This window comes from Rhipicephalus microplus, chromosome 5 (genome assembly GCF_043290135.1).
Source record: "Rhipicephalus microplus isolate Deutch F79 chromosome 5, USDA_Rmic, whole genome shotgun sequence".
Taxonomy (NCBI): Eukaryota; Metazoa; Arthropoda; class Arachnida; order Ixodida; family Ixodidae; genus Rhipicephalus; species Rhipicephalus microplus.
In genome coordinates this window covers 92013312-92085400 of record NC_134704.1, presented here as the reverse complement: position 1 = coordinate 92085400, position 72089 = coordinate 92013312, and the positions used below count along the sequence as shown (strand labels likewise).

Genomic DNA, 72089 nt, shown 5'->3' with positions numbered 1-72089 from the left:
CACTACCGAACACAGCAGGTGTGAGAGTTAAACAAAAACTAACTCTGCTTGGTTAAATAACTGCGGTGGACCTCCCTTTCCGGTGGGGGAGGGGCTGTCAGATCGGGGTTACCCAGGAGCAAAGAAAGTTTATTTCACTTTACGTCAGCGAAGACCTGGTAAAAAAGAGACAGAATTAGCAAAGTGGCACACAAAAAATAAAGAAAGAGATAAGTAAATACGAGAAATGAAGTATGAGAGCGCAAGTTGGAAAGACAGAAAAGAGCAAAGACCAAGAGAGACAAGTGTTGAAAGAAACAGACAAGAGGAAGAGATAGAAAAAATGAAAGCTAGACAGAACAAGATAGAAAAAAAAGAAATAAACCAACAGAGAGAAAGAAGCGGCTAGAAAAAGCCGAGAAAGAGAGAGGCAGAGAAAAAATAAATATATAAATAGCGAGAAAAAGAATGGAAAACAGCAAGAAAAAAAGATGTGAAAAGATGGAAAGAACGAGAAAGAAGCCGATACAAAAACAGAGAGAAACACAACAATAGAGAGAAAAATGAAGAAGGGAACGAAAGAGAAAAATGTTCTGCGGATTCCACGTGTCATGAGAATTAATGTTATTCGAAGCGTGAAAAGAGGTTGTCATGGTGGTGCCATCTTTTTGTACAGTGAAATGTCGCGAAATGATGCTAAATATATGTACGAACGTTATACTCGAAGACATATTTCGAACAGTCATATGTATAATAAATAACAACTTATTTACTAATGCTCAACGGTGACTACAGTATTACGGGTGTTACTAGACCCAGAAATGCTAAGCTAACGAATAGCGCTTTTGCTTGACAGGTTGGAAGCTCTTGATAGTGCTACGTAGACCATCATCAAATACATAAGATTTAGATATATAGCTGACGGTAACGCGGCATGACGCCTTATCATAAGAGTACACATTTATATAACTATATAGCCACCACTGCTACAAGAATTGACATTTCACCGACATTACGCTGACAAATGATCTTTTCGCAAGGCAGTTTCGAAACCAAGCGTCACTGCACCGCTGTTGTGGTCTAGTGGCTAAGGTGCTCAGCTGCTGACCCGCAGGTCACGCAATCGAATCTCGCCTACGGCTGCTGCTTTTTAATGAAGAAGAAAATACTATATGGCCATGTGCTCCAATTTGGGTGCATGTTGAAGAACCCCAGGTGGCCTACATTTCCGAAGCCCTCCACTATGGTGTCTCTCATACTCATATGGTGGTTTGGGACGTTAAAACCGCCATACCAATCAGGTACCAGCGTAGCTCTGTGGTAGAACGCTTCATTGCCACGCTGAAAGCCTTGGTATGATTTCTGCTGGGACCATGTTATTTATTGCCATTTTTGGGTGAACAATGCCGATATATCGGTTTATCTTAACACTATTGCATTAAAAGGAGCAATGTCTCTTCGCACCATTCTTAGTGGATATGAAATGCGATTCAGCTGTGGCACAGACCCACATACAGCGGCCCATTGTATATGGGCATGGGCTACACGTGTTTAGAGGAAAGGCTTTGAGGGACGTCTCGGCTATGGCGGCTGCATTTTCGATGAAGGTGAAAATGCTGTAGGCCCGTGTGCTCAGAGTTGGGTGCACGTTAAAGAACTCGAGGTGGTCGAAATTTCAGGAGCCCTCTACTACGGCGTCTCTTATCATATAGTGATTTGGTGACTTTAAGCTCCATATATCAATCAAGGTTTTGATAACGTACGCGACAGGATTTTTCACTTTATTCTTGTCATGACCAGCAAGAAATATTTCTCAATCTCTGTCACCCTCCCATCCTTATTTCGGTCTAACCCAAGCTAAGAAAGCGATCACAAAGCACCAAGGTCTGGTGATTAGATAGATAGATAGATAGATAGATAGATAGATAGATAGATAGATAGATAGATAGATAGATAGATAGATAGATAGATAGATAGATAGATAGATAGATAGATAGATAGATAGATAGATAGATAGTGTGATCAACGTGCCTGCAGATTACTAAGAAATGCTTCACATTTGAAAACAATCCTAGAAAAAAAAGGCCGGCCATACAGCTGCACTCTTTCTTCAATGCGAAGCTGGAATAACTTTTTTTAATATCTGAGAATAGGCAATAGTCGTCCAAGCAATAACGCCTATGTGATGCTTCTCTTTTCTTCGGAAACACGGTAAATTTTGTAGTCCCACAGTGTAATTATGCGTTGCTGTGACTATCGATGTAACTGATCTTAATATTGCTGTTGAATAGTATTTATTCATTCGGTTGAATACTGTTGTTGTGTGGTGTGTACGTATTCCATTTCTTTTTTGCGTTCCCACTTCAGCTCACTGGCTTTTTAGATTACAAGAATTGCTTTAAAACGAAGCAATATAAAAAGTCGTGAATAAAATTATTATTAAGTTTTGTAATTATACAAAAGTAGCATACGGACAGGTAAGCGCCGTGTTCTGATATTCTCTTTAGAAAACTCCGAACAACGTTGTTCTACGGCTGGATCTTGCAGCTGATGACCGCATTTTCTAAGAGAGTATTTTCAATACCAATATACTAGTTGAATTAAAATCGAGGTATTGCTTGCATCAGCATTGAAATCTTTGACACGGGGTCATGATGCTCCTTTTTTTTGTTTTGGTTTGCGAAACATGGAACTCATCGAAGTAACTTCTGTGAAAAATTACGCAAGCCTTAGCTTCTTGCGCTGACCGTAAGGAAGCGCCACGAGACGGACGCTCCTTGAACCACGTGGGTTTCGCTCCATGTTTTAACCTTTGGTTTCTATTTTGCAGAAATTCTTTTCTCCTAAAAAACAAAGACAGATACAAATAATTGGCTGCATGTCCCAAGGATGTTCCAAAAGAAATGTGTTTCGAAAATTAAAACACAATATCGACGTCAGCAGATGTGCCACAATGTTTTTATGACTTCGTGCGAAGTCTTTACGTACGCTTTATTGCGGTCACGCCACTGTGGCATTGTAAGAACACTACGTGCCAAACGTTGTCCTTAGATCAAAAGAAGGTCATGAAGCCGTTGCCTAGCTTTTGAATTTTTGCGGCAGTTGGGTGCCAATTACGTTGGAACGCTACCGTTGTTCTAAGAATTGCGTGCCTGAACAGGACAATAAAGTATTGTGCGAGTGTTGTAGATGCCTTACTGCACTGCACAAAGTGGAATTGTTTGAATTACTTGTCTCCAGAGCCAGTACCATTGCCTCTGTTTGTCTGTGTGGTAACTCGTGTTATTCAGCGGTGCCATTATTTAAAGTTGAAGGTTATAACTTTTGTATAGGCGTTTGAATAGATTTCGAAACTTGTGGCTTGATTTCAAAATACACAATGAAGCGTTGAACATTCAATGCTAACGGTGAAAACAATTTTAAAAAGTGAAGGGCACACAATCACAACACTGCCTCTGCACGTCACAAACGGTGTTCACAGAAATTCAAAGACGATACTTCTTTTTTTATGAAGTTTACAGTGCCAGTGCAAAATATTCGTGGTTTGAGGCAAAGTGCGAGTTTATCCCTATGATAATACATATCTGTATTCATTGTTCTATTCAGAGCACGTTTTTCCATCCTTTCTGTGACTGTTGGCGGTGCGATTCAGGCTGCGTTGAAGATTATTATAACGTTCTCAACGTATATATAACAAAAAAAAAACCCCGCAATCACAATGCATTCAAGGTATAAGTAATGCGACTTCGTTAATTTTATAGTCCGACAGCACATACTAATGCCATTAGGCCACACGGTGTCTTTAGAAAAAAAGCTTTAGGAGGGAATCTCCTTAAGGCATGGATCGTTCGTCTCCTGTATGTAGTAGCCACCTCTCGTGACAGTCCTTAGCATGTCCGCTGGATAGCGGTACTTGTGCATGATGAATATATGACGAAAAGATGCGAGATGGTGGTACTATGAGAGGTAACTAGATGAATGAATGGACGGATGGATGGACAGACAGGCAGACAGATATACTAACAGGTGGACATGTGGACAGACAGGCAGACAGATATACTAACAGGTGGACATGTGGACAGACGGACGTACAGACCGATAGTCAGCCACCAGAAAGGCAGATGGACGGACGAATGTACATACATACATACATACATACATACATACATACATACATACATACATACATACATACATACATACATACATACATACATACATACATACATACATACATACATACACACATACATACACACATACATACATACACACATACATACACACATACATACACCAATACATACATACATACATACATACATACATACATACACACATACATACATACATACATACATACATACATACATACATACATACATACATACATACATACATACATACATACAGTCAGACAAACACACAGACAGACAGACAGACAGACGCTGCCAGCGGATGATTCACGGTTTGCCGATAAAACCATTCGAAGTTCGCCCTACTCATCATCCTTCACTCCGTGGATATGCTGGAATATTTTTAACAATATTTAGTACTAATTAACTACGGGAGAGCAGTGAGCTGTCCCGATCATAAATAAACAAAACCAATGGCCTGTGTTTAGAAAAAAAAGTTCAATGATTGACGGTACTTCGTACCCTACTACGAGAGATCATGAGGGGCTGGTGTGAGAAGAAGGGCTTGGATCCCTTTGGTTAACCGATTCTGTGCAATTAGAAGATGAATGCCCTTTGTGTGGTTTCTTCATCAGGTCCATTTCAACTTTTACTAAACATGAAAGTGGAACCTTAGTGAAAATATTTCACCATGCAAATCGCTTAAGCTCAGATCATACAGGGCAGCGTTGTGTGCCGTACAGTACACGCAGTCTGCACAATACAGTACGCACACTCTGCACAATATAGTAGGTACAGTCTGCACAATAACTGTGTTTGTTATTGAGCCACTAGCTTGTGACGGACTCTTTGAAACGAGTTTGGTTCCACAAGACGCTACTAGAAACAGTGGCAAAAAATTAAAAAAACGCGCCACTTTCTCTACAAAACATCTTACGAGAAATCTCAGCAAGGAGATCTAGAATTTGATGGGGACACCCTACTGTCTGAATGGTCTATCCGACAGACTTCCCCCAGTAGAATTGTCGGTTGTCGTCCGCAGAGAGCATGGTTCTAGCCTTATGCTCAAAACGATGCACACTTTTGGTATCCCCTTAATTTCTTTCCAATAGTTGAATCCATTCACGTCTAAAATCTTTCTTCGTGATATTTAATGCGGATGTTGCGTAGACTGAGAAGTATTGATGTTCTTTTTGCGAAGGTGGCCACGACAAGAGTGCTTTCTCATGTGTTCACGTCCCTTATAAATTTTGTTCACAGAGTTCATACTGCAATTTTTTCATAGGCGACATAGGCCACGGGTGCAACTCCTCCAAGACATTTTGCTGACTCCCTACATCTTGCGCCAGTTTGGGTTTTTGAATAATTTTTTTAATTTACTATTCTACCACTATGTCTTAGGTGACACAATTACCAATTCGCATTTTTGGTATATTCTAGCTCATTCTGTGTAGCGCCGCAGTGAATGGTTCGAAAACTGATAAACAATAAAAATTAGTTCTTCAAAAAGAAATTAGTTAAGTGGGGGTTCGTGTTGGACGTTAAGGTAAGAGAAGAATGAAATTTGGAGCCATGTTAAAATTATAGTTGAGATTAGTATAAATTGCAATTACAGTTTAGAATTTGATTTATACGGACTCGTTACGGCACCTGACGGATCATTTCTCAAACGTATGCTTCTTACTGTGTGGCTCCGGGAACCCGCGAAATACAAAGTTCACCTTTGGAAAAAGAATGAGAAAGACATGCTTCAGCAAAGGGTGGGTGGTTTCAGCTGGGCGATTCACCTGGCACGCTAGTCCCGGTGCTGGGAGAGCATTACCATATATTCACTGATAAACACATATACGAACCACATGCCGCACTACTCAAACGCACATGCAACACTTGCACCGTTTCCAAGGTTGTGTTAAAGCTCGCAGGCCGCCAGAGCGTCCTCATTAGTTTTGTGGCACGTAACGCACAGATGTTGCTTTGCCAAGGCTCCAGAGTATGCCGCAGCTCTGAGAACGAGTCCCGCTGACGGCGTAATGCCGCCTTCAGCGACCATCTCTAAGACGCGCATCGCCAGGGGTAACTTAACGAATACAGCAGGCGCAGAAACGCGAAGCTGGTTCTTAAAAACAAAATTGCAATGATCCTCCTCTCTGGTTCACTTCTCTAATTTGGCATGCGCATTTCTTCACTCTTCATCAGGAATGTCTGCAATAGACGTGTAATAAACATACAGGATACCTCGAGCCTTACATACAACCATTCTTTACTACGACAAGCACGCTTCAAGAAACACAGCGCACAGGCTCGCGAAGGTGGGTGCTTCTGGTCTATTTTTTCCTGTCTTACCAGTGCCCATAACAGTACCACAGCCGCAAATTCTTTACAGGGGAGGATGGTGGAAACTGTTGGTAGGCAACGATATTTATGTATGTTTGTGCATGCGTTTGTATTTATGAGTGTGTATGTTTGCACTAAACATTCACAAAAGTTCGGGAAGAGGAACATGAACTACAATCTCCCTCCCTTCTCCTCCTGGTTACACCAGTATCCCACAATAAAGTGAGTTGACAAGCCAAGACATCTTGCAGTTGCAAAGTAAGAGTTAAATCACACTTAAGACTGACGAAAATGTCGCAGGAAGTATGAATATTTGAGAATATAGCACGAAAATTTTGCGAAAAAGATTATGTTTCCCGTACTTTGATTTCGCAACTTCGGTTCTATTTTTAAAAATGTAGGAGTCAATTACTAAATATTTTTATATTTTTTCATTTATTTATGTTACCCTTCAAGGCTGAAGGCATTACGGAGGTGGTGGGAAAAATTACATACATATAATCACCAGTAAAACGAACACAGTCAGTAATAATAACAGTAAAGTAAAACAGGCTTATGTACTTAAATAACACTGGTTAGTGCATCTCAAAAACGTTTATTGTCGGTGAAAATAGCAAGCTATACAATGTGAGAAACAATTATAGAAATGTGTAAAGGCCTCGGTACTTCTGAAGCACAATGTTTTGTCGCCTCTAGCACGCCTGCAGCGTCATAAACTAGCCCCTAACTTCCAAATGGAACAATCTAGCACTTTGTAGCTAAAACCAGGAAGCGAAAAGTCCCGCGTCCTGCACAGTTGCTTGCAATTCCGAAGGACAATGGGTACCGGAAATCACTGGTAGTAGCCTCACAAGTGCTCACTGTTGCCCTCAACGCATTATCTTCTGAGCTGAAGTATGTAATACACCGATTGTAGACGACACTGATGCGGCAGGTGCCGAAGAGGTGGGAAAGAGTTAGTGTTACTCTGGTAGCAGCATAGGGGCCATGGAGTAGTTCACTTTGGACGGTGGAGTGCTGTAGAACGGGGCTTTTGTGCGGTACACCATTCGGGTGGTGGCATGCTGTGCATTGTGCAAGCCCGGCGTTGCAGGGTGGGTTGGTAGTGGCGATATGCATGCCGTATGTGGCGGAATGCTCATTTGTGGTCAACAAAGAGCACGGAGACACAAACGTGTGAAGTTTTGAAAAAGCGAGTACGGTATAGAGCACCATGTCATTCACTGTATTGAGGAGATGCATGCTAGCGAAGTCTATGAAGTTGCTTGCTTGGCCACCGGAAAGGTTCATATCTGTCTTTCGGAGCTGCAACAAGACCACCGACATCATTAGGAATTTCCATTTCACTAATTATGAGCCTGTACTTGCGGAACTAAAATCTGAAGCCACTGGCTAGCATCTGCACTAGGACAAGTATACACCAAACCTCGGATTGTATGGGTGCTGCTCCAACAGCTCTAGAAGTCAAGAGTTGTGCGACGGTCAGGTGTCCTCGTTCAGTTTACTGGTTCCCAGGTAAACGCAGGTCATTGACAGTTCTTGCATGCGTATTGATGACCCATGCGTATCAAAAATTCAAAAAATATGCATTTCATCTGGTAGGAGTTCTGGTCGCTGCGGCTCAAGAAAAAGAAGTTTTTGTACAATTTACAGTGAAATGACTTATCATAAAACTTTAACAGAGAATCATATTGGACAATTTGCACCAAATCTCAAACCCGGCCTTCACAGTTTTGTCGCCTTCGCTTTTCGATCCGTTTTGATACGTTGCCAGGTAAGACGCAAGTTGAAAGAGCAAGAAGCAATGCGCAAACAACTATTTATTTTGAGCATGGACAGACATACGTACGAGAAAAAAAGGAATATGAGTGTGGCGAAGAAGTTCAGTGATAAATTCAGTGTTTTTTTTACGTCCCGTGCCTTGCTTGAAAGTGTGTCGAAACGTGAAGTACGAACCAGCCCTTATGACAGCCTTCCTATAGTTTGTCATCGTTCTTCAGATCAATAATTTACGTCACTGTTCGTCAGATTGTCATCACTGCTGCCTTGGTGGTTGGTGTTCATCGAGTCATTAAAGACGTTGTCGCTTCGACAGTCAACGTTTCATAAGATTAAAATAGTTTTATAGACCAGGTCTGCCTAAAACAATTTATGTTGCACTGTGAAGTATTCAGGATTACAACTCAAGACTTGAATAAGCATGGGAATCTACTTGGGTTGCAAACCACAATGATAGGTAATTTCCATAAAAAACAAAATGGCGTGATACTTTCGCGAAGATCCCGTAACCAATAATGATCTCCTAGATTGTGAATAACATCGACCAGGAAAATATGTTAAATCAGCGGTCACCACCGCTTTTCTATGCTGTATGAGTTTAAGTATACTGTGAAATATTCTAGATTTTCAATAATATCTTGTTATTTCTGTCACGAGCGCTGGCTGACCACCAGAGGAAGAGGATGAAGTAAGAAGAAAAACAAGAAAAGGACGAGGTCCTCAGAGTATTAGCAGGGTGAAACTTGCCCCTTACCTGTAATGAAGCCTCTTTTACTCCATCGACACATTCGAGTACTTCTAAGGCTGCTTGAAGCCATATCCCCCACAATAGTACTTAGCTTCTTTTAATGATGCTTTAATAGTTCAGGTGGAAGCTGTCAATTCACTGCAACTACTTTCATGCACTATCCCACTCCCATTTTTCTCTATGCTTTAAATTCCCAATTACTCTCTCATTCTGCAAGCTTCGTTCCAAAGAAAGCTTAAGCCACCATTAATGTTTTCATAGTTCACGGAGAAGCTGTCAATTCACTGCAACTATTTCCATGGACTATCCCACTCACATTTTTTTCTGTGCTTTATATTTCCAATCGCTCTCTCATTCTGCATGCTTCGTTCCAAAGAAAGCTTAAGCCACCATTTAATCATACCAAAAATTCTGCCGCCTTTGTAACTTCATAGCGCCCCACAGATAACCTGCGTATGTTTCCAAAATTTTCATTCCCACCTATGACAAGCATAATTTTTCTTCTCTAAATGTAATCCTTTCAAAAATTACGTTTCGTGGTACTTATCACCATCGTTTTGATTATTGGTACATAAAAGTGGCCATTTCGATTTGTCATATTACTGCCTTATCCTACCATATTGTAACTCTAGTGACGCTATGAAAGTTCAAACCCTTTGAAAGTGATCATCAGATAGGTCAATATGCCTTCTTCTAACAAACCAGGGTACCACTCCTCAATACGCACGAGTAGGCACCATTGTATTTGGCTTAAGGGTTTCAAGAAGGCCGACATGCACCTATGCATTGCATTTAATTTTTCCAGCTACACTTGGAAATCAATAGGATCAAGTGCAAATGAGGGAATCTTAGTATATTTTATTTATATGCATACGATGGTGCCAGAACGTGCTATGGCCAATTCGAAAATCCGAATAAACTGGTGTATATCACTAGGTCCTGAGCAATATTTACTGTTATCCAAAGGGGAAAAAAATCACAGTCATTTCTCCACGTGTTGTAACGATAATTTAAGATTCCTATCCGTGCATGCTTCAAACGAAATTCTTCGTGGACTCAAGGTTGAAGATGTGAGTGTTTAAAAAGTGTAAAAAAAGTTTCGTATCTTCGTATTTGCGAATCAGCTTAAGCCAAGGCCGAAAAACACGACGGCTAAAAGGAGGCAAGGCGTGAAGACGAAAAACAAGTCACTGTTTAAGTTTGATTTCTGACAAACATTCGGAGAAAAGGCGCTAAGCTTTCACAGAGTTATACGAGGCTATAGCTAAAAAAAAAAAAAAAACTTCAAAGCTGGCTGCTCCCACAGTGTACAACGGTCGTATGCGTTCAGTGCTTAACATTGTTTTCGTCGCTGCGATTGTTCTCTGAAGCAGCATTGCTCTCTTGAGGTAACAGAGGCGTTCGGTGCAATAACAAGACCATTTATCACATTTCTTTGACAGCAAAGGGTAAACAATGTGGACTAGCATTACCCTGGCTTCGATATAACTTTGGTTGTGTCATTGTACACGCAACAGAAGTTATGTTCTTTCGGTTGTGTCTTTTTGCGAATGGCTCTTTATGACTGATCAATGGGAAGTGGCCTCTCCTACTATTGGTTCTAACTGTACCTCAAATTGGTGAAATGTTGTGGTGAAGCTCCACTTCAACACTCGGAAATTCTGATAAGTGCGAGGATTCGCTATGTCACCTATAACGCCAAAACTGGGATTGACTTGCCAAAACGTGTTGAGCCCGTACTGAGCCCCCCCCCCTTTCCCCCAACCTACCATGCGTTAAGCCCCGACCCTTCAGAAAACAAGAAAAAAAAAGAATTTCACTGGGTCATGTTACGTCTAAAAAATCATATCTAGAATATCGTAGCAGAACGTACGCCTAGCTGACGCACTTGTCACCTCGTTTTTTTAATTCGATACGCTTATGGTATTTCTCTCGTCGTCCGCTTCTTGTGCTTGTCATTCGTGTGTAAAAAGTTTAGGCTGGCAAATCATCGCTAAGTGCGAGTTGGGGTCCCCTTTTAGTGAACTTTCGCGTTCACAAAGGAGTACATTCAGGCAACGACCTGTGTGACCGACGTATTCCTTTCTTCATGTGGGCGGAATTCCTTTCGCATAAATTATAGCGTTCTGCTCCCGTTGGTGTATGAGTCAGCGGCATTTCTCTCTTCAAAGCATCCGCCTTTGAAGAGGGAAATGCCGCTGACTTCTAACCTTTTATCAGACTATAGATAAGTCTTTCTCCTTAGTAACAGAAACATCTTTCGTTCTCTCTTGTTTTGGGATGATCCCCTTGCTCAATGTTCCCTATGGGGCCTGTACGTAACTTCTAAATAGAGAAACAAATAAACATGGGAAGAAATTTTTTTCCGAAGCCCATTTTCTAAGTCTCAGGTGAGGCGACACTTGTCGTTTTCTCTTTTTCTCTTCATTCCTCCACTCTCAATGGAAGATAGTGAATCGGACGTGCGTCTGGCTGACGTTACTGGCTTTCTTTTCCCACAGTTTTCTCTCTCACTTAACCAATTATTGTTTATTTGTCATACAGAGCAGATGTAGTTCGATGTCACCCATGTTTTCACCTATTCCCAATGTCAACGGCAATGGCGAGTAACCTTACAAATGCACAGTACTAAAACTTATCCAGCGTTTTATAGAGAGCCGTAGTTGCATAAGCTTTTGTTCTACACATTTGCATCACTAATCCCCACTTTCGCGCTCAATTTCGCACCACCCACGTTTTCGTGAGAGTATATATACTAAAACAAAAGCACTTGGTTTCGTTTTAGTACAATTTGATGATACACTCGCAATACACTAGATACGAAGATAAACTATTATCTTAGTCCACCTCGGTGAATCAGTGCCTACGGTGCTCAGCAGCTGATACAAAGGTCGTGGGTTGGATCCCCTGCGCAGTGGTCACATTTCAACGTAGGCGATAGGGTGAAGACTCACGTTTGCGCGATGTCAGAACACCAGGTAGTCAAAGATTTTGGAGCCTTCCACAAAAGCACTCATACTAATAATATCGCTGCTTTGGGACATAAAGCTCTAAATAATAATATCAAACTTCTATCTTCAGGCTGCAGAAGGAGTGTAAGGAAGATAGTTTTGACTTGAGGTCATCGTACAATGGTTAATACCATGATATTCAATTCTCCGCTATTTTCAATGGACTGCTTGTTTGGCTTCCCAAGACAGTAACTACAGGCTTATTAATAAGACATATAACCAGGCCATTCCTCAATACTTGTTCATAGTGTGCAACTCCTAAAAAATTAGGCAGATCACATGTACCTGAGAATCGTCGTTATGCGAAGCATACGGAGAGAAGGTGACCATGTTGCATATTTTTATTGAGCGATACATTATGAAATGACGCTAAATATGTGTACAAATGTTGCACGCACAGAGATATGTAGATGAGTTGCAGATGTTTATATAACCACTTTCTTGCATTTGCGAAACGATGCCGACTCGAGCATGCGTATTAGCAACATCAGAAAGTGATATGAAGACCTGACGCTCGCGAGGGTGCTGGCCCGGGGCACAGCTACATAAATCAAATTCAGCGCATGGCAACTAACCACAATTGACGCTATGCGACATGACGGCTGTGTAAAAGGAATACATATCTGATGTTTATAAAACTGGATAGGCAGCACTGCAACCGCTATTGACGTTTCACGAAGAATAGCGTCTATTTGAAATGTAGTTCCGAGACCTGGCATAGCTCTGTGGTAAAATGCTTCAATGCTATGCAGAATGCTTGGATACGAGTCTAGCTGGTACCCTGACGTTTATTCTTTGCATTCGTCGAGTCGATGCTACCGATGTGATGTCGGGTATTTGTTAACGCTCGAGCATTAAAATCGCCCATATGTGTTTTATATGTTCCTGGGTAGATACCAAGTGTCAATACACCCGTGGCACATACCCGCATACCAGCAGCACATACCCACCCGTCAGTATATGCCCCTGTCTGGCGGGAAGTATTTGTCGACGTACGCGACGGGATTGTGACATTATTCATGTCTTGACCAGAACTTCATATTCGCCGAACCACCTTACCCTCCCATGCTAATTTTGGATCACGCCAAGTTTAGGGGGTGACCACGATAGCATCCGAACGTAAGCAGCTCGATAGATAGATCGGTATATACACTCAACGTCGCCAAAGTTTGCAAAGAAATGCTTAGCAATAAATAAAACTAAATTCGCGGGATTGGGTCTGTGCATTCTAAAGCCATTCGTTCTATATGCCAAAGTCATCGCAGCTAATTTGAACTCTTCTGTTACACTTGCAATGCGTAAAGTTTCAGCACTGTCTAAATAGCTCGAGGTGGCTCAATTGTTCATACAAATGTTTTAAGTTCACTCATTCTTCTCGTATTCGGAGCTCTCAGAAGCTAAATCTTGTAGCATTTCAAACTAAAACTGACACCTTCCAACGCAATTCTTTTAATCAGCGAAGCTGTTGAAGCTCGCCGTAATTCGTCATTCGGAATCAGAAACCAACATCATCATGAACAAGCACGTGCTCTCTACATTGTCTTCATCTTCGTCCTCTTCTGCGTCACTTCTCGGACAAGTGCACGAATATTTATGGCGTGGCCTGTAGTAACCCTAACAGTTAGAAGAATGAGGGCACAGAGATACAGAGAGAAGAAAAGGAAAACCTATGAAGAAAGAGAGAGAAATTTTCCAGGGAAAGAAAAAGTCGTCACCAAGTGGCATTCAAACTTTCGCTACCTCTATTTATAGGCAAGCGTCCGTACCAGTCGGTTGCCTAGGCACGCTAGAAGAACAAATCGTAGGCTTTGGTAGTATAGAGTATCAAAGAAATGGGAACGGAACGTCAGCCTGAGAAGAAGAGATATTATGGTGAAGAGAACGAGGAGAGAATAAGAGGTGAAAGAGTGAAACGTGGCTCTGGAAGAATGAAAAGAGAGGCAGAATTGCTGAAATAGAAAGGTGGAAAACGCAAAAATAGACGAAAAATAGAGAGAAAAACAGAATGAAGCAAGGAAGCAAGAAACAAAGAAACAAAGTAAAAATACAGTTAGAGAGAAATTTTTACGCAAATGTGGAAAGCAAGCAAGAAATAGAAAGAGAGAGAGAGAGAAGCTGAATAAAGGTGAAGAAAGAGAAATATATAGTAGTGTTATATAGAAAGAAAGCAATAAATGAAAATTAGAGTAGAAAATACATAGCAGAAGACAGAAGCTGGAACAGAGGAAAAAAGAAACAAAAAAATTGCTAAACTTGTCATAACAGTAAAAGCTAGGACTGCTCAGGTGCCCATCAGCTCCTCTCTATTGTTGGCATTGCACCTCCGTTGTAAGCTACCTTAATAACCTTTTTTTTTCCTCCCCAACTAGACACTGAACGTCTTACCGAGAGGGGCTTGTGAGCTTCTGTATCGTCGTTATTGCCACGCGTTGCGTATAGTATACCGACTCCAGCAAATTACCAACGAAGCTGAAGTAAGCGAAAATAAATGTCAATAAACTGAATCATCACTTAAAAGGACAGGCTAAAAGTTGGCCATGCACCTTTGCTCATTTGTGCCAGCATTGCCAGTCACCAATCTCGAAATACACTTAACTGATACCACGATCCCAAATATCGGGGCACACTTGCCTTGGTATTTTATTCCCTTCAGTCACAAATTATGATGCACTGTCAGAAAGGCGTCGAATTATCGTGGCATGTTTCCGAGGCACCTAGTATTTATTGTTCGTTCATTCATTCATTCATTCATTCATTCAGACTTTATTCAAAAGAAATTACAATTGTCTTAAAAGACACAGCCAGAGGCCTTAAAGGTGCCTGACTAGGCTACATCATTGTATTTTAAATAAAATAAAATTAAGGAAAGCGCTGCGTTGAGTGAGTTTTAGAAAATAATGTTATTGAGTGTGTCACTAATTCTCTAAATATTTCGCTACCTTTGGCACTTGCAAAACTAATTCACTATTAGACTCGAAATGCTAGCGTAGGTTTCTTTTGGGTGCATTTGCTCAGAGCGAAAAAAAAAACAAGCTTCACGTTGGTTCTAGAACGCGGCACGTCGAACAATCGACGAACATAAGTAGTTCATCCTTCGAAGTGATCCCTTGCAGAAATACGCAGCATAATGAAGTTATATAATGGCCAGTTTTCCACTCGGAAGGCCTACACAAATGTGTAAGCTAACTTTTAAGCTATTTGATGAAACACGTGGTGCGTGACGTGCCGTGTAATTTGGCGTGTACATTTGTACACAGCGTTACTGAAAGGGTTATTGCAGGTAAGGGCTAAGAAGGTACATGCTGATCAGTTTGCTTTAGGCGTGCGCAGGTTGTCAAAATAGACGTTTCCAAAGCAAGTGAACGTGCATGCGTACCTAAATACAGAACTTCAAAAAGCACGTGCCCGTTTTAAAGAGTCACGGTAGCACTGCATTTATCCCAAAGCCCTTCACCTTTAAACAAGCGCACGTGCGTGGCAAAGCCCCTCGCTATGCTCGGCCTTGGCAGCTCTAAACGACCTCGTTTCTTTCGACAGATGGGATCGAGGTCTCTGAAGATCGTTACCGGATAGCGGAAACAGATCAATGATACGTAACCCGCCGTCACATACGACGGTCTGACCTAAATACGCCTCCGGGTTCAGTAATGAAATAGAGGCGAGTCATATCTGCTGCGGTCAGGCTGGATTACTACTACGCAGTAATAGGTTGTTGCGGCAATTCCTCGCTGAAGGCTGTATTCACGAACTATTAAAAAGAGGCATCTATACTCCAAGTCAATGTAAAAAGTTCTTGAATAAGGCTGTATTTGCAATCGGTTAAAGAATGAGCAGCTCCAATGTAGGAAGAAAAAGAAAAGCTGATGCTACCCAGAAATTGTTATTTGGGCTAGCTGGTTCGGTATCTTGCCTTGGGGAGGATACGTTTGATTAGAAAGATGGAGCACAGGATGAAAAAAAAAAAGACGTAAACTTTCAACACTTACAAGTGAGCGTCTTTTACTCTGCCGCAGAGGCTTGGCTAGCCTCGTATACGGCTCTCTTTAAAGCGGCACGTTAACGCTCTTTTGTGTTTCACGCCTCTTCGACTACAGTGCAACGACATGTAAGGAGTGTTGGGCCATGTATTTAAAAGAGTCATATTTACGTTATACTAGGACTCATGGAAACAATAAAAAAATTATTTCCTTCTTAGAGTGCGTAAAAAAACCCTGCGTGTCTTTCATCAGGCAATACATTGATCATTAAAGCGGGTTTCAGCTAAGTACGAGAAGTACGAGCATGATTCATTAGCTCCAATTTTCACGAAATCATGTCACACAATTATAAGGTAACTATCTGCTCATTGGAACAACTATGGAAATTTACTTTCACGGTGTTAGTGAGTATATTAGAGGTTTGTTGATGCTAACTAGGTTTTTAATTAGGCATGATGGGTTTATTTAAATGTGGCTGATATAGATGTGTCTACTGTATGTGATTTTTATTAGGTGGGATTTATTCTATTCTGAACAACAGATGCTCCTATTTCGCTAGCTGAAGCATTGAATCAAATGAGCTTTCTTGTGTGGATTATTACAACCCCTAAGGACCACGGGAATACTCAAGCACAATAGCAGTACTTCTAGTATATTCTCAGTATATTCTCTTCTGGGCATTTGTTTTATATATCGGAGAGTTTCTTATAATTTACTTTGCTTCGCGTTGCACAGCCCAACGGTGGAAAATCTTGGCACGCAAACCCATGAGCCATCGCGTTCGCCACGCCTGACCTGAACCAAAATACCTTTGACCTTACTCTAATGGCGCATTCAGCCACTCTGATATACGCGATATGAAGTTGGCTTGCGCGAAGAAAAGTCCGACTCTGATACACTTGGAGGACACATACTAGTAGTAAGAATGGAAATTGAGTCTGCAGAAAGGGGCTACCGAGCACGACTCAATATACGTATAGACGCTGTCAGCACAAGTTCGCCGGTCAGCAAACATGACTGCCATCCGTGTGTGCGTCTCGAAGTGTGTACTGCTCGTGTGGACAGTTCGGTTCGTCGACGCCGCGATTCGTGAGTCTCCCGCTATCCGCACCGACTCCGGCCTTGTTTCCGGTGTACGTGAAACCATCGATGGCAGAGAAGTCGACATGTATTTGGGCATTCCTTACGGCGAACCTCCCACGGATCTTCTCCGCTTCAGCAAACCAAACCCAAAGAAGCCATGGAACGGAACGCTCCAAGCCATCAAGAGACCTCCTCCGTGCCCGCAAACTGTCCACTACCTTACGGATGAGGTGAGCTTCCACTACACCAAAAATTCGGAAGACTGCCTCTATCTTAACGTCCGGAAGCCGGCATCTGATTGTGAGCAGAACGTCTGTAACTCCAAGCTTCCGGTGGTTGTCTTTATGCACGGTGGTTGCTTTCAGTGGAGTGACTCTGGTCTTTTTATGCACGACGGTGGAAACTTCGCTGCTCTAACGAACACAATCATGGTTAACTTCAATTATCGCCTGAACGTGTTCGGATTTCTTTCCGCGGGAAACGAGGAAGTCGCCGGAAACTGGGGCCTCTGGGATCAGAATCTTGTGCTGAAGTGGATCCAGAGGAACATTGAAAACTTCGGCGGTGATCCCTCGGAAGTCACCATAATGGGTCATAGTGCCGGTGGAATTTCTGCTGGATTCCACGCTGTCTCTCCGGAGAGTGTAGGTCTCTTTAAGAGGATGATTCTGCAAAGCGGCAGCCCCATGAACGCGATCGCCAGCCTCTCGGCCCGTTCTGTTGGAAGCGTCATGGAACTTGGTGCAGATTTGGCGTGCGAAGGGGTGCGAGAACGGAAACTGCATGTAGTCATGGACTGTCTGAGGCACCGGGACAAGAATTTGTTGCTAGGGCAATTGAGCGGTCTCGATCTACGTAAGAGCTTGTATGGACCGATATACGGAGACGAATACGTTCCAGACGACCCGCTTCTGCTGAGTAGTTGGAAGAAGAAGATTAGAAGCACAGAGATCATTATTGGAACTACGTCCAACGAGGGTGCAATGTTTCTGTATGGTGCCATGAAACTAGTTCCACATCTCAGGAGTCTCCTCTCGCAAGAGTATAGATCGACAATCACGATTGCGATTAGCACGACTCTGGGAATTCCCATTCGAGCTGCGAAAGAAATTACCACTGCATACTTCGCCAATCCGAAGGGGGAGCTCACCGAAGACGAAATCCTTCGGGTCCTCGGAGAAATGCTTGGAGACGGCCTCTTCGTGTGCCCAGCTACTTTCTTCGCAGACTTTGCATCCGAGCAAAAAATTCCGGTATATAGGTACACGTTCGACTATCGACCCTCGTTTAGCTTCTGGCCCGACTGGTTTGAGGTTGCTCACGGTGATGATCTCCCTTTCACTCTGGGCTCAATATTGTTTTACGGAGATGAGAGCAGATTCGAGCCAGGAATCGGCAAGGAGGACTACGATTTGTTCAGACAACTCAGATACACTAGTGCAGAGAAGGAATTTATGAAGGCGGTGGTGGCGTCAATGTCGGATTTTGTCAAAACAGGGTGAGTCTACATAACGTTACCATTGTATATGGAAGTGCTGCACAATATTGAAGGTATAAAACTGTGGTCAAGAGCTATTCGGCTTGGTTTATAGTGAGTCTCAGGAATAACTGCTCAGGTGTTCTTTTTAAAGCTTTAAAGTTGCTCTTAGATGACTGATGCAGATGTTTCATAACTATCTAATTATATTATTCTTTCAGTTAGGACTTCTTTAGTACACAAGACGTCCCTCAAAAAGTGCGTTCGCGGATGAGGCATGAAGCTTTCCGTAATGATTGAATTATGTGTACAAATATTCTTTCACGGAACAAGTAAACTAACCAAAGTGCTACCTTCACTCGGACATTGTGATAAAACATTTTCTTAATGCGTTTTTTGTCAATTTTTGACATATTTGTACTATACCTTTCAGCGATGGTTGTGTGACATCAGCTCAGCTAATGGACATTTTTAGAGGAACAGTTACTTAAATTAGCGATAATCGCAGTACAATAACTCATCTGCCTATATTTCCATGGTAATTGTATTGCTCATCAAGCTGGAAATTTGATTTTAGAAAGCCTACAATACCAGAAACGAGAAAAGAGTGGCCGAGGTACTCGTCCGCGAACCCTGAGTACATAAACATCCGACCTGGCAACACAACGAGGCAACGTGGACCAAACACTGAGATCTGTAAGGTCTGGAGGCGTGTACTGATGAAAAAGTAAGTCATATATATATTTTTTCTAGGGTTTACATATAACATTTTCCTAGCGGATTATTGATTACCTTTTATAAATCAGTGGTCAGTGTTCAGATTGTGTATAACTGTGAAACAAAATACAGATCAAGAAAAATGACTTCAATGAAAAAAAAGGTGACTAGAGTGAGAAATTAATATAGCGGAAGAAATATATGTTCACGTGCAGGCATGTACTGCAAAATTATAATTTTTCAGTTTCTTTAACATCAGTAAAAGGAGGCTTACCAGGGTGAACTGAACTGTATTCCCGTTGTTTTTTCTCTAATTTATGCCTCTGTTTTCTACTAAAACAGTGTACGCATAGCTATAATGTATTAAACTTTTTCATGTACCTGTCATAGAGGCCTAACGACTATTTGGCTTCAATGCTGACCAGGAAGTCGCGATATTGAATCCCAGTCATAGCAGACACATTTCAATGAATGTGTACTGCTAGGGGCCCATGCACTTAGGTTTAAATTCAAGGTAAACAACTCCCCGTGGTCTGAGTTTTTAAGCTCACCTCTGAGGTGTCCCTCATCATAGAATCGCTTTTGTGACCTAAAATAAAATAAATATTATTTTAATATATCAACGTTTCCAGATAACCTCAGCGTACACATTTTATACGAAACTTCGAAGCTTATGCCTTCTACTAGCCACAAGGCTTTTTTTACAGAAAACAAGTTATTTATTTTATCACACACCTAAACAAGTATTGCTCGTTCATGCTGAATGTTCTGGTTCCCATCAATCACGTGATAGCTCTATTATTATTATTATTATTATTATTATTATTATTATTATGATTATTATGATTATTATTATTATTATTATTATTATTATTATTATTATTATTATTATTATTATTATTATTATTATTATTATTATTATTATTATTATTATTATTATTATTATTATTATTATTATTATTATTATTATTATTATTATTATTATTATTATTATTATTATGCCATCGTGGATTTTATGGCTTCCTTGTCAGACCCCAAAAAGGCTTCAAGTCTGAAGGAATAGAAATTACAAACTATCCACCTTCTACAATTACACTAATTAAACAAACAGATCTCTAAGTGGCAACTGCTTCATCTATAATTGAAAATGTTCGTGTCGTTGAACGGCAAATTAACTCCCAAGCAAGAACTCACCCGACGTCCTACCCTAGCACAAGAGGAACAGTTGAACTCAAAGATACACGCAAACGACGCCTGTATAATACGACGGACGGGAACAGCCACTTTTAAGCCCATGCAGTAGAAGTATGTCGAACTTAAAGCTGATAAGGCGCCTCTCTTGGAGTCCTCTGCTTACGGTGGTGGACCACGCTTCATAGTTTATATATACAGCACCACATGTGGGCTATTCAGTGAGCCCAGCAGAGGAGAAACAGACAATGTCTTCAAGATTCCCCCAGCGCGGTCGGGGCTAAGACAAGCAAGCCGCCTGATTAGGCTTCACTATAGAGTTATACCACCCCCACCACGAACGATACCAGACGCCAAGTGAATCCACGGTTCATAATTTTATCATTGACGCCTGTATTTGTTTTTTTTTTGTTTGGCTCACTTTGTATTTAAGGATAACAACACACTGTGGTTTTTTTTTGTTTTTTCCAGAGAACCTGGAACTAGTACGCAGGATGCCCCAAGAAAACTAACTTCTTCTAAGACGTCAAAAAAGACTACTTCAGCAGTCGGGGAGAAGACGGAGCAGCCAACTGCAAAGCATGTATCGGGTGCCACGGAAACCTCTTATGTCGGCCACTGCCTCACTGTGGCAAGTGCCGCGTTTGTGCTTTCTATGCACATCGCGGTTGTACCGTCTAATTCTTAGTTTTTATAATATTTGTGAATTATTAATAAATGTTTGTGTGGATGTGGTTACAATCAGCGTGCCGAATGTGTACCTATTATTAGGTTCACAAGAAATATGCAAAAACAACACGTGGAACTGTGAACTTCATAAGCGACCCACGCCAGTAAGCACTTCGCTCTCTGGCAAGAACTTCTTACATGCCATAAAAAGGGCTTTAACAATCACACCACTCAAGTGCAGCCCCGCACCAGCCATCTATAAACCGTTGGGCTCATTGAGAAGTAATGCCGCGAACGCATAGAGGTTCATACAATAATACCTAGAGAGGAATCTGGCGCTGCGATCGTGTACCTCATGGGAATTATGGGAAGTACGGGCTTCGGATTGGATAGGGTTAGCTTGTGACGTATCTACAAACCTTTTGCTACAGTTTCAGTTTTGTTCTTCGAAAAGTGCGGGTAGTGGGGTGTGGTATAACTGGCTGAAGCAGTGGCTTTCTTTCTCAAAGAAACTGAGAACCACTGAATCTCCTGATTTGCTGCGACGTTGGAGCTTTACGAATCGCATTTGACAGTTTAAACGAAGTGTCGTGTGCTCATGCACCGCTGCGCCTAGATTTAGCGTTTCATGCCAGTGCAGGGTCTTGCCTCACGTTCATGTTTTTCGCGAGCGCGTCTTGTCCAAACTCGTTTTGAATTGACTGCAAAGCGATGACGAAGCTAAGTAGACGCACCATCCCGCTCAGCTGACTCGACTTTACAACGAATCCAGAGGTGCGTTGGGGGCAGACCACTGGGACAGACACACCTAGCGTCGCAGAAGATGAAACGATAAGTATTTTTCACTAGATACTGTACAGTTAATGGCATAAATGTATAATGCGTACTTTTCAGAGAAAAATAAGCACGTTTCTTTTAAAGTGTTGTAAAAATAATTCATTAAATCTTCGTACCAAATCTGGAACGCTATAGCAAAGCGATGCATACCCTGATGGTTAAATTTGTCCATGTTTCGCATCTACGACATGATCACAAAATCTTCTTGCAGTAAAGTTTGCGTACGAAAGAATGAAGCAAGTTTCAATTTAATATAACTTCATAACATTTTGTTCCTCACTCGGAAAAGAAGCGTCGCGAGTCTCAAGAGCGTTATCCATCCGAAGTAGATCCGAAGCCTGTACTTCCCATCATTCCCATGTGGGAAGGAGCCCACGTAGACACTAGCGCCAGATCCCACTCTGGGTATTTTCGTATGAGACTCTATGCCGCGAACGTGACAAAGTAAAATGCAGGAAAATGAATCTTCAGCATTTTAAGTAGTTTTTACAAGCATGCACGCATGTATCTTCCCTCCCCACACACAGACACGCGTGCACGCCTCCCCTTACTAATTTTTCTTCGCATACACACGCGCAAGCAGGCACCCACCCGCTCATCCAACAAACGAAACACGCACATTAAAGCACACACACACACGCACACACACACACACACACACACACGCACACTCACGCGCACGCACGCACGCACACGCACGCACAAACACACACAACACACGCGCATTTTCTATTCACAAACATGCACGAACACACGCACCCATGCACTCACCCATACCCCCCCCCCACACACACAAAAGTGTGTACGCACTCACGTACGTACGCACAGAGAGATTGTGCAATGAACTAATTTGAAAAATATCATGCTTGTCATTCTGTATACCACGAAGATGATTACCAAACATCAAAGCCGCAATGTGATTATGCTAGGCGAAAATGAGATATTCCAAGTTTCAAGTTTTTCAAAGTTTCTTTCTTGATAAACCTGGCAAACAGCCATCTGATATGTTATATTCAGTGATTCCGACAAAACTAGAACGCCCTGTGAAAGCTGATAAAGAACAGTCCTCATCAAGCTTAACACGAACGCCCCACTGTGTGTCCTGAAACAGTTTAATTGACTCTTGCGCCGCGAAGCTATATGCATTCTGTTGCCGAGTTGTTGTCTATGCATGCCGACATACTATCGAAGAGGCAACAGCTTGCAGCGCTGCGCGACTGCCATCACTCAAAGTAGGGGCCGCGCATTGGAGCGTTCGTGTTAATCTCGCTGATGACTGTACAAGACAACGTAAACTGTGTTATTTTTTTTTCTGCAAACTGGCGGCCTACCATCAGTGGTTGTCACCTTGTACAAGGGGCTGCAGACAAACATAACAGAATATATAGAAAAAACTTCAACCCAAGCCCTAATTATGTCTCCTGAAAATTCGGATTCATTCAGATGTTTTGGTTTGCGACAAATTGCTGTGGTTCATTATTTTCGTTCAAAAGATATTTTGATTCAGAAGAAAAAAAAACACTACGAATTTACATAACGACGGCACGCGTGAAAAGAAAGCGTCTCCTGGCAGGCTTCCATCGCACTGCAGCGGCGGAGTAATGGGACCTACTTTCATAAGGCATCCTTGAACACTTAGATCGCCGCGATACAGAAAACCTGGCTTCTGGCAGGGCTTCCGATGCCCTGGAACCACGCTTCGAAGAAATCGACGAATGAGAGCGAACTCATGCCTATTTCGAACTCGCCTAATAGTGAGGGGAAGTCCGATAGAGACTGTTTTCCCGTGCGGCCACATGGCCGCTTTGCACGCCTTGTTGCTTCTCGCTGCCGCATTACTGACATTCGTGGTCGCTGCCGAAGATGGCCAGGCACCCGTCATCAAGACTGCCACGGGCCTCGTTTCAGGAGTGCGCATGTCAATTGGAGGTAAGGCCGTCGACGTATACCTCGGCATACCGTACGCACAGTCACCGACAGGCCCCCTTCGCTTCGGGAAACCCGTACTTGCCAAGCCGTGGAACGGAGCATACGCCGCCGTAAACAAGCCGAAGCCGTGTCCACAGACTGCACATTACTACACGGACGACGTTAGCTTCTACTATACTGATTATTCGGAAGACTGTCTTCACCTCAACGTCCGTAAGCCAGTGTCGGTGTGCCAGGATGACTCCTGTGACATCAAGAAGCTTCCAGTAGTGGTATTCGTTCATGGTACAAATTTTCAATGGGGGGACTCGAGCCCCTACCTTCCCGATGGCGGAAACTTCGCAGCAATGACTGATACCATATTTGTGAGCTTCAATTACCGCCTCAACGTGTTCGGCTTTCTCTCCGTTGGAAACGAAGATCTGCCTGGAAACTGGGGGCTGTGGGACCAGCAGCTTGCACTTACCTGGGTACAACGCAACATTGGCTACTTCGGCGGAGACTCCAAAGAAGTTACTCTTATGGGACACGGTGCTGGAGCTATCTCTGCTGGTTTTCATGCCATATCACCGCATAGTGTTGGACTGTTTAAGAGGCTTGTTCTGCTGAGTGGCAGTCCCATGAATATTGTGTCAAAATTTTCTTCTCGCTCAGTGGATAGCATTAGGGAACTCGGTGCGAATCTTACGTGCGATGCGGCGAAAGAGCGGGAAATTGGTGCGGTTTTGAAATGCTTGAGAGGTGTAAACGAATCCCAGTTGCTTGAGCAAGTTAAAGATCTCTATGTAAAGAACTCTACATACGGACCAGTCTATGGGGATGAATATCTGCCGGATGATCCTTATATGATCAGCACTTGGAAGAACAACATCAGGAGCAAGGAAATCATGATCGGTACTACGGCCAACGAAGGCGCCTTGTTCCTCTACAACGTAATGAAAGCGGTGCCCCGATTCAAAGACCTACTTATCCTTGACTATAGATTGGCCGTTCAAAAGGCTATTCAAACTGCTTTTAAACTATCAGATGAAGATGTGACAGAGATCACTAAATTCTACTTTTCGGAATCATCTCTCGGCCACGACACAAAAGACGTGATTACTATTCTAAGTGAGATTTTGGGAGACGGTTTGTTCGTATGCCCTGCCACATTCTTCGCAGATGAGGCGTCAGAGCAGAAGATAGCTGTCTTTAGATACGTGTTCGACTATAGACCGTCATTCAGCCCCTGGCCAGCATGGTTTCAGGCATCTCATGGAGACGACCTCGCATTTGACCTGGGCTCCATTGTGTTCCTCAGAGATGAAGAGAAGTTCATTCCTGGGATTCGACAACAGGATTACGATCGCCTTAAGCAGCTGAAGTACACCGCCGCAGAGGAGCAGTTTATGAAAGCAATGGTCACTTCTGTGTCACAGTTTGTAAAGACAGGGTAAGTTTTTTAATTATTCTGTTCTGATTATATACAGCCCTTTCCTTGAATTGTGTGTGACATCACTAACACTAGTATTTTTTCGTCAATTTAAATTTGCCTTGATCCTCAGCCAGTGTTGGCGAATCCCTAATTCTAGCGCTTACGACTCACTTATGTTTTTTTATCACAGATGTTCTTGAGGATAAAAGACTTTATGACCCGGCAGCTGGCCTGGTTTATCAATATTAAAACAGCACACGTGAAAAATGTTGCAGGCAGTTCAAAGTGATACAGTTCATGTAGTTAAGTCGACTTAGAACGAAGTCATTCTGAGACTTTCTTACAATAATATTACAGTGTCCGATTATGTCACCCCTGAAACGACAAGGACGTGTTTACACTGCAGAATGGCAGTTCGTAATTACTTCCTTGATATTTTGTAAAATTGTCTAGCACCGAGATTCATTCAATGCCTGGTATCTTTCTGAGAGCCTGTAATTTCTCGATTATACTTGAATCATAATCAATAATCTTCCGCAGAATATGCTCCAACGCCGGTGGATGGAGATATTTGTGTGTGCGTTATGCTTCAGCGGTCACCCATGTTGGTTTTTTTCACAGTTTCTGACTCTCTTAAAAGCGTCAAAAATCTTTGAACATGGTCTACCACTAGACCTAGTGTTCCGACAAGCGATCTTAGCTTATTCATGGCAGGAACTTTGGTTCGTATAGCTATTTAAATTTTCACGCTAGCGACACCCGGTATTCATAAATTATAGTTAACTCAACCTTCAATCTTCCGAATATATACAGCTTTAATTGTCTTTATGCAGAATGTCTGTATGCGAAATGACACGGACAAAATGCACAATGCAAGGCTTTATACATATGTCGCATTCTGTATTTCTTTTTCTTTTAGGCGCCCAATGATACCCGGATCAAAGGTACCTTGGCCGAGGTACTCCTCTTTCGACCCGGCGTATATAAACATTGTACCGAACAACATTACCCGAAGTCAAGGTCCAAGGCAAAATATTTGTGCGATGTGGAAGAGCATTCTCGTGAAAGAGTGAGTAATTTTGTGCAATGTTTTAAAGATGCTGTGTGTTGCTGCTCGTACTATGTTATAGTGACATAGTGACCTTATAAAAAATCTTAAATTACTGTTGTCGTTATAGTGGTTGGACGAAATAGAATTATTGGCTTATAATGATAACTCCACTTTATTGCTTCCTTCACAACCCCTTTTTTTGAATATGAGTGGTATATATGCGAGCAGGGAATATATATTCATAGGGGCCATTTGAAGCCCGCTAATAGCTCACATCTGCATACTCTGGCTTATAACGATGTAAAAGGGGAAGCAAAAAAGTTAGAAAGCAAGTCCTAAAAATTAAAAACACAAAAAGATGGAAGTGGCAGCACAAGCGCATTAAAAAGTATGGGACTAAGTCAACATCCCGTCCAATCTTCGAAGCCTGCTATTAAAAGCTAACACATTTGACCTCTACCGATGTGCCTGGCTGAAGTGGGATACGTAGTCAAAACCGCATGCGTCTGAAGGAAGTTACTCCTGGAAGCATATTATTGCTTGGTCTTAAGGTTGAAAACCACAATAATTTAGCCCTTTCTGTACACCTAAAGCCTATATTCTCTTTGTTCAATATCTTTCCATAGGAACGAATTACCTTCCCCTATCAATGAAGAAAACCTAATTTAAGACTGCCAATTAGGTGACAACACGCTATCCAGGTACTGCATTATTATCTTACAGTACTCCGTCGTGTGTCAAAAAGCACTTGGTCTATATTTCTTGAAGCATGGTGAAAATAACACCAGCCACGTTCTCTCTCAAACCTTGCTTTACCATGGCTTGTTTTACGTTTTGTTAAAGAAAGTAAATAATCTGCAAAATTTCTTGTTGTTGTGGTTTGATGTAAGGCATCGAGTATTTATAAAGTTTGTATTCTACCAACTATAAAAGGAGAATAAACAGGATACCGAATTGAAACTTTGAAAGAAAATGATACGTGACCATGGAAAACACCATTAAATTCTGAAAGCGAACATGGCTGACTGAAGCATAAGGTCCCTCCAGTATTCTGGTTCAAAACGTCGCTTTAAAAAATAAGTTACGATAACGTGCGTGATAACTGTGCATTTCTTATGCTAGAAATGTCAACCAATGAGGGCGAAGATTCAAATAATTCCTGCGTGATACGCTCTGTCGTTGTCAGTAACAACAGAATATTGCTATTATTTTCTGCAATCCCCTTGAATAACCATGCCGATATATTGACAATCCGGGGGAAGACATTTACGGCTTGCTTGAATAGAGCACGCTTTCCTTGTGGAAACTTAAGCGCTATAGCGGCTGTATGAGCCATCGCTCTCATTTTTCCGTGCAACTGAAGCTGCAGAGCTGCAAGGTGACATACGTAATGAAGCCTCGCGTTTTTATTGCCTGCACACTTTTTAGGACAGCCTCGGCCTTGTGAACTATTGAGAGTAGTGCAGAATTTGAGCCAGCTATGCTTGGTTGCACTAGTAGTGGCCTTGTGATGGAGGGCAACAATACATCCTTAATCTGGGAAATACCTCGGCCATGGCCGGTTACTGCACCTGAAACCACAAAGCCGGCGAAGTGTATGCATTCGTTGCTCTCAAACTTGTTCTTATCTTTCGCTGACAGGTATTCACCACCACCTAATCCTGGAGGGTTACAGTAGCCCCAGCGCCTATCAGACCCGCGATGAAGCGCTAATACTAATGGTACTGGAATAAACCTAAAACAGCTAAACCATGCAGAACAAGTCATAGATGTCACGGAAATCGCTTTTAATTACGTTAACGGTGTTTCTTGCAAATAGTGTAGACCACCTTACTTGTGACTACGTTTTTGTTTTATTCTATAATCTCAGCGTTCCTCTTTATGCTGTGTGCACTAGCATTCGTGTGATGAATCTCGGTGTGCTGCTTCCAGCTTTGCCAGTCAGGAGTGCATAAGTCTTTTCATTCGAGAAATGCATGGTCCCAAACCTGGTTGGTATCTTCTGCATAAGGAAAGTGAACTGGTTCTGGAAACATAATAATAAAATACTTTTTATAAACCTTACGCTTCATTGTTAGGAACGTCAAAGGAACGCCTGATAATGAAAAATTTTGGGACTTTTTTTACTCTTATTTGTAGCCATGCATCTGATAGTGCTGAAATGCAGTCGTCAATAGTGTAATTTATTCTGTAATTAAGGTAATTTCAACAAAGTTTAGCGTCACTTCAAAGCAGCCGCTTAAAATTATTAGAAACTAGCGTTCCACAGCGGGGAGCACCTGAGACATTGCGTGTTCAAGATTCGGTAACGCGGAACGCACAGTTTTAAAATCAGGGGGAGTCGTGTGGGGTAAGGAATGTAACGACAGGGGTACTTTGATCGTGCCCCCCCCCCCTTCCTCAAGAAAAAGTAAAGCATTCGTGGCGCAACCAGCCAAAACCACCTTGAAAGCATCCTGAAAAGGGCGCAATAGGGGCGAGGAGAAGGCCTCGTTGGGTGCCAGTCGTGCTTTCGTGTGACCCCGTCAATATCCACGACGACGACAACGGCCAACTTTTTTTTTTCAACACCACAAGCATTCTTTGTATACGTCACACTGATGCCGACGTCACGAAGGGCTGGAAACTCAGATGAGCACTCACGCTTGTTAATCGTAGCTTAGGTTATTCACTCAGAGTTACTCCCACAACGTTTGTTGCTCATAATCAGCCAGTATGGCGCGGAACGCATGGAGAACTATGAAACTGCAGAGTTATCTCGAGTCTCCAAATTCGGTTTGAGGAGTCTCTTACTTCAAATAATGTCCAGTGAATACACGTAAATTTCAACTTCAAAATTTTAACCTTACCTGAATTGTAATACATAGAGGCCGTATTATAGGCAAATGCCTATTTTGTTTCGAACGTTGCTACATTGTGCCACTTTGTTGTATGAGCATAAATTAGAGGTTAAGAAGAACTTTTATAATGTTTTTATACTGCCTCTAAATGCCTATTTTGAACGTTTGTGCCTCCATTCCTATATGTGACTATAAATGCCTACTTTAAAGAATTATGCCTTTACTAGCGCTAATTAACCTCAAATTTTGCTTTTTAGTACTGTTTAAGACTGGTATTCGTGTTACCGGGCAAAATTGAGCTTTCAAAATTCTCTCGCGTGTGACCTATATTAGTATTCAATGCCTCTTGGCCAATAGGATGGCCGACTAGCCTCTATACATGTATTTTACTTGTTGCGCGCCGAATGAAACGTTTCTTTTAATTGGTTCATGACGAGCCGGGAAAGCATGATGCGAAGAGATAAGCTTGAAACCTTTGCCACTCGCTCGGTGTAGACTTCGCAAGCGAAACTTCTTCTCTGCTCTCTTCAATATCGGACCAACACGGAGTCAGAAGATCACACGACACAGATGCATCAATACGTCATACACGCAGGATTACATTTGCATGTCATCCTTATCCCAGGTCGTGCACGCAAACAGTGTCGTGTGGTTTCAACGTTCTCTGCTTTGTGCTGCCTGTTTCTGCGGGATGGATCTCTCTATGCGCACTCGTGTGGTGAGGTTGGCACATATCCTGCATCCTCACCCCGATACACAACGTCGCACTGCTGGAACTGCTCTAAGAGACGATTCACCAAAAACACGCCAAGTGTGGTGAATGGTGGCACTGGCACGATGCGAGATCACCACCGCAAACATAATGGAGGCAGATGAATTCCCCATCTCGCTCGATATGAAGTTAAAAAAAACACGCACAGATTCTGTTTGTATCGTTTAATATTGGTGTCAACCTTCATAATTCTATTCAGGCAACAGATTGCACGAATTACACACATCGCCTTAATTAATTTTCGCAGTGTCAGTTTGACGTACGCAGGACCTTTCCTTGGTAATTATATATGCCACCTCCACCAGGTTGGGACGTGTGCCCGCCAGATGAAGATCAAGTCTGATATTTCATTTATTTTAATGATGCGTAGTATAGCAAATCTTGGAAGAGAAGGTCGCGAGCGCCCAGTGCACGCATTTCTGTTGCCTGCTAGAAAATCTCAAATCTTGCGAAAGGTCATTTAAGGTGTCCACAGACAGAAGAAAAATTGACCCCATGTGGTTAGACTAAGTTTACGCAATGCTTAAAGACCCTCCCTGCCTATTACCGCTGCGCCTATTTGCTCCTGTATGAACGCCTCTGACTTGTGGTGCAGTTCTACACGCTGCAGTGAATTTGCTGCCTGTCTCTCCCGTATTTCTTTTCCTTCTCTTCCCCCTTTCTTCATATTTCTTGTCCCCTTCCTTAATCTTCCAGTGTAGGTTACCCAACCGGATGTCTTTCTGGTTAACCTCCCGGCATTCTCCCTTTTGTTTCTTCCTTCCTTCCTTGCTCCTGTGTGGCCTTTCTCACCCATGCCGTAAAGAAAGCGACCCAGGAGCGTTTTTATTCGGTGGACGCTAAACTCATCATGCATGACTAGAGAAGGAGAAACTGTGTTCTGCAAACGCTGCCGAAAAAACAATCGTGCCTATCCTAGACTATTGTCGCCCTTGTACGATCATAAACTAAAACATTTCTGCTTTTTTTCTTGCAGTAGAAACAGATCCCACACGTATTCTTTGAAAATTTGAATTTATTCACAGCTTAGTGTGCTTATATTTGCAATTTTAGGGGTCTTAGACGGCGTTTTACCTGCCTAGTTTGGTTGCCTAAACCCTTTTTATTAGTGCCTATAAATCTAGCCTCTAGTACTAGTATAGCAACGCTAACAATTGTTTTTGATTTAATTTCTTGAAGCAATACCATCAACGTTGAGCCCAACTGCTCAAACCTGAAACACACTCTGGAATCATGTGGTTAACAATACTATCGTGAAGTTACTTTTGAACTAGTGCAGACAGGCGGTCGGGTGAGATGGGAACATTGCAGCCCTTTCTGCGGAGTGACTGCTACTACTCTAAGAATTTGCCAAAGGAACCTCTTCCGGGGTACGTCACAGTGTGACGTCACCAGCGCACATGAAGTCGGTGGCTGGCAAAACAGCCCCGCTGGTGTCTGAGTGTGGTAAAGTAGCGCGCTGTTTGGGGCTAGTTTTCTACGACGCGCGAATTTCTGCATGGTAACCGACCACATTTGTGCACCGTATGCAGCAACGCTTCCTTTTAAAAGCTGTGAGTTTAGAGAATAGCAAAGCACCGAAATATCTGTCGAAGGAATGCATAAACACACGCAGCGCTGCCATACAGAAGGACCCACCGACGGAACTTTCTTGCAAACCAGCTCCTGCTCCGAGGGAGGGTATGGTGGGTGGGGCAGTGACTTGACGCTGTTTGCAAATAGGGAGGGGTCTGCTATTCGCGAATAATAATATTTGACCAATTTCTCTGTGAAACTACAGCCCAAAGCCAACAGAGAAGAACAGTTATATTTTTGGGGGCATTTGGAACGAAAGTGAAAACGTTTTAGGGTTGCGTTGTGCTCCAACAGCGTATTATTGTTACTAGTTTTCTTTAGTAAGCGCCTATAATTGGAGGCAAAGTTCAACAGAGAGGTGGTCACCCATACTCGTTTCTGTGTGCTATTTTATAGGAAACAACTATATTTTATTACAGAACTAACGTAGCATTTACACTAACATATGAAAGCTCCTTGATCTTCAAGTGGGGGCACTGTCAGAAAATAGCATGTTTCCGACATCTTTGCAATGCAAAAGCTGGCTTCACTTCTGCTGGCAGGGCGTTGCGGGAACTGTCATCACTCAGGTACACCACCATGGGAAGTCACACTGCCTGAAACTGGTCTTCAAAGGTGACTGCACACCATCCCATGTCAAAGTCGCACATTTTCGACATCCTGTTCGGACTTTTGTGGAAAACCCCCTTCAGTGTCACCAGTGATTTAAACTAGCTCACGTCAAGGGCATCTGTCCAAAGTCGCTATGCTGCCCCGGTGCGCAGAACCCCCTTTGGGAGATGTGTGTCAATCCACATTTCTTAAATGTGGCAACTTTAATGGCTCACACACTGCCTCATCGAAATACTGCTCTTGAATCAAGAAGGTACGTGAACTGCTTAAGCAAATGGTCACAGACAAATCGACTTTGGTACCAACCACCACTCTACTTCTTATTGCGGACGTACGGGTATCCTTAGCGATTAGAGCACGTGTGGTGAACCTAAGTTAACACGTGCAAAACTAACACCACATCAAATCGTGGTCGTCAACAGTGGCGTTATTCTGGTCACCTGATAGTTGGGATCATTGGATCTTTAGTTTCGCTTTCTATGATGAACTGGATTTAACTTCCTTGCCCTGCACCAATCACCAGAGGCCAATTTTTCAATATCTCAAAGCAACAATGACCTTCTTGCGCGAATGAAAGCAATGCTCCAATTTAACCTGACCGTTTTTTCTCGTTATGTAAGAGGTTAATAAAATTTAATTTTATTACAGACATAATTAACATGTCTAGCCACCTCAAGGTATCTGCCTTGATGAGAAAAGTTATTATGAATGCTGTGAGGAAACATCAAATTTCGCTAATGATTGATGATTCTATAGTAAATTTATTGACAAACTTTATCGGGTGATACTTTAGTCATCAGCAGACACTTACAGGGCCAAGTTAGCCGATAAATTACTTCAACATATGTGGCTTATCAATAAAAAATATTTTCTATTCGCCTTGCACTTTTGTAAGTTAAGTTTTCACCTTTTATTTTAAGCACAACGACTGCACTAGTAATATTGTCTTGTACTCATGAAGATGCGCAGTCTAAAGTTAGTTCAATTTACAAGTCCTTAACTTTGTTCTGCGACATTCATCACTGAAATGCATGGAATAAACTACCGAATTCGGAAAATATTTTGCTCGTAGGTACTGTCTGTCATTGGTTAGAACTCTCCGGTAATGACCTAACCTAACCTAACCTATACGCCCATGAGCAGAACTGGCTGAAATTAATGTTCTAGAGTAACAAAAGTCTGTAGAGAATAGCTCTGGTACTTTGAAATAATGAGAAAGTCATAAGCAAAACTTGTAATAGCTCTGTGTACGAATGCTACAGATGAGCAAAACCCCTTAGAAACGGTAGGCAAACGATAGAGCGTCTGCTGCGCTTGGTCACGGGAATGACTAAACGAGTGAGTGTGCGGCGCGCGCTGCGCAGCGCGAGCCATGTGCCGCCGCACCTGTCCTCCCGCTGCGCCGTAAGTAAGCGCGCCCATTTCATTTTGCTCGGCGCACTGGCCCGATGCAGGGAGCTTCGACGGTGACGCTGGACCTAAGGGGCCTCGCTCTTATTAAAATTAAGTGCAATATAAGTGAAGGAAATGAGGCGCCCAACTATGATAACCTGTTTACAATGAACATGGTTAGCCTGAACAGCCCGCGCAGACGCTCTTAGGGAGAGCTTTTTTAGTAAGCCTTCCTCTTTACCAAAACATTTTTGTTAAAATAATACCTATATGAACAGTTTGGCCCACTTTTTGCCGTCGGCATGGGTGTCACCGAGTGGTTCAGGATAAAGTACGAAGGCGTCGCTTGTTTTATGCGCAAGTGAAAGCACGTTAAGGCAGCTGACGATCGCTGTTCAAGTGTTCAGGAAACCGGTCGGGTGTCTTTGGAACGAACAAAGAGGAGGAGTGCTGCGTGACTCTGCCAGTAACCAACGTTTTTGCAGTAATTACGAAACTAAACCTTTAGGTGGGGTCAAGCATGCCCTTCCCTGAGAAGCATCAGTGGAGTGCTGGTACCTTCAGACGTGCTGCATTTTTTTCATTCAGTTTTTGTTGAAGCGAAAAACAGTCCCAACGCCACTTAACTTGATGCAGTGGCCATGATTCCTTGCGACTGCGCTCTGTTAAGCTACGCCAGTTCAGAGGCTAAATGAGCTAGCCGCCGCCCTTACTGCGTTTAAGATTCAAATTAGTTGGTGCCGCAATTATTCTTTAATCATGACAGTTGAAGTAATGTTTAACAGTTGTTCGAAATGTTTTTGAAGTGGTAAGACGACATTCATAATGCTGTTCTCCTTATCGAACCTCACCCTCAAACCTTCTTGTGGCCTTTACTATCACGTGAATTGCTTGTTGAGTGAAAGCACAACTATTTAGAAGAAATAATATAGAAATGGTGACTCAAGTCTAAAAAAACAGCGCACAGGTAGCTGGGTACAACTTCTTTCTTTTATATCATAGTAAATAAACGAATATTTAAACAGTCATGAAATTAATCAAACTGTTTATTTCGCAAACATATCGGTAAATGATTCTTTTAGAAGTTTTGATAGTAATGAAGAAGCGTTTTTTCTCACAGAGAACCTGATCCTGGACAGATTGTGCAGCAGAAGAAACGAGGCCCACTCAAAGGATCACGGAGTAATATTGCAGAAACAGGCAGAACAGTACCACATTACACTGGAAGTGAGGCATCTAAGGCGGGGAGCAATGCGATGGTGCCGCGTTATTTGGTTTTGAAAAGTGTTGTCCTCTTACTGCTGGCCGAGGTAGCGAGTTGATTCCAGTATATGAATTGCCACTGCACTGCATTTTCGATGGCTATATTTGTATATGGTTGTGGAGAACCATAGAGGTGATTGTATATGTTGTACTGTTTGCTAGTGTATTTTCTATGTCATGCCTAACGTTTTGTGCCTGCAGGTGGAAAATAAACTCCGTGTAAAAGTATTCGGTGTCTGCTGCAAGAGAATCTTTTTTTGTAGCTCGTGTTCCCAAATAAGTTAAGCCGCCAGCGCAGGAGATCATGGGTGTCCTCTTTGAGCATAATTACAAGGTGCAACAAGCTGCAAATGCTGCCAGGTGCGTTGAACAATAGAACATCGATTTTGTAAATGCCCAATATGTAGGCAATTGAAATCACAATCCCAGGCCGCGACGATGTCGGGAGTATCAATGCCCTTGCTTCACGTACATGTGCACATAAGTTCTAAATTGGAGCCACTGCTGTCTTGCAGCGGTAGGCCCGCTTTCGTATCCCGCGCTGATGCTTGTTACTTGGTAAACGACAAACGGCTCTTAGTTGTTCTCTTTTAAACAGAACCATCCACCAGCCTGAAAATCATGTTCGGCACTGCCATCTCGCACCAATACTTGAGCCACCTCAAAACTTGCACAGAAAATGCATGGTCACCACCACAGTGATCAGCTCATGCCGCACCGTGCAAGCGCTCCGGCGTGTGAACGATGGCCTCTGTTGCACAGCGGCGCCACAATGCGGCAGCCTTGGGTATTGGTTGAAACTGCTCAAATTTCAAATGCATGACGCCGATGCTTGCTGACTGCAATAAATGCTAAAGGAACACTTACGAGCAAGAAATGTTTTTAGGGGCGAAGCTCCTTAAAGTGGCACTCGTTCGTCCCTCGTAGTCGTAGTAGTAGTCGTAGTGTGTAACTAGTATACATTTTTACCTCCAAGGTGGTGCCGGTGAGAGATTTCTTCTGGGCATTGTTGAACAATAAAAGATAGTGCTCAATGTACATGCCAATGGCTGCTAAGAGGAAATGAGAGGCAGGAGAATTCGGCTTTTAGTTAACTGGCACACTGCGAATTTTTTATTGTTCAAGAACGAACAGAAGACAAAAAAAGGTTGGTGCGTTATACTTGCTAGGCGTAGCCTCCTAGGTTTTATAGGTGTTTAGCGAGCGTTGGGCCGCAGTGCCATGAATACAGTGAACTAGTATATACCATGAACTCGAGGTGGTTAAAGGTGGGAAGTAGACACGAAGCGCGAGCCCTAAGAAAGTGTGCGTGTGCCTCCTCTTGTTCAGTCCTTGGAATGTCCACTAGATGGCGGTGCTTATATATGAGGAATATATGATGAAAAGATGCGGGATGGTGGTACTTGGAGTGTTGAATAGGTGGCGAACGGACACACAGACAGATGCATGGACGGACGCACGGATGACTGCATGGACGGATGGACGCACGGACGGACGCAGGAGCGGATGCATGGACGAAAGCAGGGACGGACGCACAGATGTACGTGTGGACGCACGAACAGACGCACGCACGGTTGGGTGGATGGACGCACGGGCAGCCACACAGACGCACGCATGGATGAACGGAAGCAAGAACGAATGGACGGACGGATGCTTCGCCCCACTATTCATCATTCACTTCATGGATATGCTGCCATTTTTTGCGTATTAGTAAAGTACAATTCCACGACAGCAGCACTCCTACCGTGACCTGACGCTTGGTAAGCAGAAAACACGCGAAAAGAAAGCGTGGGCGGAGAAGCCACTTTGAGATTCCCGCACCGAACTCTACGACATCACAGATTTTTAAGGTGCCCACTGGGTTTCACGTAGCTTCTAATCAATAAAGATGAATTAAACTGTCATCTGTGGGTGCCGTAGACCTGGCGTACGGTGTTTGAAAATTTCATTGAGTCTATGTTGTTAAAGCACGAAAAATGCAATTTGAAACTTTCGACGTCACGTATGGTGATTTCGTCGCGAAATTTGAAAAATAAAATTTCAACCTTGATTTTGTCAGCTAAAATGAGTCATATAATAGTGATCGCTATGGTAATATAGTGCTCAGAGTGTAGTTTGTCAATAGAAACTAAGCTTTTGTTCCTCTTTGGTGTCCCTTCAAAGGACTCTGCCAGTGGTGTGCTGGTCTCATCAGAAAACTGCGTAACTGGATCAAGAACTTAAAAACCTCATCAATATCGATTGAGTCGTTGCCATCGACCTCATAAATGACAGCGATGTTGAAACCTGTACATTGCTTATCTGTAAAAATCTAAAGCTAGCTGAAAGACGTAAGATAGAACAAAAAAATGTTTTAGATATTTGTGTTTCTTACTATCGGGTTTTATTACCTTTTACGTTACGCTAGTGACCATCTTTGTACTGATTGGTCAGACACAAGATGTTCACAAAGAAAGAGGCGAAAGATCAGTTCCCTCCTTCACATTGTTTTTATTTTCCTGCAGCTCGTTCTACCCCTCACAACTTTAGTTTTGAAGCCGCATCTTTTATCTAAGGGTGACAGTGCTTGACTGCTGTTTCGCAGGCACCGCACGGCCGCTGCATTTCCAGGAAAATGGAACCCGAGAGACACATGGGTCTATTAGATGCACGTTAGAAAACCACATCTGCTAGTATTTCTGATGCCATTTCTTACGCCGTCTCTGATAACAATGTTGCCGCTTTGGGACGTAAACCCTTTAAAGTTGTTGTTATTAACCACTGCTTTATATATTGTTCAGCGGTTGGAAGTTTTACCGCGGTTCTTGAAAATTTCGGGAGGCAGTTGTGATAACACTTGTAAGAACGATACGTCCTTTGAAATAGCTTATAGCTCCTCCCCTTCTCTCTCCATGGATCACGTTCCTTGAAGATTTACATCGCCTATGAACGGGTGCTATACGCGCTCACTGAAATTTAAATATCACTAATACATGAAATGCTGGTATAATGATTGCACTCATGCTTGCGAAATTCGGAAGCAGTGCATGGCCGCCCGTCGACTATAGAATCATTACTTCTGGATCACAACAACTCGGACACAAACATAGTGGCATATTTACGTTTATGACGCGTGATAGCCATCATACGTTAGTGGGACCGATAATAATGACCGATAATGTGACCGCAGAAGGATAAGTGGGCCCCCTTAGCAAACGTCTTAGCTCTTATGAATGCAAAGTTCGGGGAACTCAGCTTCCTGGCGTAGAGGTACGCTGCTTTAAGATTTGTCACACCAAAACGATGTGATGTAATCTGCGTATGAGCTTCAAGTTTAGCATCCGCCCGTGCAATATAAAATAGATCACACACTTTTCCGATTCCCGTATTTACAGCATAGTGACGATGACGACTCATTACCCAAGACACCGTACAGTCTGCACCATTGTTCCTCCGAATTTGGTGGAGTTTTGATGGGCAGTTTTGATGTTGCTATGATGCTGAACCTAGTCTGCCTGGCAGTGTGAGTTGGCGTAAAAGTTCATGCAAAAAAAGCGTATCTGGAAGACAACAGCTAGTGTCAGGAACAGTTTATTTTGCAAGGTAGTCGGGGATGGTGCCTCGCCGCAGTTTCCGTGGCTTCAGTAGATTTTCGAAGCCCTTATTTTATTGTTTATTGGTTTGTTTTCTTGAATTTGTATCTGTAACGAGGAATGAAAGTTGGAATGAACTTTCAACTAACGCCTACTACAAAGAATATGTTAAAATTTACCCACAAAAGCATCGACTAAAACAGCCTTTTTTAGTAAAAAATAGATAACTTAATATACACTTGATCATAATCCACTATTATGGCATTATAGGGGAATATTTTCATGGTGTAACTTAGAATCACGCTTTTGAGATGGCCGTTGAGATTCAATAAATGAAAAACACAACTGTTTTTTTTCTGTAGAGTTAACCAATTTAAACCTCCTGTAAGGGTCAGCATTAGTTTAGTTATTGCTGCTGGCAACGCCTACACGACTTACAACATTGCTAGTACCTAATAAATAACATAAAATAACATACGTAATGAAGAAGGGGAAATAACTTGCTTTTCAGACCACAACAGTCTTCACTCTGCAAAAAACAACAACAACAAAATACGGTTTGTAGACAATATAAAATTCCCAAGCTACCTACATTACCAACGCCCTTTGTTGAGAAAATGTGCGGACCATTAACAGCTGAATTACTCTTACATTTTCGAACCTTTGCAGCACATTGGTGGCTGAGAGCGCAAGATGTTTCGTTAAACCTGTTATTTTCTTAATGGAGAATATTAGCTACATATCTTCCGTATAAAAGAAAGATGTTTGGAGCATACGATAATCAAGAACTTTGAGCTATCACGTACTTCAGTGTACCCTGGTGCCATGAAGCGCAAGCGCATTTCGCTCCAATAAAAGACAGCCAATGGGCTTCTAGCTGTCTCTTCTATGTACTTCTACACGAAAGGCGCGAACGAGTAATGAAAGTGGAAGCAAATGTTTCTGGGTTTCTGGTATAGCTTCACTAACGCTTAACAACAACAATTTGTGTGCGTTACTTGCACACACGTAAGTTAACAGGAGTTATATAAATGGGAGTAATACTATAAGTAACAGCAGTTATACTTCATATTATGCAAGACTTCGATGTTGCGAAAAACAAGGTGAAGCGAAAGTATCCCCATTTACCCTCATGCAAGTTGTGGCTATCTGCACTCTTGCAATGTAGGAGTGTTAAAACGTTCTGTTCCATCACGTGATAACGCTAGCATACCAATTATTCAGTTGTTGCTGTCAAGAAAGCAGCTATGATATACAAATTTAGAGAGACCATTCAGAGAACTTTGTGAACACTTACCCCTTCACGCCGCTAATAGATCCTGCTCCTGAAACAACACCAGGAAGAACACCAATGCTTGAGGTTGTTCCCAGGTTACGGAGAGTTCCCGAGACGGGACTGAATGAACCAAATCCTCCAAGGCCGCCAAATCCACCAAGACCGCCGAATCCACCAAGGCCGCCGAATCCACCAAGGCCACCGAATCCACTTAGGCCACCGAATCCGTAGCCACCGAATCCACCCAATCTCCCACCGTAAACACCAGGGTAGCCAAAGCCTCCGAATGGGCCGTATCCAAGTGAGCTGCCATACCCGCTACCATATGCGCCAGAGAGGCCGAATGAACGCGGGTAGCTTCCGAATACTCCGGAAATACCGGAAAAACCAGGGTAACTTCCATACATGCCGGAAAGGCCAGAGTAACCTCCGAGAAGTCCAGACAGGCCAGAGAGTCCTGGGTATCCTCCATACAGTCCTGAAAGCCCACTCAGACCAGTGTAGCCTCCAACTAAACGGGAGTATCCGGGATAACTACCAGAGTAGCCTCCAATGAGTCCTCTAAGTCCTCCATAAAGACCTCCCAAAGATCCTGGGTAGCCTAGTGAGCCGAGCGAGCCGCCATACGAGTATACAGATGGGCTAGAGAGTCCGAAAAGTCCTGAAGAGCCACCCAAGTAACCACTGCTTAGGGGTCCGTAGTAACCGCCAGATAGGCCGGAGAGACCAAAACCACGACCGAGAAGTCCTAGAGATCCTCCAAGACCGCTGAGTCCACCCAAAACGCCTGGGTATCCCCCGTACAAAGTCGAAAGACCTGACAAGCCTGAATAGCCTCCCAGGAGTCCAGATAGGCCTCCAAGTCCTGAGAGACCGATAGAGCTTCCATACAGTCCAGAGACTCCGGGATAACCTCCCACAACACGTGCATTTAGTCCTCGGAATGAAGCTGGGTAGCCTACTGAACCGAATTGGGTACCGTATGATAATACAGATGGGCTATAGGTTCCAAAAACTCTTGAAGATCCACCCAAGTAACCACCGTTGAGAAGGCCGGAGTAACCTCCATAACCTCCCATGAGACCAGAAAGGCCTCCAAGGCCGGAGTAACTTCCGTACAACCCTGAGAGTCCACTGAGACCAGAATAACCACCAAGCCCGTACAGTCCGCCTAGTCCTCTGAGGCCTCCGCTAAGCCCTGACAGAGCAAGGGAGCTTCCATAAAGTCCAGAGAGACCTGAAAGACCGCCAAGGCCAGAGAGACTTCCTAGACCAGAAAGACCTCCATACCCTGATAGACCTCCGAGACCACTGTAGCCTCCTAGGACACGATAACCTCCATAGCCACCAAGACCACTAAGGCTTCCTAGGCCATTGAGACCTCCTAGGCCATAGAGGCTTCCTAGGCCTCCAAGGCCGTTGTAACCTCCGACGACACGATAACCTCCATAGCCACCAAGACCTCCAAGGCTTCCTAGGCCACTGAGACTTCCTAGGCCACCAAGGTTTCCTAAGCCACCAAGGCCACTGTAACCTCCGAGGACACGATAGCCTCCATAGGGACCAAGACCTCCGAAGTTTCCTAGGCCACTGAAACCTCCTAGACCACCAAGGCTTCCTAGGCCTCCAAGGCTGCTGTAACCTCCGAGGACACGAGAACCTCCATAGCCACCGAGACCTCCAAGGTATCCTAGACCACTGAGACCTCCTAGGCCACCAAGACCTCCGACACCTCCTAGGCCACTGTAACCTCCGAGGACACGATAGCCGCTATAGCCACCGAGACCTCCAAGGCTTCCTACGCCACTCAGACCTCCGAAGCCACCAAGGCTTCCTAGGCCCCCGAGACCATTGTAGCCTCCGAGAACGCGATAGCCTCCAACGCCACCAAAACCTCCTAGGCCACCGAAGCTTCCTAGGCCACCAAAGCCTCCTAGGCCTCCATAGCCTCCTCCCAAGCCATAACTAAACTGCCCTGCTCCCTTTACAAATGCAGCAGCTTTGTCTGCAAAGGCTGAAAAATATAAAGAAGGCAATTTGATGGTAAGAAAAAGTTAGTATAATAGACTGTGTGACAGAACAGAAAAAACCTCTTTTATTTGCTTCATGTCGGCATTATGTAACCCCATCACAATAACTTTGAGCTCTTAAACTGGATAGCGTAGCCTTATACAGTGTATCACTTTTTTTAGCATAAATCCTCGCTACAAGAGATTTGAGTGCTTGTTTCGCCAGTAAATGACGTGTTATTATCGCCATCTCTCCCGAGCTATTTAAAATCGTGAGATTCGGTGAGGCGTATTGCGACGGCTATGCTGCAATGGTTGAAGATTGCATACTGCGAGTTTTAATTTTGCTATTAACTTACCCAAAAGTATGAAAATGTTCCAAAAAAAAACATCTTTCTGAATTTCTTGTCACCTTACGAACAGACTTGTACTGATACTCGTTAGATTATGCCGTACATGGAGGAAACTATAACGGTCCCTACAAGCTTTAATTTTTTTTTCCTACCCACAACAATCAGTAGTATCATAGAAGTAATTCAAGCAACACTAAAAATATTTAAATAAAATTGGTACTTCTCACAGATTAGAAGCAATTAGTTTACAACATTTCATTTTTGAACAATCAGACACCAACACTCACCAAAGCATAGGACGGTGAGGACTGCTGCCAGAAGTTTTCCGTTCATGGTGGAAAAGCCCGTTTTTCCCCTTTATCAACGCTTACTGGCCAAGCGTTGTGACCTTATCCCGCCGCTAGCCCAGGTATATATACGTCTCCCAGTCACAGTCCCGACATGTTTCATAGGTCACGTGTTTCCTGCAGAAAAGCCATTGCTTATTGTTCATCCCTGTCGCCCACAAAAAAAACGGTATTCTGTCGACGGCAACAAGAAGAATAAAACTTTTCACAACCCGCACACGTAAACAATGACGCTGCAAATGATTAGTCGGGTAGTCCATTTAAAGAAAATAAATAGGCCATGCGATAACTAGTGACAGTGACACTAACAATGGTATTCTGCTTCATAGGTTATTGGTAGGTAAGCACAGTCTTTCGTGATAGCTGAAAGGACAAGACATAATACAATCATTGTGTTCTTTTTCCGCCCTTGTTAAATATATGATCATAAGAGACTCGGTAGTAAAGAACTTCTGAAGCTTTGAAAGTGTGATGTTTATTAACGTGCACCTCAGTCCAACTACATGAACCGCAAGCACTACGCCACCATCTTAATGCGGCGTCCGTGGCCGGCATTTAATCCCGCGACCTTCTGGTCCGTTGTCGAGTAATAGTAGGGTCATCATGGAGGATAAAGTGACAAAGCGAGCGCAGTTATCAAATTACTGAAGCTTACAGGAAAACGTTGCTTTCCTAAAGCTGAAGTCTTCACGCCCAAGATCTGCTTGGTAGCCATAGCTGTTCACAAGAATATATTAACTTGTAAAATAACCACTGCCTCACCTGGCTGTGTTGGTTTTCTTTATTTAGGGGCCGTTCTTCGCATCCAGCATTTTATATTGTGCATTCTTGTGAAACACATTTCTGTGGATGAATCTAAGGCACACAGATGCGTAGATTTGCACAACTATGAAATAAATCACAAGAACATGAAGCAAGTTTGCAAGGCCCCAATGTCTCCTTAAAAGGAATTTTAAAAGACGGAACACAACGCAAGTGTTAGGGCTCACAACTTAGTATTTTGGTGGCATCTACTGTATGGGTATTGTTCGTATGCGGGATCCTTCGCACCTAGCGAACACCTTGCAAAGAAACCAAGTGGGTATAAAAGGGCTGTGGCTCAAGCGTAAACACCTCGTATTTCTCTTGTAATTTCCGGAACATTGAGTAGAAAGCGAGCTTGGCACAGCGTTTTAAAGACCCTGCAGTAATGTTCACGTAGAAAGAACCGCATGGCATACAGTTTACGAATAAAAATGATTGCAGAAGCTCAATTAGATCTTTCCTAAGAAAGCGGGCTAATCGAACGCGGTACCCATGAATATAAGGTTTACGACCCAGTGAAAGCTAACGCTGTGACGAGTCACTATACCACTGGTTTCCAAGTTGCAAGTACTGATGAGGTATAGAAAATAAAATTGCATTACCCTTAGAATGAGGGTACCGAACACAAAATAAATTTGTAACATAAAATAAAAGCGTGCACGTGTAGGGGTTCGCTTGAGTTTTGTCGTAGTCATATATTACTCGTCAACAACAACAAAAAACGGCAGCATATCTACGGGGGAAAAGATGGACAGTGGGGCGAAGCATCCGTGCGTCCATTCGTTCTTGCATCCGTCCGTCCATGCGTCCATCTGTGTGACCGTCCATGCGTCCATCCGCCTGTCCGTGCGTGCGTCTGTTTGTGCGTCCGCACGTCCATCTGTGCGTCCGTCCCTGTCTTCATCCATGCATCCGCCCCTGCGTCCGTTCATGCGTCCATCCGTCCATGCGTCCGTCCATGCATCTCTCTGCGTGTCCATTCGTTCATCGAGTCAACACTCCAAGTACCACCATCTCACATCTTTTAATCATATATTCCGCACAAAGAATCACCGCCATCCAGCGGACATTTCAAGGACTAAACGAGAGGTGGCACACGCACACTTTCTTACGGCGTGCGCTTCGTGTCTACTTTCCACCTTTAACCACCTCGAGTTCATGGTATATACTAGTTAATTTTATTCATGGCACTGTGGCCCAACGATGGCTAAACCTTTCTAAAACCAAGGAGGTTACGCTCAGCGGGTATAACGTGGCAACCCTTTTCTGTTAGATAGTGCTCAATGTACATGCCAATGACTGCTAATGGGGAATGAGAGACAAGAGAATTCGGCTCTTACTTAACGCGCACGCTGCGAACTTTTTATTCTTCAAGAACGCACAAGCGAAATCTCCCACCGGCACCAGCTTGCAAGTCAAAGCGTAAGACATGTTACGTACTACGACGAGGGTCTAACGGGTGGCCCTTTAAGTAGCTTCGCCCCTAAAACGTGAATTATAGTGTCTACGTTATTCTGTCCAAACATGGAAGGGAACTCTCCATGAGGGGGATATTCGACCAATCCCCCTTTCTAGCCATGGTAGCTCAAACCATTGGAGCTCAATAAAGTGAATTATATTGGTGCTAATAACTACAGAGACGCATAGCAAAGAACCAGAAAGGATGTGGTTTAGAAACGTTTAACAACGAATGCACATGCTGAATTCCCCATGGTAATGTGGCTTCCAGCCCTCTTATTCATTGAATAGAAAACGCGTTGCTTTCTATGATCAGATTACTTCGTTTCCAGCCATACCTAGAATAAACTAAACTTCGCCTTGCCTTCATCCGATTAAATCATTACAACAATTTATCCGAACAATATGTCCAATTTTCATCCAAAGCTCCGGCTCAGCAACGTGGAGAGACCAATCATAATCTGATAAAACATGATATTTGCGCATTTATCATTTATTTTAGCTGCGAAATTTCAAATTCACGGCGGCCTCAGCAATACTACCCAGCGCACGGGCACATTTAGATATGAGGCGCCTTTATTTGTAGGAATTCGTTCTTCGATGAATGTTCATGGGGGTGGGGGTAGAGACCGCAGTATTCTTACTCTCAATGCATCATTCACAATTACATAAAGTGGCATGGCTCCTCAGTGCACCATCCAAGCTTGTATTTTGTTTACATGCGTGTATTATGTTAAAGCCTAATGTTATACCACATAAATGTTACTGTACATGCAATCACAAATATTATTTTTGTGAGCACTTGTTCGGAGCATCCGCATAAAGTTCTATGCATTCACGAGGATATACGCAAAGCAGTGTCGTCGATTGTACTGTTCTTTTTTTTTTCTTTTATCATCTCTTTTCTGTCAACTATTATTCCCCCTACCTCCTTCCCCAGCCCAAGGTAGCCATACGGAATGAGGATTGGCTAACCTTCCAGTCCTTCCTTTTTCTCTTCTTCTCCTTCTCCTTGATCGGAATGTCTGACACTGCCGTGTGCCAACTTTGTGCAGTGAAGAAAACATCGAACATTGGTGCTGCCACTGTCCTTGCTTGCCTCGGAGAGAGAAAGACTCTCTGGGGTACTGCGGTGGCTAGACGACCACCGGCTTTTCGGGCAGATGCTACCCCATTACCATCGCAATCAATAGACGCCTCACAAGACCATCAAAGCACTTTGGTACTTTTTGGGCTTGTACGTACACGTCTGACTCGTGGCGGTATCCCGCACGCTGTAGTGAATTCAGTGACTCGCTTGTGTTTGCTTTCTTCTTATCTTTTCTCGTTTTTATTTCTCATATTTCTATTTCCCTTCTGTTATCTCCGGGTGTAGAGTACAAAACTGGAAGTCGCTCTGAGAGACCTCCCTTCCTTCTTTCTTTGTGTTTCATTTCTATATATTCAATATCGGAAATAAACTCTAAGCCAATGGCGTCCACCTTTAGCCACGACGCTTTCAAGAATTTTGTTCCACAGTCTAGCTTGAAACTTGACTTGGGCGTGCAAGCTAGGTACAGTGACTCACGTTCAAAACCCACGTGTCCCTGCAAAACACGACCCTTCAAAGACTGCTCTACTCTACTCTTGAACAAATGAAATCCTATGAATACCTAGGCGTCACCTTATCCAGTGATCTTTCATGGCGCACGCTATCACGAACGTCATATCATCAGCGAACCAAACTCTGGGTTTTTTGAAGCGTCATTTGCGTCATGCCCCACCTGACATCAAACTTCTCGCCTATAAATCTTTAATCCGAACTAAACTAGAATATGCAGCTCCCATATGGAACCCGCACCAGGTATACTTGATAAATGAATTAGAGTCTGTGCAAAACCGCGCCACCAGGTTCATACATTATTCATATTCATATAACATAAGCATATCATCCCTTAAACGTGAAACTGGTCTTTCGAATCTTTCAGTGCGCCGCCGCATTACCAGCCTTTGTTTGCTACACAAGTTCTTTCACAGCCCTCTTAATCAAGCACCCTACATCGTCCCACCGACGCGCATATCTCACCGCACTGTCCACGCGTTTCAAATTGCCTGTCCACATGCTCGCACTACTACTTTTTCTGCCTCTTTTTCCCCCCGTGTAGCAGTGGACTGGAATGGCCTTCCCTGTGACGTTCCAGCCATCACGTGTCCATTAACATTTAAAGAGAAGGTCACCGCGCACATTTACATTTGAAAACCTGTGTACATTTACCTGTAACCCACCCCTTATGTAATACCCCCTACATGGGGGTCTTTAAAGTATTAAAGTGATGTGATGATGTGATGACAAACTTCTGAAGGCGAGATGTCATGCTAGATTTGCGTAGACAAACACGCATGGTTTACAAAATATCAACGGATAATGTAGCGCAGAACGTGTTTAAAAACAATTTCAAGGTGTGTGTCTCGCTACTGTTCCATAAACGCGCCCTTAATACTGGTTATCGTGTGAACAACCAACCACCACCTGGGTCACAACTTGGTTTTTCGCTGCCGCGACACTTGTGAGCGCCCTCTGCTAACGAACTTTTCCTGGTGAAAGAGGAGGCGGACTTGTCAGAGTACAAAGTTTGACGTCCTGACTTAGGCAGTGATTTTCAAATGTGAAGCATTTCTTAGCAAACTTCGGCGACATTAAGCGCATCTATCTATCTATCTATCTATCTATCTATCTATCTATCTATCTATCTATCTATCTATCTATCTATCTATCTATCTATCTATCTATCTATCTATCTATCTGTCTGTCTGTCTGTCTGTCTGTCTGTCTGTCTGTCTGTCTGTCTGTCTGTCTGTCTGTCTGTCTGTCTGTCTGTCTGTCTATCTGTCTGTGTCTGTCTAGCCGCCTAGGACATTTAGCTCTCCTGGCCGTTTCGATAATGGTATGGATACCAAACTTGGTATGGAATAACATGACTGTATGAAGAACATATGTGAATAGTCATAACATGAAAATCATGACATGTACGTCATGAATGTCAAGATTTACATTTTTTGGTCTTGCAGCTCTTGCGGTGGTTTCGTTCCCGTGGCATGCTGCAAAACTTGTATGGTATGGCATGATTGCATGGCAAACACACGCAACAGACCACAACATGAAAATCATGACATGCGTTTCATGTAACAAAGCATGACAACATGCCACGCTCATGATATGCTGGCGGCCATTTCGCTAGCTTCGCTTATACCGAATTTTGTATTACGGGACGTGAATGGATGACGAAGGTATGATACTGGTGCAAACATGATAAACATGAGTTGCGTGTCATGTAACAACATGACTACATGCTACGCTCATGATGCGCTCGCGGCTGTTTTACTAGCTTCACATGTACCAAACTTGGCATTACGCGACGCGAACGGACGACATAGGTAAACGACACATCCGAACATGATAATCACGACATGTGCGTCATGTAACAACATGACTACATGTCATACAGATGATGCGCTCGCGGCTGTCTCACCAGCTTCAAATATGCCAAATTTGGTATTACGTTACGCCAATACATGACGAAGGTACGTGACTGGTGCAAACATGATAATTATGATATGCGTGTCATTTGAGAACATGACTACGTGCCACAGTCAAGGCGCTAAAACATTTTGACGTAATGTGGTGCACGTGCTCGCCGGCGTTCATTCCGTCGCGTCGCGCCGGCGTTGCGACGCCAGGCGCCGGTGCTGCCACATAAGAGAGTTTTAGTACTGCGTACGCTGCGTACGTGGCGGCGTTGCGTACGTAAGGACGCCACGTTCTGCGTAGTGCGCATGCGCAGACCACAACGCGCACGTATCGCATTACGTACGCAGCCGCTACGTACGCACGCATGAGATGCGTGCGTGCGTACGTATGAGGTGATCGCGCCGCTCTCGAACAAGTTCGCAACAGCGCGAGACTTCGTTTTGCAAAATGGCGGCATCGAAGGCAAGCACTGACCGGCTCTGTGGCTTAAAATATGGCCATAATCTGGCTATAACACTTGGATTGGCTCACATTGGCTGTCAACAACACGTGCTTTTATTTCGATCTACCAGATGGCGCAACACGCTTCACGCTCGATACGAACGCGGGTACTACGGCGTACTAAAAACCAATTAGTGGCAAACGACGCCACGTAACGCAAGGCGCTTGCGTGATGCGTACGTAGTACCGTTCCGCAGTACTAAAACTCTCTATAGTCGCAGGTGTGCGCCGTGCTGCGTTGCTTTGAAGCATGCGCGTTTCACCGCGTCCGGCGTCCATCCACCACGAAAAGAGGGAGACGCAGTGTTGTCTGTGTAACGCATCGGCGCGAAATGCGTCATGCTGCAGTTCGCGCCGGCACACATCGGGCCGCGCCGACGGACGCTGGTCACGCCAGTTGCGCCTGGCATCAGACTATAGAGTGCTCGCGTTTCGCTAACATAGCGTCGCTGTGCCTGGCATGCGCGCGCGTCAACGCTACATTGGAGTGTATTGGGCCCTTCATGATGCGCTCGCGGCCGTTTCGCTAGCTCCACATATTCCAAATTTGGTGTTGCGTGACGTCAATGGAAGACGGAATATGTGACAGGTGCAAACATGATAATCCTGACACGCGCTTCACGTTAGAACATGACAATATACCACGCTCATAGCGTGCTCACGGCCGTTTCGTTAGCTCCACATATACTAAATTTGCTATCACGTGACGTGAATAGATGACGTAGATAGACGACGCATCCAAACATGAAAATCATGACGCGGAAGTCACGAACTGCATAATATACTTCCACCTCGTAACGCTGTGCTGATTTTAAAGTGGTATATCAACATTACTCATTCGTGCTTCGCATATAATTGATTCCCACTGTACCTGGGATCTGTCAATTTTTGGGGGGGTCGATCATGTTTAGAATGTTTCAGAGTTGACTATATCAGTCCCCAGGAAACCCATGTACACTCCGGGCCCTGCCTCATTCAGCGCTGTCTGAAAGTGAAACTGTGACTAGGCGCTATAAAACCGTCTCGAAGTAATTGAACGCCGCATGCTTGAGCAAACGAACTCTACAGCCATGATAAATTTGTTCTTAGCAAAAGAAAAAAACAAGACGCAAAATTTTTCGTCGGTGCTCGTTTAACATGCATCCAGCGTGGTGTGAGTTACAACTAGGGTAGTACATGTCTTTGAGATCCATGTCTAGGCCTGTTCATTACAATACATACAAACTAGTAAGCGCTTAGTGAAGGCTACTGGTCTTTTTTGCTCGAGAGTACTGGCCACAGTTGCCGAAAACAACAGCGTTGCCACTCTGAGCCAAACATTTTTTTCTAAAAGTACTGTTTTACTACACGTGCGTCTCCATTCTTTTAAACTGAAAATAATCCTTTTGAAAAGCTCCCCGTATGGGAAATGCTTTGCAGCACGCCAATCTACGTATAAGTGTAAGACGGCATGCTTCTACCCTTTCTTGCTAAAAACAGTTACATGAAGAAAGTTAAATGAGCACCCCTTTCTATCAGAGAGAGTACCTTTCTGGAAGACGACGTACACCGTAGATATTTATGTCGAACGTGATATCGCCTACCGCGCCGTAGTGATGAGATCTGACTGCCCGCGTGTTTGTGTCAGTGTGTGTTGTGTGATGTGCTATCTTCCCCTCTTTTTCCGCATTTTGCCCTTCTATTTTTAATCGCCCACACTCTGTTCCAGCATGTAGGGTAGCAAACTCGTTATCCTGTACTGGTTAACCTCCCTGCGTTTATTCCTCTACCATTGCTTGTCTCTCCCTACCACACTGTCACTCAAATACACTTCCACACCCTCCTTGTTGTAATAAAAACAAGATGTTCACTTACTTTTCTGGGTTTGACATGACTTCCGCATTTTCTATGGAGGCGAAAATGCAGTGGCGCCGTGTCCTCAGATTTGGGTGCACGTTAAAGAACCCCAGGTGGTCTAAATTTCTGGAGCCCTCCCCTACGGCGTCTTTCATAATCATATGGTGGTTTTGGGATGTTAAACTCCACAAATCAAGCAATCAATTCACATGGCTTCTGTCTGCTAGATAGGTGAAAGCTTCGACGCATATGCAGAGCAGGAAAGTGCACGGGCCTCTTTGCAGGGGTCGCAAAACTGGCTAATGTATCACTTTCAAGTGAACCTAAAGAAAAGTGCATGAAAACACTTCTGTGATTGTGAATCGCATTCAATTTGAACTTACAAAAGTCCACTCGACCAGTGCTTATATTTAGAACAACATAATAATGAACGTGAATCAAGTGTCTCTGTTACGTTTTATGGGTACCTCTGTTTTTTATTACACAATATTTACACAACATGGAAGCCAGCATCGTGAGCTCGCGCGTATACAGAACGTATAGGTCGCACTGACCACATACGGCGGCACTTTATATTCAACCTCTTGTTTGGTTAAAGGGGCGATGACACAGTTACCCAACAATAAATAGTTTTCAGCGGAAAATAAGAGTATAATGTCTAATATATATATATATATATATATATATATATATATATATATATATATATATATATATATATTGGAATAGGTGGGTACCTAGGGGCTCGTTTTTTTGTGTTTTGACACAATAGTAATGAGATCTAACAGACAATAATAACAAAAAGCTCATGAAATGTGTAAAGAAGCCGCGTGACGGACCGCGAGCGCACTGCTATGGTGCTGCTACAGGCTTTTTTTTTGTTTTTTAACGCGGAAAAAATAACAGCACTATACGTATCGTACAGAAAACCATTTATTTGGTGGTTTCTGAAAGTGCTCTACATCTCAGTGTTCATATTTTGGGTTTCCAGCCCATAAGTTAAAAAGAGGTAATCAATACTATTTATTAATTAGTATGGGGAGAAATAAAAAAAATAGCCTGAGTACCTACAGGCTAGTGCAAGTGGAACGCGTTTGGTTCAATTTGCCACTGAAGGGTCTTTTATTTTCGAATTCGTGGCTCAAGTTATGTGAGACACCCTGTATATATTATGAATATATGATGCAAAGATGCGAGATGGTGGTACTTAGTGTTCACCAGATAGACGGACAAACGGATGGATGGACGGATGGACGCATGGACAAACAGATAGGTGGACAGATGGACGTATGGATGGACGCACAGCCTGACAGACAGACGAACGGACGGATGGACGGATGGGCTCACGGACGGATGGGCAGACGCACGGACTGACGAACAAACGAATGCACCGACGCTTCGCCCAGTACTCATCACCATTCACTCCGTGGATGTGCTGTGATTTTTGTTCTTGGAATATGCGTGGCTTACTCACTATGGGATCGCGAGTGCCGGCAAGTCCGTGGAGGTCTCCTGCGGAAGCCACGAAACTATGCAGCTCGCGACGCGTGGATAGAATCCCATGTTGACAGATGATCGAGGGAACGATTTCTAGCTGGCTGTGTGATTTAATTTCAAATTCCAGGCCATGAGGTTGCTCACTGTCTGGCGAAAGATACCAGGCCTAGCGTTCGTTCCGATGCCTCCGCTCTTCTCCCGGATGGTACCCCCACTGACGCGCTATCCACATTATACGACATCACCTCGCATTACAGATAAAGCAGAACGACCTTCCCTATTTCTAGTTCCAAGTTGAGTAGGGCGAGTCAGTCACGTTGAGGTTTTTGCAGACAAGTCCGCTTCTCAGGCTCTTATGCTCTCGCTCTATTCATTCAATGTGATCTCTCGTCTGGAGGATCAGATGAAGTGTGGTGAAGCTCCTCGCGTTGAACATCACTCTTCAACTGTAGCCTGCCCAGAGGGCCCGAGCCATCGTCGAGAGTCACCACCTCCTGGTTTCATGTAAGGTGGAGCCACCGACTTGATAAAAAGCCCTATAGGGCTCCCCTCTATATTTTCCTCGAGCCTACTAGATAAAGTTCTCGTCATACCACAAGCTGTTCTATAAAATGCGGCCTGGCTGTTCTCAGGAGCCTAAACTATAAGATCGGGAGTGGTTCTTAACCGTACTAAAGAAAGGCTGCATGGTCCAATTAAGGTGGTCTTTGCAATCCTGACACCGCACTTCAGCGTATTTGTTTGTTGTAATATAATAACTGTAGCATGAAAGCCACATTCTTCACTTTGATCCTGCTCTCGTCTGAGCAGTCGGCAATGCATCTCCAGTTTCAGTTTATTTAGCAATCTTTGCGAACAATCGTGTTAACGGAGAATATTACAGTTACAATTATTTGAAGTTTTTATACAATGGCAATGGTCAACACAAAACCTATGCAAATTATATTAAAATGTGAAAAGTATGCAAGAACAGGAATCAAAAGCTGCTAAAAAGCAGATTGGCGAGATTCCTGACCCTGATCAGGACCCTGACCCTGATCAGTTGGTAAAGCATCCTGATCCCCGCAGCGAGGGTCTCTTGCTGCGGGGATATGGTTCACTGATTGCTGATGTGATTGCGGCAAAACGCATGGCCGTGTGAACGTGGCATGGAACCAAGCGGTAGTTCAGGCACATGGAGGTTTTAAACACACTTGCGCTAGAAGTTTTTATGTATCTGTCTGTATGTCCTTCTGTCATACGCTGCCTGCTATATTTTTATGCTGCGAGACGAAGATTTTTTACTTCACAATAAAGAATGTCATATGCAAAATTTGAAATGTGTGCATAGAGAAAAAAGAGCTCTTTGCAATCATAAAACATGTCAGGAGATATTATCTCTAATATGAAGGTAAAAGTAACTGTGGATAAAAAATGTTAGAAGTTTCAATTAACGCTGTAAGTTATTGCAGTAAAACCTTCCGATTATAAATGCCACAAGGCGAGCAAAATGGAATAAATAGCAGGAAATATTTTCTGAATACCTTAGTCCTCTATTGAATGAAAGTTGGGTAAATTCATGGGCTCGTGTTTTTTTTCTTTAGAAACAATATTATTGAGAACGGACATACAATAAAACCTAGAAATGTATAGAGGATATTATTAGAAGTCATTGTAATGTAGATGTGAAGAAGCAAAAATGGATGAAAAGATAACTTGCCGTGCACAGTACCGAACCTATGACCTTCGAACAAAGCGTACGATGTTTTACCGACTGAGCTACCACGGCAGGCATTCACCGTTCCACAAAACGGGACACGTGCATTAAGTGTGGGTGCGTCTCATTTACATTACACTTTAAAACTATCGGCTGTACTTTCGTTTTTATTTTTTATTCAATTAGTACCCTGCTTAGCCCGAAGGCGCTGCTGCAGGGAGGGTTACAATGTTGAGAAAAACACATCTTCATTCATACAGTACATATAATTAATTAGAACTAACAGATATAAGTATCCGTTAGTTCTCAGTATTGTTGTTTGTAACAAAAAAAAAAAACAAGCCCTTATGTTTAGCCTACTTTCCTTCAATCATAGCGAGGATCTCGTTCTAGCAGACTTGGTGCCTTCAGGAGGTACCCGAGGGATCTATTGGTCAGCGACCAGCCGGTAATAGGATCACGTGACGCGTGACGCCAATGAGCAAACGAAAGAGTTTCTCTCGCTCGCCGCAATGACAACTGTTGGAGCTGTCTGTCGGGTCCATGTTTAATGCACATACATACACCATAAAACGGGTGGGGATAGCCGCCGTGGTAGCTTACTTGGTAAATCATCGGACGCGTTATTCGAAGGTCGCAGGCTCGTTCCCTGACCACTACAAGTTATCTTTTCATCCACATTTCTTTCTTCCCATTCACGTTGCATTTACTTCTAATATTATCCTTTATACTTTTCTTGGTATAATTGTCTGTCAGTTCTCATTACCACTTGAACTCTAACATTTTTCATGCTGCGAAAATATCGATTACTAAATTGCCTTTTAATAAACGTTTCCTTCTAAGGTGAACTAGTAGTGTCCGCACAATTTCATGAAACGTAAAAGAAAAAGCTTGGTGGTAAATATATTTTCAAAAAAATTGCATTTGATTAATTGTCCAATGGCTTAGTGATATAAATGAATAATAAAGTCCTGCACAATCCACCCCACGCACGTAATCCTTGTCTAAAATCACTGACGTTGTGTTTTCAGCAGCTTGTTAAAGTCATGACTTCTTAAGTGAGAGAATTGAAATGTGAAATTCTACATTAGAAAAATAAAGGAATAGTAACTAGGCGCTGCGCGCTTCTTACATTGCGCGAGCCAAAGACATCCTTATGAACAGTGCTGCTATGAATGTTGTATTCTGCGAAGAAATTTCTGCCTTACAATGCGTCTCTTTGACATATGAAACACGTGCACAACGTCACTGAAGAGGAACAATGAGCTTAAGACGCACAGTATCATCCGAGTCAGTTCTCGGCAAAAACGGTTTCGTTTTATCTCTCGCATTGACCTATTTTTTCATAACAAGCGTGTTTGCTTGCAAATGTATACCTTGAACTGTCCTTCAACTTCGCACGCACATAGACCAATGCTGCGAAACTTTATGTAATGGAATGTTGATTTATTTCTCTTCTACTACAACTTACGCACTGTGGGACAAGGGTTCAACGCTTTTTTTTCTTCATTTCTAACCTTTGTGACAGCTTAGAGGCCATGACGTAGATCTACGAAACTTTTGACACCGGTTGGATTGCTGGTCATCATGCTCACATTTCGATGGCGGTGAACACCTGTACCTAGCAGCATGTTGCTCTAAATATTTTTTATTTTTTTCTTTAACGCTATGTACCCAGGAACTTCTAGATACATAAACTTAGCGGTGCAATAAAGAACAGTAGGCAGCAGAAATTGATCCAAAGAAAGGGCTCGTTCAATTTGAGTGCCGTTTCAAGCAACCGATTTTGGCAGATGTTGACGTCATGCTGTACAGCCACTTTTCTCGCATGCACATGTGTTGGTCGCATTGACAGTGCTACCAACAATAACTTTTCAATTTTGCAGCCAAGCTGCTATGATATCATTGTATCACAGCCGTTTTTTATGCTGCAGTTCACCTTCACCGACGGTGTCTGCAACCAATGTCGTGGAAAATATCTAGGATGGCATGGGATTTGAACCCGGGCCCTTCACGTGGAAATCAAGTTTTCTCGCACAGACCCATGCCGGTGCCTCAAAATACTTTGCGAAAAGACTCCACACAGGCGTCATGCCGCGCAAAAAAAATAGTGATTGCGCATATAGTAAGGCGTGGAAGAAGAGTGAGATAAGAATCAGGCCACACACAATACTAATGACTCAACGCATGTATGCTGGGAAGTTTTGCGCAAACAACAAGCACTAAGCCAGCGCTGAGACAGAAAGAGAAAAACTGGAAAGGAGGAGAGGAAATAAAAAGAAGAGAAACTAAATAGAAAACGGGAGGGCGAAAAATAATGCTGTCCAGATTAAATCTACCTTCAGGCTTAGCACCACTAAGGTGAAGCTGCCTAAAATTTTATATAGCTTCTTGTTATTCGTTTTAACAATTTTTTATTACTTAACTTGTAGTAGAGGTTAGAGTTAGTGAAAAGTTGGCATCGTACCTCTACACCAAACCCATACCTACCAGCCTCTGGCCCCCAAATGTATCTCAGTGTATTTCTTTGGTAAACCAACAAAAAGCAAGTGGCCCTGCGCCTAGAGATTTGTCTAACACGAAAGAGAAACGTCTCTTCACAGGGGACTATGAGCATTTTATCGCGTGGTTTATCTACAGGGGCGAACGAATGAATGTTACGGCAACAAATTGCAATGTCTCGCGAAAAATGGCAAGCAGCTCAAAACTTGCAGCACTAACCTTAAGCACAAAGAACGTACGAATTAGCATACACGCAACGAGCGCGGCCTAACTGTCACAGCAACAGAAAGGAAGACACACGAAACGAACGCACCAGTATTCACCTTTTCATAAACGCCTTCCTGGGCGCCGCCATAGCCCTCCTTGGGCTGGTTAAATTGACGCGTCCCCTACAAAATGCACTGACAACGCTGCGCCTTTAGCCTTTGTACTCCCACGCACAGCCCATCATGGCGGTGTTTTTTTCCTTCCTGTGAAAAGGTGTATACACAGGAGGAGCATGAAATGTCACGTTTACTTCTTCGTCGGCGAGCAGTGTCGTGCATTCGTAAACGCTGCCGCGGCAGCGAGCGAAGTGACGTTCGTGCTTTTTTTAACCGCTGCAAGTTCACAGCAAACTTCCAGTGGAAGCGCAAGATGCACAAAGTGCCCGAGCCACAAGATAAGTGCAGTGCACGAACTGATTCCTGTGGATGTGCGTATTCATCGCAACGAGTGGACCTACGACCTTTAGAGCGTGGCCAACGCTTGCCATTCGAGCTATTTCGCTAATGAATTCGCAACTCAAATGAACATGAGAGGGCGCTGCGGAGTCGCAGCAAGGCGGATTCACAGAGGTCACCGCGTCCGCTGTCGCTAACACAAATATTGAGTTCCCTGCAGTGTGACTGCAGGTCGCGCTGCTTTGTAGAAAGGGAGCGGGTTGTCGACGCGGAGCATCTTATTTTAGGCGGCACCAGTGGTACCGCAAGCGCGAGTGGCGATCTTGAATGGTCGCGTTGTGGTTGCAATGCACATGGCCCATCGCGTCCCTGCAAAATTTGTTTGCATAATTCGGGCGCCAAAGCGACATGTAGTCAATAGATACAATGGTCATTTAATAGGTACGAGTTAACAAGTTAACACTGGTGCCTCACCTGGAAAGAAGAAATATGCTTGGCCGTTTGTTTGTTTTCTTTACGGGTGGCACCATCCTACCGTGCTCTTACCGTATATGACTGGCGCTTGGGCTATTTGGACGCCAGTACGCAGCTTTCCTATATTGCTGCTAGGTGCCGCATGAATTACTGGAGTCGCGAATACAAAAACTGGCTGAAGATTCTCAGGACTAGGCCATCTCCGCTATCCTCCAGCTCGTAAAAACCTCCCACGACGTGATGCCGTCCTTTGGCGCAAGGTTCAGACAGATGTCTTTCCCAAATACTGCTCACAATCGGCCACCCTCATACACATGGCATGGACGTGCCCACAGTACGCTGACGCTTCTCACACAGAAGATACATGGGAGTCCCTTCTGCATATCACTGACTCGGCACAGCAACGCCGGGTAATCTCACGCGCTTTCGAGGCCGCGGTGTTCCAAGGGATCCCCGCTGACCTCCTCTAAGCACCGTAACCGACCTCTCGGCCGGTCCCCTCTTTTGGGAGTAATAAAGTTTTGATCATCATCTCCGAGGACTACCAACGACATATGGTGTATATAAATGGCACGTTGTTAGTGAGCTGGACAACGTACACTTCGTGGCCTAGCGTCTTCGCGCTACGCACTGCGGAGTGAGAGATCGTATGCTCGAAGACCGACTATGAAACCTTTCTTTATGCTCATTTTCTGTTTGGAATTTGTTACTACACAGGGTGTTTCCAGAAATGTGTTCAATATTCTTTAAAATCAGCACAAGGAGCTATATACTTGCTGTTTTCACTGCTTGTAAGACAACATTTGCCATGGTAATTAAGAAAGTTAAAATATTTACCTTTTTAATTTGCGGACTTAGGCAGTTGAGTCTAACAAAATAATTGAAGTTTTTCATGCGAAAAACCCATTGCTGCTTTGAGACTTTGGAAAAGTGGCGTCTATAGTAATAACTGCGAGTCACCGAAATTCTCCGAAATCCTGTGGCGAAACGGAAAAAGAGAATTCAGGAGAACTTCATTATTTCGCTGTTGCTGCTAGAGGACGATGATAGTTATAGCGCGAGAACAAAACGACCACACAGAGACAAGAAGAACACGAAGGACACTCTGGGTCGTCGTTTTGTTCTCGAGCTATAACTATCGTCATGCCATACCAACTAGCCCAAGCTGCCACACTTCTATGCTGCTAGAGGCCACTTTTCAGTAATCTCAAAGCCGCAGTGTGTTCTTCGTATGAAGAACTTCTATTCTCGCATTTGACTTCACTGCCTAACTTAACAAATAAAATGTTAATAATTTAAGTTTACTAATACTGTTACAACTGATGTCTTCAACCCTCTCAAGACGCCTGCTGCTACGGAAAAAGCTACTGTGAAGACTGCGAGCAAATAGCACCTTTTGCTAATTCAGGAAAAATGTTGATTTCATTTCTTGAAACACCCTGTATATGCCGTGTGTATGTCCCAGTGGCGGTGACAATAAAGCGGCACGAATGTTCATGAAAAGGTTTTTGACATGTTTTGACAGTTTCTACAAAGCATAAGAACAAGTTATTTTCCTGGAACAGTGAGTTATTGTGGTCGAGAATAATGAAAGTGGCTATAACGAAGCTTTGCTGCCGGGTTACCTCCCTCAACGTTTACTTGCATAGAGCAAGTCGAGCGCTGTCACATCTGTGTCTCTTACCAATGCAGGTCACTGATAAGCTATCACTACCACAATATTGGCAAAGGACGTCTATATTCGGCCTTCGACGCACAATATGCACCCCGTCTATTACAAAAACAGACGAGCTGCCAGAGATAAAGTGTATGACAACTACTCAGATTGTGAAGACGCCTTCTTTGTGGATGCCGCCGGATCCTTGCACAACCGCGCCACACAGCCGTGGTAGACAGGGAACAGGTCGTGGACTGAATATCAGCTAGCGGAGTAGACATCAAAACCACGGAAAAAACCGGTATAGCCTCAACCATGCGTAACCTAAAAGCCACCTTTGTCATCACGCATTCCCAGTCGGCGTATCACGATTTCGCCAGAGGTCAAGTCGGCCGGTTAGCACATTCAATTCTGCAACAGGCTGCGGCCTGTAATCAAGAGGGTCGAGGGTCAGTGGATACAACTGCTATGGACACCAGGGCACACAGGAGGTAGAGGCAATGAACGCGCTCATGCATCTGCCAGCGATCTCTCACACCGGGTCTCCATTGTTTCATGCACAGCGCACCTTCTTGCCAACCAGGACGATCCCCAGCCCCTTTTTTCGTATACTGACATCCTGTAACACATCAGTGGTTTTGAGACGTTAAACCCCACATATCAATCAATCAATCAATCAACCAATCAAATGTAACGCATCAGACTGAGCAGACGCACTCTACCCCCACCTGACCGTAAATTAGATAAGGCATCGCAGGCCGCGTGGAGACGACTACAATCATCAGCATTTCAAAATCCTTTTGTATTGTCAAGATAGACCCCTCTATGTAGAATCCGTATTTATATTCTGGCCGCAGACGGCCACAATATTTCACATGGTCTGGGAGTGCCAAAATAATCCCAGTATATTGGACAATCATAATCCTACAATAGTCGAGTGGGAGGCAACCCTGTCCAGCTATTACCCAGGGCAGCAACAAGCCCTGGTTGACTGAGCTTGTATGACCGAAAGAGCCAATTGTCTTCCGGACTAGGAGGTCCAACCATCATGGCGACTTATTTATGACCAATAAATGTTTTATTCTCTCTCTCTCTGTGCGTGTGTGTCTTCTGTAAGGAGGAGGAAACAATTAGTCATTACTGTCTGTCTTGTCACCGATACTCGTCATTGAGGAGAAGAATCATAACACCACCTCTTCGAAACTTGGGTCTGAATATATCAGTATCAGTTGTTTTTTCTTTTGGTGTCTCCATACTCTGGCATAGAGTCAAATGGATGTTTACTACACCACAGAGGAATTAATCAGTCACACAAAAGAATATTGAGCTAAATTCTTCATCCTCTTAAGCATTTCAGTGCTAATATTCCGTAATTAAGTTTTTTGTATTATCTAATACTGGTTACAAGAGAAGTATTGTGAAGAAACACTGAAAAAAATTCAACCATACCTTCACCGATCCCCTGCATTGGGAAAAAGGCATGAGAAGAGGTGAAGAAGAAGACGTTATTTTTCACCCTTGTTCGACTATTTCGCAGTTGTTGTTTTTTGTTCTTTTATTATGAGGCACACAATAATATATAACATGTTGGCTACTACAAGCTTTCATGGCCAATCCCACAGAGTGGGTATGTACCAGTGCTTACAGGCAACAAACAAACAATCAATCGTCTAAGCGGTACAGCCCACAGGAAGACAACCGCCAACGGGCTCACCGAACGTTTCAACAAAGCCCTGGATGAAATGATAAGCATGTACGTAAGATGTAGAGCACAAAAACTAGGACGACATCGTGCCTTACGTCACATTCGGCTACAATACGGCTCGTCAGGAGACCACTCGGTTGACACCCTTCAGTCTCGTATACGAACGTGAGGGCACGACAACGTTAGACGCTATGCTCCCTCACGAAAATTATGGTAATGAGATAGACGCCGAAAAGTTGCTGATGATATCATCTTCGTGGAACTTGGCTCTCAAATGTTACGAAAAATAAACTGTCACCGTATGAGTATTTGAGGTCGCAGCACAGAGAAATCATTGAGAAGAGTTCGTGTCAGCAATTTTAAAGAAACTACGAAGATACTCATTCTAGTTGAAGCTTTAGAAGTAGAGGACATGTGTAGCCAGCACGATCTATCTCCAGGTGATGAAGTCACTAAAAAGATAGATAAAGCTGAGTTGGACACGCGAGCCCTTTGTCTAGAATGAGAAAACAGAAAGTTGGTCTCATTACTTGCCACTTCCGACTACTATTGGCCTTTTGTGACAAGAAATGTGAGAAGTGTGTGCATGAAATGGAAAAACCTCGAAGCTGTGCGCACCGAACTAGCATAGCCTGCACAAGGGCCGCTTATTTTCCCAAGGGTGCCTTGCTTTCGCTTGTTCCCAGTCATTGTGCTTCGAACGTTGGAAGAAGAGGACGATTCTGTTTTGGAGGCTCTTATGCATCTGTAAATTCTACCTCCTAGAGCTGATAAGAATTATACATAAGGCAGCAGCCTCAAACAGGAACGTTTAGTGAGAAATCTCAGAAAAGTGGATGACTGATACAAAATTTCGCCAGCGCTTTGTTCCTTTGAAAGAAAAGTTCCATGATCACCACAGTCACTGGAAGAAGAGCGAAGCAATCAATCTTGTTTACCCCGACGATGGATCAGCTTACAGTTCCAAGTGGCACATCGAGTCGTGGCCTAAGAACACTTGGTTGAGAAGCCGTGAGACCAAACTCTACAAGTCAACGGAACCTTCGTGGGCCAATTCTAATTGAGCAGAGATATCCAACTGAATTGATGACTGTTACATCGCAAAAGTCGCCGAAAGACGGTAGTCTTGCGTCTGGAGAGAGTGAACAAAACGTTTATCATGTGTTCTGCGCGAGAAAATGGGTGATTGGTATTCTGAAAACGCTGCGTTAGAGTGCCTCGAGCGCGTAGCGGAGGCGAACGAGTGCATCAAGTCACGTCACACGTGAGACATGAGCGATATCTGGCAGTTATCCTGGAAAACGGGACGCGCGCCTAGCGCCCGTCTCTGAAGTGATAAGGTGTAGAACGCAAAGCGACGGGTAGGTGCCACCACCGTGTCGTCTTAGCAGAGCGTTAGAAACACTTGCCGTTTCGTGCAAGCGTTGCATGGCCAGCGCAGTGTTATAAAGGCTACGATTCCTAAAAATACTTACGTATGCCTTTTGTAGTAAAAAATACACATACATAATATTGACGTGTTGTTATGGGGCATCAGATATGCGCAATAATTGCTCTTTGATTGACAATCGCACAAGTATGAACGCTGAAGCTTGACAGACAGACAGACAGACAGACAGACAGACAGACAGACAGACAGACAGACCAAAACTTTTGCGTCGAAGGTCTCCAAGAAATACTATCGTCTTTAAAAAAATGGTCTCACCGACCAGACGTTATCAGCGTGGAACCATAATCAGATCGAACGATACGCAGAGCGGTTCTACTTGCGCGTCAAAGTTGTACCGTTTAGAGCGTGCTTGATAAGACGCAAGAAAAAAATTGGCCCCGTATTTGCATGTAATCTGCAAATGTCGTCGAAAGACGATAGTCTTCTGTGTGGAGAGAGTGAATGAAACATTTATTTGATGTTCTGCGCAAGAAAAATCGGTGAATGGTATTCAGGAGGCGCTGCGTTAGAGTGCCTCGAGCGTGCAGCTGAGGCGAACGAGCCCATCAAGCCACGTTACACATGAGGCATGAGCGCCATGTGGCCGTTTCTTTTGGAAAACAAAGCGCGTGGCCATGCGCGCCCGTCTCAGATGTGATGAGGTGTAGAACGCGAGGCGACGGGTAGGTGCCGCCACCATCTCGTCTTAGCAAAGCGTTGGAAACACTCCCCGTTCCGTGCAAGCGTTGCATGGTAAGCGCTGCGTGATACGTGCTACGGTTTTTTAAATTATGCATATGAAGAATATATGCGTGTTGTTATGGTGCCCCCAACATGCCTAATAATTGCTTTTAATTGACAATTTCACAAGCATGAATGCTCAACCTTGAGCAACATTGGCGGTCGCTGCGGATGGGGTCGGCCGTTTCAAGTACCCCTGAAGTACCCGATGCCGTTAAGAGTGAACAAACAGACAAGTGTACAGACAGACAGACAGACAGACAGACAGACAGACAGACAGACAGACAGACCAAAATTTTTGCGTTGAAGGTCCCCAAGAAAGACTATCGTCTTTAAAGACGGTAAGAGAGTTGACGTCGTCACACGAGCTTTCGACTCAACTTCAAGAGCCTGAACGCCACTAGAAATGTCTGAGGACTCTTCGTCATCAACTTGACATGCTTTCAGCAAAGAAGCCATTTACTCAGCCAGGTCAAGTTTATCTATGGCCCTTCGTCGACTTGGGCTGATTAACTTGTGTGAATGTGTGCTCTAGTTCTCTTGGTCTACCGGGTGCGTCAAAAGTCAACCGCCATATTCAGATGCTCTACGCATGTGTCGTGGTGGTCAGCCATGGGTACAAAGCGACTTGTCCTGCTGAGATGACATAAGCTGTTGGATTCCTTGTCCCTTGTTGTCCCCATTTGTTGTTCCTTGTTGCGCTTTTGTTAGTACAAAAACTGCAACCATTTTTTCGAATATTCTTAATTTTATACATGCCAAAGTAAATAGGAAATTTACTTTACCTTTTATCTGACACTCAGCTATATGACTGATTGTTTCATTCTCTGGTCGAATGCCCTAAGCAAAAGAGAGTGGGGTGGGGGGCCGTATGCAGGCAGTTTGCTATCAAGGCTTGTGTTGAATACGACGCATTGCCCGGTCAGCAGGCAACGATCACTTTTGCGTGGTGCTTTCGAACGTACCTCCTGTAGTCTATTTATTTGCTTATAAGATGTGCACTGCTTCGATACCTCATAGCTTAACTAGCTCACAGAATGTGTAGATAGCCTCTCCTGTTACTGCCAACCGCCTTTTCTAGCGCACGGCCGGCAAGCGCAACCTGTCGTGACGGTTAATGCGACACGCTAAAAAACGAAACACTGTACTCCAAGGTTGCTAAAGTGTTATTCTCAATGCTGCTGTCTCGCTGCAGTTCTTTGCAATAATTAGGCATTGTGAGTTTTGAAATATTTTTGTTCGTGAACAGTTGTGTCACTGTATCAATATTCTTTCATCTGCAAAGAATTTAGAGTTTATTGCCAATACATTATTTAGCTAATAAAACAACCTTGCTTTCTCAGTCTTTCTTGTTGGTTTTTTAGTGTCTTGCACATGCATTCGACAAGCCATAAAGGCGCAATAAATCTGCGTACTTATGAAAATGCTCGCAAGAGGTGACCAATTAAGAAAAATTTCACTTTGGTGCCATGTGGGGCAAATGCACGACGTCATTACCACTTCTGGTTGTGACGTCATAATATATTTTTATGTATTGTTTGCTGCTGTTTCGTTCATACGTAAATGACAGTGACGAAAACACGCCAACTACTTGATACATGGCTACCTAGGGAAGTTACGCTACCAGTTTACATATACCCTGATGCGTATTTATGATTCCGCCTCTACGCCACCTCTGAGCAGCCGGCGCGGAACTTGCAAGTTCAGTTACTACTCTTGGTTCTTAAAGATGAATCGGTTGCGTAAATGTGTCATGTGTTAAGAGTGGTTGATTGACCCTTTCGCCGGACCACCACGTCTAATCAATTACGTTAAATTATTTTTTTAGTTTCTTGTATGTAGATTGTGGATGGTTGCGTTGGGCTAAAAAATACGTAAGTGGCTGGGCGGGACCGGACGACAAGATTATGATAGAAAATACTTGCCTACCCATACGCCGTAATCTGTTTATACACAGCTCGAATATGGGCCCGAATATGCACATCTCAAGCTTTCGCTTTGACATAAAAAACGTTTATCCTAGCACTTTTCCTGACTTCATGCTGTATTTTTTTTCAGTAACTAGAAGTGGCTGTCTGCTGGCTTTGCCCACACATTAACTGCACCACGCTCTACGGAGATAAGTTTGCAGTTTACCATTTGAATATGGACCATAAAATGACACAGTGCCAATCGTAAAAGGCACGCAGGCGTACATCTGAAAAAGTAAACTTTCTACTGGCGAACGTACTGAAATGTACGTAAACATACTGCTTATGGAGAATGCGTACACGACCCGTTTAGCCCAAGGTACTAGCAGCGCGGAGAGCTATGTACAGCGAGCAGCGAGACAAGAGCGAATTTAGAGGCTTAAAAAAAGACTAAAAAGGGCAAACAACAGAAAAATTCGATGAGATATAGAACAGAAGTGCTAGGCTTTGTCAAGAAAAGGTTTTGAGAATTCACCTTCGATGTAGGTTCGCATGTCTCTCCTTGTTTGAGAGCCCATTGTCCTTGATCATCCGTCTTACAGTGGCACATGTGTTAAAAAATGTGGCATTTCCGCGCAGAATAAACGATGAGAGTGATTATTTAGAAAGTGCTTGTTTATTCAAGGCGTTTTTAAGGAGCGAAACGTACTAGCAGCTGAACGAACCTATCAAGGGGCACCTTTGTTGACTGCGACAATCTTACGTATATTCTATCGGTAGCATCGTTATCCCAATCGCTAATGTCTTCCTTCGAAATTCGTCTCGCTGTTCTTGATGAAATTATAATTGAAACTTCACATACAGTGCGGGCGTGCGGGCGACCATATACTAAGATATTAGCAAGATGCTTTAGTTGTGCGTTTCGGTTGATCTAACAAGATGGGGCTCGTATTCACAATAAAGATGAACGCTAAAATTTTTGTAAAAGAATATTTCAGACAATCACAATGCGAGTCATAGTAATATCGAAGCTCGCAGAGCAGCCGTACGAACGAGAAGCTTTGTTAATTTTGCGCCAGAAGGTTCATGTTCCCTATGTAAACCATTTCCACAAAGCTAGTCGCATACCCACGATTCCTTCACGTGGGAATTCTGCTAAATGCACACAGGGATATGTTACAATCATAGTGTATACGTACAGGCACGAACAAACAATATACGAGTTTATACGTGCTCTTAACAAAAAAACAAGGCTTTCAGATCACATATATCTGAGAGCAACTTAAGAGCTGTATATCGCCCAACTTGGGAATAGCCCACATTGCACTGGTGAGCAGTCACTAACTTCTACAGGTAACCGATCGTGTGGACCCATATTCCAGTATATTGCTCCACCGAGGTGGTCTGGTGGCTAAGGTGCTCGGCTTCAGACCCGCAGGTCGTATACTATAGGATCGAATCCCGACTGCGGCGGCTTATTTCGATGGAGACGAAAATGCTGCAGGCCCATGTACTCAAATTCGGATGCACGTTAAAGATCCCCATGCGGTCAAATTTTAGGAGCCCTCCACTACGGCGTCTGCAATATTCATATGGTTTTTTTCGGCGCGTTAAACCCGACATATCAGTCAAACATATTGTCATATATACATGACATACCATAGTTACGTGAAGGATAGTGCCACTATGCAATCATAATCAAGAAAACTGCAGTTTTTTAATGATGCAATAAGACGGTCACAATAACCACACATTATATTGCCAGCAAAGGCGAGGACGTTTACGAACTTGTGAAGTATCCAAAAAGCAATATTTGCTAGTCCTAACGCGATGTCAGTAATAACTAACTTTATTACCCCTCTTATATATTGCTGTAAATGCTAGGAGTTCTGAAAACGTTTTGAGTTCCTAAAGACTCGCTATAAAGTTGACACAGGGCCATAGTAACACTGCAGTTACTCCCTGTTCATTAGGTTTTTTTTTTCAGAGCACACAAAATAAAGGAAAAATATTGCAGTGTTTTAGCTCTGCCCGGCCAGGATATAGATAGTGCGGGCTGCGGACGGATGGATGGATGGATGGATGGATGGTGATGGATGGATGGAAGAACGGACGGACGAATGGACGGACGGACGGACGGACGGACAGACGGACAGACAGACAGGCAGGCAGACAGACAGGCAGGCAGGCAGGCAGGCAGGCAGGCAGGCAGGCAGGCAGGCAGGCAGGAGGACGGACGGATGAACAGATGAATGAATGGACGCATGAGTAGACGCACGGGAGGGTGCAAGGGCGGATCAGCGAGCGAGCTCACGCGATTCAAGCGCCAGCCCGCGCTGTGAGCCGCATTTCATATAGCTCTTTCGAGCCTCCGGCGCGCCAGCTGTGTGCCAGGTGACGTCATGGCTCCTCGGGCATGCATATCACAGCTTTCGAAAAGCCACGCGAAACTGCTCAACCATGGCCAGTGTAGCTTACGCCACAAAACATGCCCACTGGCATTCTCGCAAACGCATTTTTTTAAATAGCCTGTTCAAATTGTGGCCTATGTGACTGCATATCCTTACTTTGGCGAAACAAAATAAATTTTGATTTTTTTGTGGCTCTCTTTTAGTGATTTATTATTTCTCACTAGCTCATCACATACCTTTTTGTTTCCTGCTTCAGTTAGAAAAATGTCGAAAGCCGTATTCGTAGAAAGTCACAACGTAGTAATAGGTCCAAAATGAATTTTTATTCGTCATAAAATATTACAATTACTGGAAATGACTCGCACACATGACACTGAAACCACGTTTAGAAAAACCCATACAAGGAGACGAGAAATTCGGCATTTCACAATTTTGTTACCAGGACATCACTTGCACGTTCTTTTGTTATTCACACACAAAAGTTAATTACGCTTCCGCTGCATGGATATAATAATAGAGCAGGAATGTTGGGGGGGTTTTGTAACCTTGACGTCATCAAACTCGCCATATTGGAGTAACGATGCACTGCGTATACATGATGCCAGGTGCGAGCTACATATTATTAAAGACGATAGTCCTTTATAGGGACCTTCGACGCAAAAAGTTTGGTCTGTCTGTCTGTCTGTCCGCCTGTCTGTCTGTACATTTGTCTGTTTGTCCACCTTTGAGAGTACCGAGTATTTAGAACGGCAACAGTCGATACACCGAACAACAGACCCTTTCCGCAGTGCCACCTATGTTGCTCAAGCTTCAGTGTTCATACTTGCACGATTGTCAGTTAAAAAGCAATTATCGCGCATATCTGAGGCCCCATAACAACACGTATATATTCTGTATGTGCGTCTTTTACTAGAAAAAGGCATACATAAGTAATTCTAAGGACCGCAGCGTTTAGCACGTTGCGCTGCCTATTCCACGCTTGCACAAAAAGACGAGTGTTACCAACGCTTTGCTAAGACGTCAAGGTGGTTGTTGATTCGGATCTTTTTACAATCCTACGGTGGAATTACCGGGGATTTGAGGCACGCACTAAGCGGGCTATTCTCCGGCTCCGTTTAAAAACCTATCCACATTTGCCTGCAGTAGTGGCCCTTCAGGAGCCAAGCGAGCACGCTGCCCTCACAAATTATACCGTGTATGAAAGGGATGCGCAAACCGCCCTCTGCGTGCATCGAAATTACACCGCCAACCAGGTGGATCTCGACAGCGATCCACTTTACTCGTATGTTATGGTGACTATGCTTCCGCTTAGGAAGCAGAACGCGTCCCTACACATCCTAAACATCTACAGTTCGCCCAAACTCCGTAATGTAACTTGTAGTGCTGTTTTTAGCAAAGCCCTTACAGTGGCAGGCAGCGAACCACTAGTCAATGTAGGTGACTTTGACGCCCCTAGTCCCCACTGGGGTTACCATAAGGAAGAACGGCGTGGTAGAAAGTTGCCAGTGCTTATTTCTACCTTGGGCCTCACCATCCAAACCGACACTGCACACCCAACCCGCATTGGTAACTCTGTAAGTCGAGACACATGTCCTGACCTCACGCTTACCAAGCACACCAGGCATGTTGACTGGCTCAACACTGAGAAAACTCTCGGCAGTGACCACTGTATTCTCCTCACTACCATTCAGACGTATCCCCTTACCCGTCCCCACCAACACGCAAAACTTCCGGACTGGACGAAGTTCCGTTCAGAGTACACTACTCCGGCTTCTATAGCTCAACAAGGCTACGCCACTTGGGCTCAGCACATTGTGATGTCGCTTCACCAAACTTAGCAGATGGTTAAGCTCTCAGAGGCCATGCCGGCGGTAGATAACCATCTCCTCCGTCTCTGGGAGGCTCGGCATAGCCTAGTCTACCGATGGCGCCGACAGAAGCATAATCTTCGGCTCAAAATCCGCATCGCAGCCCTCACCCAAGAAACAGCCGAGTACGCGGCCCAGCTCGCTGACTCCAATTGGGTAGAGCGCTGTAACAATGCTGATAAGCACATGTCAAACCGCAACACGTGGCGTTTTTTCAGGGCCCTCATCCACCCCACCCAAACCCACACAGAAACGCAAAAGCATCTTCAACGCGTGCTCCACGCCTATGCGGGTGACGTGGATAAATTTGCACAGGCTCTTAGGGATAAATATCTATGTGGCCGACAGGACCCCATCCGACCGGCGTACTCATATGCAGGCTCAGAGAACGCAGACTTGGATCGTTGCTTTCAACTCCACTACCTTAAGGCGGCCCTGTCCAAAATGAAGCGAGGAAAAGCGCCGGGTCGGGATCGAGTGGCGGTTAAGCTTTTCGCCAACCTCCCAGACCTGGCATACCTTCACCTCCTCGACTACTTCAGTCGAATTTGGGAGGGATGTGAACCGCTCCCGATTGATTGGAAAACGGCCCTAGTAACTTTTATTTCCAAACCGGACAAGTCAATAAATATCGAAAATCTCCGACCCATTTCCTTAACCTCGTGTGTGGGGAAGCTTATGGAAAGAATGGTCAGGGATGGGCTTTCCAATCACATCGAGGCCCGTCAAACTTTTGCCGACACTATGTACGGCTTTCGTCCACATCGCTCTGCTCAGGACATTCTCCTGCAACTCCACCGTGACGTTATTGAGCCGGTAGAACATACTACTGACGACAAGGTAGTCCTCACCTTGGGTCTCAAGGGAGCTTTTGTTAACGTTACCCACGAAGTAATTCTTACCCATCTCTCCCAAACAGACTTTGGGCGTAATGCTTTCAGGCACATCTGTCAGTTCTTAATGTAACGGCAGACGTAACTCACAAGGATCCCGGTCCGTATCTTCTAGGTACTCGACAAACAACATTACCGGGAGCGGTCCTCTTTCGCCATCTGTTCAATCTCGCCGTGGCTCATCTCCTCCCACTGCTGAAAGATATCCCCGGTGTTCGGCACGCTCTGTATGCCAACGATATCACGCTGTTGGCAACACACGGTTCTCTTAGCAACATTGAGGCCAGCCTGCAGCAAGCAGCATCGGTCGTGGATGACTATGCCCATCGCTCTGGCCTCGAATGCTCCTCCACAAAATCGGAGTACGTGCATCTTCGCCCTAAACCAAAAGACGCCACTCAAATCGTACTCTCCCAGCGCACCGGGCCTATGCCGGAACGCGAAGAAATCCGCGTCTTAGGGCTCTTTATACACAAGAGCAGGAAAGTCGATACCACCCTGCGCAAATTACGTACGGTCGGGGATGAGGTGAGCCGCATGGAGATGAGAACACGCTGGACGATGCGATGAGAACACGCTGCGATGAGAACACGCTGCGATGATAACACAAATGCGATGAGAACACGCTGGACAGCATTCTCTGAAAAATATACAAGCGCGCCTAAGACCTCCCGATCACGACTTCTAACCAACGTCTTGCAGAGCTGGGCAGGACCAACACGTACGGGGAACTCAAAGAGGCCCATCTCAACAACCAGTAGCTGCTGCTTACCAAATTGCACGCTGGGAGACGTCTATCACGCCGCCTCCATATCTTTTACACCTACAATGCAGAGGAGCGGACCACGATTCCAGAGGACTGGCGTGGAGCGTTGGTTGTCCAGCTTCTCCCCCAAAACATGGCTAGGGGGACTCACGAAGGCAGGCGAACTGCGCGGGTTACAGCTTTGCGGGGACGGTATGGGTCCCGTCTTGGACTGTTTTATATGGTCGCGTCCGGCCCTCACCATGGGGGATGGTACACGGCGGCCGTAGTCCATCAAAATGTGTCTGTCCAAGGGCTCACATTTCGAGCCACGGACATCATTCACGCGGAGGAAGTCGCCATAGCTCTCGCCGCAGTGGACCCCACATCTCGGCTTATTATTAGCGATTCGCGGAGCGCGTGGCAAAAATCTCGCTAAAGGTCGTATCACCGTTCGCGCTGCTCGAATCTTTAAGCGCTGTGATTACATGGACCGCACGAATACGCGTTTCGTCATCTGGACTCCAGCTCACGCAGGACTAGGTGGTAACGAGGCTGCCGATGCCTCGGTCCGCGCGCTTGATTTCCGGGACTCGCCTCTCCCTTCATCGCCTGATGATCCAGAACCTAATTCGGTAACTTCCTTTCGTGAAATTACAGTGATGTACAAATCGAACAGGCTCCAATTTCTGTCCCCAGCACCGGGCCTGACTAAGTCTGACGAGAGCTGGCTCTTGCGCCTTTACACCAACAGAGTATTGTGCCCGGCTCTACACAAGCGCTTCAATCCAGCATTCTCTGGGGAATGCCCGCACTGTGCGCATCCGCTTGCGGATACTTTTCACATGGTGTGGGCATGCCCATCTAACCCGGCGGTCCCCCATATCACTTCCCCTACACCCTCTACCCGAAATAGCTGGGAGGCTGTCCTACTCGGCTGCTCGGCCTTGGCGGGCCAAAGAGCCCTCGTGGACAGAGCGCGTGCCGCCACAAAAGCCACAGGGGTCCCGGACTAGGGACTCCTCCTAGAGCTTGTAAAGGGCCGGCCCGTAAGGTCGTCCCTCTTTCTCAAATGTAAATAGTTTCAGTGAATATTTTTCACCACCACTACCACCACACAGTGGTGGCACCTACCCGTCACTTTGCGTTCTACACCTATCACTTCTGAGACGGGCGCACCCACCCATCTCAGAGCCACGTGTTTCGTTTTCCAAGAAAACTGCCAGATGCCGCTCATGTCTCACGTGTGACGTGACTTGATGCGCTCGTTCGCCTCCGCAGCACGCTCGAGGCACTCTGCAGCGCTTCCAGAATACCATTCACCAATTTTCTTGCCCAGAACACCAAATAAATGTTCTTTCTTCCTCTCCACATGCGAGACTATCGTCTTTCGACAACATTTGCAGATTAACATGCAGATACGTGGCTAATTTTTACGACACATGCTCT

General features: G+C 44.0%; 2 protein-coding genes across 2 annotated transcripts; one reads left to right on the top strand and one right to left on the bottom strand.

Moving 5' to 3' along the window:
• Positions 1 to 16893: 16893 nt before the first annotated feature.
• On the top strand, positions 16894 to 35014 carry LOC119174344 (uncharacterized). Its single transcript, XM_037425208.2, has 7 exons — positions 16894 to 18545; positions 19102 to 19251; positions 20904 to 21119; positions 23075 to 23170; positions 23578 to 25299; positions 26201 to 26350; positions 34644 to 35014. The coding sequence occupies exons 1-7, from the start codon at positions 16978 to 16980 to the stop codon at positions 34843 to 34845; spliced, it is 4104 nt and encodes a 1367-aa protein (XP_037281105.2). The 5' UTR covers positions 16894 to 16977; the 3' UTR covers positions 34846 to 35014.
• A 3326-nt stretch (positions 35015 to 38340) lies between these two features.
• On the bottom strand, positions 38341 to 42434 carry LOC142817861 (uncharacterized). The gene is made up of 4 exons (XM_075895746.1): positions 42284 to 42434; positions 39656 to 41648; positions 38837 to 38887; positions 38341 to 38466 (listed from the first exon to the last, which is right to left on the bottom strand). The coding sequence occupies exons 1-3, from the start codon at positions 42327 to 42329 to the stop codon at positions 38866 to 38868; spliced, it is 2061 nt and encodes a 686-aa protein (XP_075751861.1). The 5' UTR covers positions 42330 to 42434; the 3' UTR covers positions 38341 to 38466; positions 38837 to 38865.
• Between the last annotated feature and the right edge of the window lie 29655 nt (positions 42435 to 72089).

Coding starts and splice junctions, on each gene's coding strand:
- LOC119174344 (XM_037425208.2), top strand. CDS start 16,978: ATGACTGCCATCCGTGTGTGCGTCTCGAAGTGTGTACTGCTCGTGTGG. Junction 18,546..19,101: donor TCGGATTTTGTCAAAACAGG/GTGAGTCTACAT, acceptor ATTTGATTTTAG/AAAGCCTACAATACCAGAAA. Junction 19,252..20,903: donor AGGCGTGTACTGATGAAAAA/GTAAGTCATATA, acceptor TGTTTTTTCCAG/AGAACCTGGAACTAGTACGC.
- LOC142817861 (XM_075895746.1), bottom strand. CDS start 42,329: ATGAACGGAAAACTTCTGGCAGCAGTCCTCACCGTCCTATGCTTTG. Junction 41,649..42,283: donor CCTCACCGTCCTATGCTTTG/GTGAGTGTTGGT, acceptor TATATTTTTCAG/CCTTTGCAGACAAAGCTGCT. Junction 38,888..39,655: donor TCTATTAGCGGCGTGAAGGG/GTAAGTGTTCAC, acceptor TGTTTTTTGCAG/AGTGAAGACTGTTGTGGTCT.